Raw genomic sequence first — 72,089 nt, forward strand, 5'->3', positions numbered from 1 at the left:
ATCAATAAAATCAACTGGAGATAAAAACAGATTATTTTCAAAGACTTATTAGTCGACGATTTTAATCGTAATTTCAAAAAGGTAATGAATATACGTTTGAATCTAATCATAGGCTGTAACCCATTCAAATGGGATATCGCAGATTTCATCAACATTTCAACTAACCCAGCTTAGGTCATCATTATGAGCCTGTATGCTTAATGTGATTATAGCTATCAGACTGAAAGTTTTGGAGAATTCGTTTTACAAGAAAGGGCAAAAATTTCCACGAATACGATAGTAAGTTTAATAGTATTAGATAGATAGATAGATAGATTTATTTCAGTACTACTGGCCTCCGGCCAAAAAGTACAAAAACAAGAGCAGTACATAGGATACGGATCGCTAGCAATTGACAAAGTAGTTTTACAGTCCATATGATAAGCAAACAAGGTTTACAAGTTGAATCTTTGGTTATTTAAAACATCATCACGAAGCTGAGTGGCAGAAAAAATGTAGTTTCCTAGTTTTCTTAAAGTTGTGGTATTTATGGAAGACAGAAGTATCTTAAATTTGTATAAAAGCGGTGGATTATAATAATAGGGAGCAATAAATTTACAGCGCAGGTCTCTATACATTGGGCAAACAAGGAGAAAATGATATTCATCTTCAACAACATTCAAACTGCATATTTCGCCCAGTCTCTCAGCTCTCGGAACATTATTCCAACGGCCAGTTTCAACCCTTAAAGTATGTGCAGAGGTTCTAAATTTACAAAGAGCTAATCTGAAAACAGGTTTTTCTATACAGAGTAAATATGGCTCTAAAATAAGTTCTTTTTTAAATGAAGCATAAGTATCAAGTTTCCGTGATTGACTAATATCATCAGACCATAACTGCATATCGATATAAATACATCTTTGTTGAAATATTTTAAAATATACTGCTTCATCTCCAACCCCTTGATGTTCCCACACTTCACCAAATCCATGACATTGCAATAAATATCGAACGCTCTTAGCCCAAAAACCATACCTACTTAGATTAATGTTGTTGACCTGGTATTCATAATGTTTGTATGTTAATCTATTTTTGTCCATTTTCAAAATCCTAAGCCAATATTTTACAATTCTACAGTTCTGTGGTACCTTTAAAGATACTCTACCCAATTCACCTCTCATGGCTATAACTGGTGTGTTAGAAAACAGCTTTAAAAGAAAACGTGACATGTTGTGATGGATTTTTTCTATATCTTTAGCAGGATGAAATCCCCAAATTTCTGTGCCATAAAGAAGGATTGGAAGAATTTTGCAATCAAAAATATCCAAGGCAATTTTAACAGGAAGAGTGCCAAATTTAAGCAAGCAGCTCTTCAAACTGAAAAGGGCTCTATTAGCCTGTTCACTTAAACACTTCTGGGCATGAAACCATTTCCCAGTCCAGGAGAAAACCAGACCTAGATAATTTTGGAATGAAGTTACCATCAAACGTTGCCCATCGTAAAAGCATTTTTCATAGTTTTTCAAAGCACCACCTCTTTTAAATACAATGATTTTAGTTTTAACAATATTTTACATTTAACTTCCACTGGCTACAATATTCATAAAGTTGATTTAACAAGCGTTGTAAACCTATTCTTGAGCTACTAATAAGGGTCAAATCATCTGCAAACAGTAAATAAATAATGATTTTAAGAAGACCGAGTTCAACGCAAGAAAAATGCTGAGTAGTGTTTCCCAAGGTTTCTCCTATATCGTTTACAAACATAGTGAACAATGGCGGAGATAATACAGATCCTTGTTGGACACCAAATTTACATTGAAACAAGTCTGTAATACCATTCGGTGTTCGTACACTGGCCTTTACATGTTGGTACATTGAAAATATTACCTTGTACATTTTACCCTTTACACCTGATTTAAGCAATTTAAAAAACATAGACAAGTGATCAATTCTATCGAACGCTTTTTTTTCCGAAATCGATAAAGTTTAATAGTATTTCATCATATGTGAATAAATCAACTATTCAGGAACCTGTATGTCAAATTTCCAGGCAATCGGACTTGGGAATTCTGATAAGTTGTTTTTTTACAGAAAAAGGAGGGCAAAATAAAATATTTACCGTAAAATAAGATATTGCATATTTACAGGCTACAAAGCAATCGGACCAGCAGATTTTGAGAAGTCGGTTGGCGATGGACAGCTGACAGACAACGACAGACAACTGACCTATCTGACAAGGTACACGTCTCTGATAGTGAACCAAATGCAGCTATTGCAGGCAGTAAAGCAAACCGGTAAAATCCTTCTCAAAACGTCCACATGTTTCCAATAGAAACTTGCGCGCGAGGGAGGCAAGGCAGATAAATTAATTATACCAAAGTAATTGCTTTGACCCGAGGTAAAGTTTCTCATCGAAGACTGAGCATGAGTATGACGTAATCATTCCTATCAAACAAAAGATTTTATATATGAGGCATAAAATTATTACCACTATCTGCTGCGTTAGGGTTTTGATTATAGAAGGGTTGACAATCGCTCCTGAGCTTTGATTTGATTTGCTTCAAAGGGAAATCATGTAAAAACAGCAACCAGTGTGACACTAATTATATTGATATTAAGCGACAAAAGTTACAGAAATTTCCTTTTTGAAATTGCACGCGTATTTTCGGTTTCCCAAAATGCAATAAATCACCGGATGTTCTTCGAGCTTACCGAAGATTGATCAAAATTTTCGGGAAATTTAAGTTTTACTGTTCAGTGCTTCTTTAATGGGCGGGTAACATTTTTTGTAGCTACTTTCAAAAGATACAACATTACATTGGATATGCTATTGCGGCCGCTTTCATATTTAAGATGGCCATGATTGTATGATCGCACCAAATAAACTTTTGCCTCAAACCCTTACCCGACCCCCCCCCCCGGGCAATTATGTCAGGCAACGGCATGATATACAGGTGTACGTGAATTTGCGCCGTTATGGAACTTACGGCTTGGCCTATGCACTTTATGTGCATGCTTTATGACCACATTCGACTCTCATCCCCAATTCCGCTCTGTGACTACGCTCCCCATAATGTATATGCACAAAAAAGAACAGACTAGAATGTTGCTCGCTCTTATGTTTTGGCAATGTGTCTGTCGAACTCGGCAGAAAATCACACGAAACGAGCATATATGAAGCAGATTAAGTATCAGGTATGAATTTTGAGAATAAATGGGACGATCGACTATTAGTCATAAATGAACTTGCTCATTTTCACAGTAAAATCAAATGCGAAAGATGACATGGCATAGTCCACACAGCCATTTGGTTTCCTGGCTTTGTTCTTTTTACGTGCATATACACACGTCTATGGTAGGCGCAGAGCGGAATTGGCGAAGACAGGCGACTGTGTTTATGACCTATATTGCTCTACTCATTTCTGCTAGGGCGTCATGTATTTATTGTCCATGCCATTGATTGTGACATAAATAACCATCAACAGACAGGCTCGGCATCCTTTATTAACTCATATAATTTCCCGTCCGGCAGAGACATTCTCAAATATGTATAAACCCATTGCGAAAACAAAGTATGGCGGACCTGAACAAAGTCCAACACCACAGTTTCAATATGTGTACAGTGTAGTCACGCGAAATTGGATGATTGTAACAGTTGTTTTTAGTCGTTATGTGATTTCAAATTCATATTGGCATACAGTGAGCTTGGACGTAATGAGTTTCGCTCTTTTTACAACAACGAAATAAACGAACAACAAAATATAGACCTCACCTGTGATATGTAGTCTAAAATATGGCGGACCTGGACAAAGCCCGAAACTACAGCTTCGATAATGTAGTCACTCAAAATGCAGCGATTGTAACTTTATGAACCTTGTACAGGTTTTCAAAGTTGCTTGGAGTTGTTATGTGACAACTTATTTATATCATGAGTTTGTAGGTGGTAGCAAGTGTTCGCTGTTTACATTGCGAATTAAAACGAACAAAAATTTTGGAGCTCACCTGAGATATATGTAGCCTGAGGTGTTAAAAGTAACCAGGTCTCGTATAGACACTTCCGCCTTTAACAGGTATGCGCCTAGAGTGCGCCGCCAGTGGTGAATCAAAGAGTCTCTGCTGTTCGTGAGTCTGGCTTGAAAATGTGACCGGCGTGACTAGCTGTGATGTTGAACACACTCGCGGTAACTGTGTTGGCCAGACCAAACTCAAGAATGCAAAATATCAGCATCACCGGATTATATATATTTTAGTCTACGACCTGACTAAAAACTTTCAGAACAGAAAAGAAAAGACAAGAAATTCAGAACTCATAAAGGTGTCGAACCTGCGCTCAAAGGTCACAGAGGACTCATACGTGAACTCTCCATCCAAGGTACATGCACGGTGTTGGAGATTGATGCAGGTTAAAACATGTCTTCATATCGTTCATCGTAAACTAAATATCAAGTACAATGTTGTGAACAAGAAAGTCCTACAGGCGCAGTTCCGACGGACCCTCCTCGTTTCCAACCAAGTAATCGTATTCGACGTCGTCCAGATGACTGTGTGGTGCAAATCGGCTGAGGTCGAAAATGTGAAAAAATAACTCGAAAGCTTCACCTTTAAAGAAAGGAATATGTCAACTCTTTCGAAGATTCTAATGATACAGCAATTCAGGCAGGGCTAAACACGACTCATTCAAGCTATTGTTCTTTTTGCTCCAATCCTATTCATTTGTCAAAAATCTATGCACATATCTGTAAGAATTGGAAAGGTTTGTCATTGAAATGGCAAGGTTCAATAAATTTTCTTACATTTTAGAGGTTAGGATATTTCAATTAAATTGTTGTAGAATAACATCACTATCGGGTTTGCATAAAGTTGTTCTACAGCGATCCACAAATTTTGACCCGATTGGATTTGCTTTAGCTCATGTGTACTTATATATTAAAATGAATATTTCGAGACAATGTGTTGATTTGTCATGGCTGTATAAAATCAAGATGCAAATTAAATTGAGAAAGAGAATAAACGAAAATCGAATATCTATGTTCATTTCTATAACTGATTAACACTGTTTGCAACAAATTTAAATTGTTAATATCGGATTAACCACTTATGCAGAGGATGCATGGAAATCGATCCCAGGGCCTAGGAGTGGCACATGTAAAACAGTGTGTATCTTTGCGTCAGAGGCGGAATAAACTATGAGTGTATCTATTTATCCAGGAAATCTTAATCCCGACTGCTATGTTTGTACGCATATAGAGCAAGCCAACGTTAGGGACACAAAAAACAACACGGGGAACAAACAGGCAGTGGCTTTGAACAAAATCAATGTACCCGGTACTTCACCGATATTCGTAGCTTGACGCACTTTGAACATAGCTCGTAACAAGGGACAGAGGAAAGCCCATGGAACTACGTGTACAACTATAACAGCCACTCATGTAGTTGGTGCACAGTGGAGATTTTTTGGCTCAACAACTTTGACGCGGATGATGGACTGACCTTTCCCACTGCAAGCCAATTATTATCTTACTCGATTCAGCACAAAATTTTCGTATTGACTGTTGACGCGGTGTTTACAGTTGTTACGTGGTGGCAAATCCTAGTCGAATCGACGACCGCTGCGTAAACAGTCACTGAATAAACTATGCACGCATTTACGAGCACTGGATATTTTTACCGTTTTTAATCAAAAAACCGTCCATATACGCGTATGACGGTGACAATAACAACACAAGGAATCTGGCGTACATTGTTACTTTGACCAAAAAATTCACCTAACTTCCGAACGATGATCATACAGAACTCTGCAGGTTTCCACTGAACGACCCCAAACAGACCGGATCTCAGTCAACTGTGCCGGGATCGACGTCTACTCTGTAAGCGTCAACTCAGACTTTCACTCCAGACAACTTTACCCAACGAACTGGCAATATAATAAATTTACGTTGAAAAAAAATTCAAACTGTGTATCGTATTAAAAAAATCTTACCGGGGCCACGGAGCAAATTAAAACGCCAACAAACCCCAACAGAAACAGTGGAATGATCATCATTGTGCAAGGTCGCCGCGCTGTATTATATGTCAGGGTAAAAAAATTATAGCTTTGAAATTTCAGGACGGTACAAAAGGCGGGGCAGAATTAGACAAGATTACGACCAATGTGTTACCGCCGATGGTACATAACGTACTGTTGATAGCAGGTAGTTCGGTGTCCAGTGATAAACACGATTCCTAATATACCACGGCTGTTGATTTGAACTGCCTCCGATCGAAAATTGTCAATACAAAGACATGATGTCAATAATTTTGCGAGATTATCAGTACCCGCTGGTTCTTCTCGCTAAATAGGTGCGATCAAGATCATTATGATAGAAGCAATAGTGACCGCCGAACACCTGCTTGCTGTTCTTATACACAACGTGTAAAAATGGGTTATTCCTGCTGAGAAATACGACAGCAAATATTGCAATGTGAATTTCTTACTATCTTCCTCGCAATGATTTTTTCATCTGTGTCTATTTTACCATGGTTACTGGACCATTTCTGACGATTTTTACTGACAAAGAATCAGTTCACACTTATCGTGGGAACACATTGCAAACACGTTCAAAAAAATTTCATCACATGAAAGATTACCGTAATCCCCGTTCCAAAGATGTAGGAAATGTATAATTGGTTATTTCTCATGAACAATCCCGAACTGCAACCTCTAAATACAAAATGATTTTTCTTCTGAACAACAACTGTTCCCGACAACTTTACAATCGCACTCCGGTCATCACATGACGGTTGTTACCGTACATGTGCTGCCGCCAATAGGATCAAAAAATCAAAAGTCAAAAAAGTAGAAAAAATATCAATATCCAAGCAATGTAAACATAGTAATTTTGATAGGGTCAATTTATTGTATATTATAAAAAATCTCAAGGCCACTCGGAATATCGAACATTGGCTCGTCTCTACACTGATTAGCGGAACGGAATGAGCGGAACGGAACGGAATAGCACACCAAAAAGAAAAATAGTTTCTCTTTAATTAGAGTCCATTTTTTTTCGTTCACTGAAGTTTGGAGCGGAACAGCATGGAATTTCGGATCTAAAACAGAAATTTGGATTTAAATAAAATATCATTTTTCAACCCTTAAAGTAATGCATCTGTTTTTCGAAGTTTCTCTTGCCGTGATGAAAATCGTGAGTAAGACTACTATAAGAATTTTATTCCATAGAAACACACTTCGGGAGCTGTGGTAGAACAAGTACAATAAATCAAACATTACACATATAATTAGGCAAGACTGCTCCCGAGACTGCTGCTGGGAATGAATAAGACTACTGGACTGAAGCTATATTTCAAATATGAAACTACACCTGAATCCATACCTCACCCTGGATATCGCATCTGCTGGAGGATGCTATGGCTACCATGAGGCATGTTAGGTGTCGCACAGGCGTTCTGTCGAGTGGGTAGTTTGTAAAACTGTAGTTTCTGCTATGTTCCGACGTTAAGGCTACGGAAGAGAACGTCCGAACGTAGCATAAACTACACTTTTACAAACTACCCACACAACAGAACGTCTGTGAGGTGGCGGTCTGTGTAATAATTCACCTCGATGGCATGGCGCCTAATTACATTTGGCGCGGAGGTGAAAAAAAGAGGGAGGCGGTGATTGATCGCAACTTTACATAAATATATATATATATATATATATACATACACATACATACATACATACACCACCGATGGCGCTCTTCTGTCAGCCTTCACCTCTGCTGAAGAGTAAAATCATGAATACTGTAATTCCATCTTTATTTGACGATTATTCATAAAAAAAACTTTATACAAACCTTTTTAAGATCAAATTCGATCTGCATATTTTTTGTGACAAGCAGAGATGTTTAGTTTTGAGTTAAATGCAAACAAACATTTGTGCACCTATTTGCATCACTCGATATATACAGACAAACATACTGTGACAGAGAGAGACAAGGAAGGCGTAATATGATAGCATTGGTACATGGAGATGTTGACGAAGCCCTACGTAACGGTGCTACATAATCCAGGGATGCATCAAAATCATTTCATACACACATAAATAGCTAGCCTATGTATCACAGTAGTGGCTGAATTGTGTGTGTTCAATATAAATTTCAGTTAGCTCTTTACTGTTCAAACTGACTATTTAAAGCAAATGTCTACTGTTTAAGAATAAAAGTAACTTGTGTATAGACTGAAATGGTCGCCATTTCATGATAGTACAATACAATGTATGTGAGTTGCTTCAGACAAATAAAAACAATAGATATTAATGCCAATCTTATTAAAATTCACGGTGGAGATATATCAATCTTCCACTTAATCTAGAGAGAGGAGGACAGGAAAGAAAAGACCAAAACAAGATTATGAAAAAGACTGACCCAACTCCACATCAGATTTTAAACAGATTATATTTATCCATGATTTAATACATACTGCCACTCTTGGGGGATAGTCTTTATTCAGTATTCTTTTTTTTTTATAAAATGTACATTCCAGTGAGATGAAAATTTAAAAAGCTGAACAAAATGGTCATGATTCTTGTGGATCATTTAATTTCCTCTTCTTTGAAAAGTGTTCGATACGACCCTCAAGACTGTCTGAAGAGACAATGAAAAGAGATGAAGAATAATATGAGTTAAATCCATAGCTGTATCATAGAAAACATGGTGTTGGGTTACTCATCTTTTAACCATTCACCCAAGTTTCCCTGTATGGAGGTCTATCTTTGCCATGGAAAACAATGGGATTGGGCCAAAACCACATGGGTGTAAGGGTTAAGGCAAAATGCACTGTATAGACACTTTTAACAATCCTAAATCTTAAAATGTTCTAATCTTTGCCTAAACCTTAAAATGTTTTAATTGTTTGCACCTTGTGCGGATGCATTTTGAAATTTGTGATGACCTTGAACTTATTACTCTCATGTTTTTTGAGCAATGTGAAGATTTCAGTTTTCCATTTATAGTTAACACAGAGCACAGCAACCATTATGAATTCAAATATCAGTTAATTTGACACTATTCACTTATGTACCATAGCAACAGAATTACGACAGTATAGGAGTCCAAGATTTTTACTACCAGTCATAAAACTGAACAGCACTATGGTAGTATGCCAAAATGTTTCAAAATTTTATTTTCACAGAGCATGTGTCACCATAGAGTCTTGGTATAATTTTCTTTTCACATTTCAGTATTTCTATTCCCTTTATCAATTTAATTTTCTTGAAATACCTGTTTCAAGTATTTGGAAGTGTTTACCTCCATGATGTTTGTTGTTACAGTTGCTGATAAATTCACATCTGTACAGAAATTATATTTTTTAATAACATGGCATGTTACAAATACAGTTTTTGTTGACAAGGTAAATACTGGGTTTTTCAAATGTGATATGGAAGGTGGACCAAAAACGATCAGTTGATCAGGAAACAAAATCATAAACAGGGTTTGGCAAGCAGATACACTGAGCAAATGGTAAGAACAATTTTCAAAGTTAACGGCTAATACCTGTAACTTTTGATGAATTTTTCACTATTTTCTTATTTTATGTCAAGTTTGGTTTCTTGTTCTACTCCACAAAACAAGGAGATACACAGAGTTCAGCTTGTCAAATCAGCCTGTACATGTGTAGGCTGCATTGGTGTTGTTCATATGTGAATTCTGGTCTGGACTAAAGTTCGGATGTAAACAATAACAGAGTACTTTACAGTAGTTTGTATTGAACCATTGGCAATACTTGAACTGAACATACTGTCTAAATTGAGATGTTACCAACACTGTCAGGTGTAACTATCCTCGTAGCAGCAATATCAGTCAATATTTAAGCAATACAGCACACCCAGCGATGGTATACCACGAGATTTTGACCAGTTCATGACATATATGCATGAGCAAAATAGTGAGTGCATATATGAAGTGAACTGTTCAAAATCGAGTAACCGTCGCTGGGTGTGATTTATTGCTATTATATCATAACAGTATATTGAAATTCTGATGTGGAACGTCATAAATGGAGTTTTGCTCAAGCTGAGAGCTCGCCCTTATGCCAGCCGTGGTATATCCATAATATACCACTGTTCTTTTCGTGTCTCGACCAATCAGATCACTGTATTTGCACCATCAATATACTGGTATGATATAATAAAGAATATCGAACTTTGTGAAGATTGAAACATCGTCTGGAAGGAGGTCACATGTAGTTATAACAACACAACACATCCACATACATACCACTAATTGTCCAGAACATATCATTGTAAACATCGTTTGCGCAGATGTGGTGGTATTATGGCTATGTCTGCAGATGTGGTGGTATTTTTATGGCTATGTCTGGCCTCCTTCCAGACAATTGCAGATGTGGTGGTATTATTATGGCTATGTCTGCAGATGTGGTGGTATTATTATGGCTATGTCTGCAGATGTGGTGGTGTTGTTTTGGCGTGTCTGGCCTCCTTCCAGACAATGTTTCAACTTACGCAGAGTTGATTTCTCTGTGATCAGCTGATATTACTGCCTGACAATAGTTACACCTGACAGTGTTGGCAACTCCTCAATTTACACAGTATGTCTAGTTCTCACGTTGCCAACGGTACAATGCAAACCACTGTACATGTATAGACACTGAGTTGACAAGTGAAATAGTAGGTGTTTAATATCCTTTGAGGAGTGGAACAAGAACTGCAATTGACATACAAAATAAAAATGGTAAAAAATATCAATGAACAGTTACACCTGCTGGTCCTTTAACAGCTACCAGGGTCTAAAGCTAAAACTAGAAATAGGCAGAAATTAGCATTTTATAATATTCCCCCCTCATTCCAATGTTTGTGGCTAATTGGTGCCAGGGTCAGTGAGCTGAACTGTGCAAAGAGAAAGACGCCAGGAGGTAGGGTTCTCTCATGTCTACTTACCACAAACTGGTCTGGAGAGCAAAGGCTTATACTGCCTGGATTTGGATCCCATGGTTAGTGCTGCATTTTGTAGTAAAATCGGTGGATGAACCTTCTCCCATGTCGTGATGGTTTGGTTTTCAACATTGGTCCTCTGGGCAAACGGAGCTGAATTTAAACCATCCAGCATTCTGCCAACCATGAGAGACCTGATGATATGGAGAAAACATTGTTACTACCCGGCAAAACTACAAATTTCAGTGCAAAATTTGGTACAGAACACCAAATTACCTGACATTTCCTGAAATTTGAAATTCAAGATGGCTGCCATCACCATGGAAACAATTCTGAAAAACTAAGGGTGAAAATTTTTCTCACTCAAAGAGCTTCAAAATGAGCCCCAATGGTTGATCAAACGAGAACTGTAAAACTTTGAGGTTCACATATTCTACCTTAATGAAGTTTTTACAGTATTCTTTTTGAGAATATTGAGGATTTAATTTTTTACTCTAAAGTCACCATGGGTAACAGTGTCCAATTTGGTATTTAAATATCTGAAGTCATTTGTTTTATTTAAGACTTTGCACAGTGGCCCCTGATTTCCATTGTTGTAAAAGAAAGAGACATTTTGGTTTTCTTTAAAGTTCAAACAAAATTTCATATTTTCTCTGAAGTCAAATGTAAGGGGAATAAATAGTAGTTTAGCATGTTCTATATTTGAATTATTTTGCTAATATAGCAGTTTGTATTCGGAGTCAGTGTGACAACAAGTTTTCATCACGGTAAAATCAAAGTTACTCTGCACACTTTTGATTCAAATGTTTGAAATCTTAATCTTGAAATCATAATGGAGTATGTTTGTGAAAGCTCAGACAACATGCATGTCTGTGTGTACTGTTCTCTTGCTTGAACAGTTATTTTTTAACTACAAAGTAATCCATTTGTGGTTGGCCAGATCATACAATCATATAATTCAATTGCATATATGACTAATATTAAATCAGAGATTTTCCAGTCGTTAAAGACATTCCATTACAATGTCATTAATAAATAAATACATCTTTTGATACCTACTTTATAGTTTCTGAAGTCCACCTTTTCTGTAAATGTTTAATGTTTACTTCTTGATCATCTGCAGAGTGGGAGAAAGATTGTTAATTTCAAAGAAACTGGTGAATCTAAAGAATTTAACCCTTTCACCCCCAGTTCCCTGTATACAGGTCCAACTGTACCATAGAAAACAATGGCTTTGGGACAACCATGGTGGTGAAAGGGTTAAATAAAACCTGATGAAAAATATTTAATATAACGTGCATGATACAATGTTAAGTTGCTGTACAGCGTGCATGAAAATGTATTATGGCAGAAAACAGTAGTTGATGGAAAACAAGCGACCTAGCGGCCGATATAGCTCGCTGTGTTTATGTAGAGAATAACTATTTTTGAGACATGTTGATGAAGAAGGGTGGAAATCTTGATAGCTCGATGCAGTGGCCAGAAAAAAGTGGCTAAAATAAGCTGCAAAAATACGCAATTGAAGATTTCATCATACTTTGAATGTATCACATAGGATCATCCCTAAGAACATGTCAACCAAAGCTATCTGATGAGTAGTTTTTGAGAATAATTTTTTGACCAAAAATGGCAACAATTGCCTCCAAAAGTAAAAATTGCAGATTTCATCATAATTTCAAAAGATCAAATTTAGTTCATCTATAGAAACCTGTATACCAAATTTCAAAGCTGTTAGACAAGTACTTTTTGAGAAACGCATTTTTTGACCAAAAATAGGAAAAATTGCCCCAAAAATTCAAAATTGCAGATTTCATCATTATTTCAATAAATATCATTTAGTTCATCTATGGAAACCTGTATACCAAATTTCAAAGCTATCAGATGAGTAGTTTTGAATGTACACATTTTTTGACCAAAAATGGCAAAAATTGCCCCAAAAATACAAAATTACAGATTTCATCAGAAATTTAATATTTATTACTTAGCTCATCTGTAGAAACCTGTATACCAAATTTCAAAGCTATCAGACCAGTACTTTTTGAGAAACACATGTTTTGACCAAAAATGGCAAAAATTGCCCCAAAATTACAAAATTGCAGATTTCATCATAATTTCAATAATTATCATTTAGTTCATCTGTAGGAACCTGTACACCAAATTTCAAAGCTATCGGATGAGTAGTTTTGGAAATACACATTTTTTGACCAAAACTGGTAAAAATTGCCCCAAAAATACAAAATTGTAGATTTCATCATAATTTCAATAACTATCATTTAGTTAATCTGTAGGAACCTGTATACCAAAATTCAAAGCTATCGGATGAGTAGTTTTGGAAATACACATTTTTTGACCAAAAATGGCAAAAATTGCCCCAAAAATACAAAATTACAGATTTCATCAGAAATTCAATACATATTACTTAGTTCATCGATAGAAACCTGTATACCAAATTTCAAAACTATCAGACCAGTACTTTTTGAGAAATACATTTTTTGACCAAAAATGGCAAAAATTGCCTTAAAAATGCAAATTTGCATATTTCTGCACAATTTGAACAAATCTGAAATAGATCATCCCTAGGGACCTATGTACCAAATATCAAAGCTATCTGACTGGCAGTTTTGAAGAAGAAGATTTTTAAAGATTTTTTTACCAGAAATGACAAAAATTGCCTAAAAAATACAAATATGCAAATTTCACTACGATTTGAACAAATCTGACTGAAGGCACCCTAAGCAAACTGCATATCAAATTTCAAAGCAATCGGACAAGCGGTTTCAGAGAAGAAGATCTTTTTACCAAAAACACCAAAAAATGCCCAAAAATACAAATATGCAAATTTCACCACGATTTGAACAATCTGAAGTGAGGTTACCTTAAGTGAACTGCATATAAAATTTCAAAGCAATTGGACTTGCGGTTTCAGAGGAGAAGGCATTGTTGACGGACGACGACGGACGACGGACGACGACACGACGACGACGACGGACGACGACGGACGACGACGGAAAATCAACCTATTTGATAAGCTCCGCGTCGCTGACAGCGGAGCTAACAAAAGCTATTACTTCTTTGGTCACAGAGGGCAGTCTTACCATGATCATATATCCAGGTTATGCCTTCAAAATGGGTGTCATAGAGAACAAGTGGGAGTTCTGAGGCCATGGAGTACTGAGGTTTACAAGGATGTTTGTCAACGTCAAGCAATTCATCTATTATCTGAAAGAAGAACAAAAGACCTATTTCAGAAAATACAATTCTGAAACATTAAAAGGACAGTATGAGTAACTTTTGGGAAAAATTTTCATAATTTCTATTCTAGAAAACCATGGCATTTTCTCTTATTCCTCACTTCAGAGAATGTTGAAATTAAAAGTGTTGGCCCTTCCCACATTATGCATTGTGTGGAATATGCAATGTTACTGTTGAAAAATGTATCCCAGTCTGGACTAAATTCAGCTGTCAACAATAACATTGGACAGTAAACCCCCTAGCAGATTGAACAGGGACAAATCGTCTATTGTTCCAAGGAATCAAACGGGTCATTCCAACACATGGAGACATCCTAGCTTTAATACACTGTACATGTCACATGATAGAATATACTATGAGAGATGGCCTTCTTTTTTGCTGGCTGGTTCATGGTAGTATACATGACAGATGACCTCATGATCTGTGATGTGCTCGGTTGTGGTTATCAATATCACAGATAAATTACCTCTGGTTTTTCTTTGTGTTGTCCGATGAGAAACAGCACAGCGACAATACATCTGATTTGATGATACAGAAATGACATTCCCTGGATTGTCAGTTCATACATTCTGTAACCATCACCTCTGCAAGATACAAATCCATCATGAATTTAATCTTCTGAACACACACTAAGCAAACACATCACCTGTGTTGTGATGAAATGTTAAGGCTGTTTGTGAAAGACTTAAACTTTTGCTAAAACTTTCTTCAGAAAACTTTCAACCATTCTCTTCCAAAATCAAGAAAAAAATCAGGGTCACAGTGCAAATGTTGGTACCACAGAAACAAAGTACCCAAAAACAAAGTACCTAACATTTACCGATATTTGAAATTCAAAATGACAGCTATCCCTGAGTTTTCTGTATGGGGAAAATGAAATTCACAATTTCCACAATACTAATCTGGTGAACATTTTATTTACTCCATAAGTTTCAAAATGAGCCACCACAAGTTGTAGGCCTAAAGAATAATGTTAAAGTGTATGTCCCGCATAAATTCAAAGTTAATTTTGCTTAAAATGAGCCATGCTATATGATTTTGCCATCCCTACTTTATCAAATAAATGCATCACCCCAATGAAACGACGCGGTTAAATATTATAAAAATGCAATATGTTGTGCGACTTTGAAGTTAGCTGCCATTCGGGTCGTTTCGGAATTCGCGGGCATTGCCACCGGAAATGACGTAACTAATGGAACGTACGAGTGAGTGTGTTCACCTCGGCCATAGCGAATGCTTACCGCTGTGGCTTCAACATGGTGAGAAGTTACGCCTTTGGTGGCTGAAGTAACCGCAGCCATTGTCAGTTTATTGCATTGTAGGATGCCGTATTAGCCGCATTTGCCAAAATTACAAGAAAGGGTCAGAAAAGAGGCATTCAGACAAGCGTTTTCTGCGGTGCACATTTTCGAGTGCCGTTACTTCGCGTCGAATAAACACGGTTCAGAAGCCAGATGTATGGTAAGATAGACTTTAATTCCTGGAGTTACTACATCGATTATGTAATCGCAATGCCGTACCAGTACGACCATTGTCACCAGAAAGCGTTCGCGTGTATCATCATCAACTGTGGACAAGAGCGAGAACAGCAGCAAGACTGCGACAGGTTGCCCAAAACATGTCAAGGATGCGGGGGCCGCGGAGAAGTATGGCCGTGTTTACATCCCCCAAGACTGATCGCCGATTCAGCTGCTTTACGAAAGTGATTGTAAATAAATAAATGAATACAAGTACTAGATCTCATGCATGTGTGACTCTATAATTAGTAACGTTAGGAGATATCTAATTTTATATTCCTAAAAAATTTACGTATTGATTGACTGACTCTTTGCGAGACTGAACGATAGGTTGTGTATAATACAGCTCGGCGCTGCCAGTAAAAGTGACACAACGTGTAGCGAAGTTTATACTGTTGACAAAGCAGTCGCGTTGTCGTCATCTGTTCCCTTCTGCTCGACTAAGTCTCCCCTAAAATATTTTAGCTTCTTTGAGAATTTCGCAGTCATGAAACAATAAACGTTGTGCTTTATATCGCTGACACTTTAAAGGGCCTATGACATGATTTCCAAAGTTTTTATTTTTTCCCTTCAAAAACTCAGCTAGGGGACCTGTCTATGGATTGCATATTGTGTCAGTTCTGAAAGACGTGCGAGAAGGGCGAAATTTGACTCCTTTTTCATGCCTGGTTATCAGGGGGCCTCTTCGCACCCGAGCCAGGCAGCGGTATTTGCATATTGACCAACATGTACAATTGACGTCATTTGTGGCACGCTATTGTCACTAAAGTGTATTTAGCGGTTCTTGCATAAATTAGACCACAAATAAAGTCAGCTATATAAACAGTGCTCACAGACGCCCAGTAAACACTGGCAAGGAAGCCACACCGGCGGTCCAGCTGCATAATATCAAGTTGCTTCCAGCGGGGACAGTTTTGACCAGAATTCAGAAAGTGATTTCGAGGGGAATTAGCTTGAAGGCGCATAGGCAACCCCAGGCATCCGGGACGAGTGGTTCCAAATCAGAGTCAGATTCTGACTCTGAAGAACAAAGCGTGAGCGGACAAAGCAATAAGAATGCTCGGGACAGAATTGAAAGTACGATGAGGCTACGTTTCATTTCTTTGTATGAAGTAGACAGTATCAGTCTTAGTTTAAGCTTTTCACGGTTGGATTTGTTTTATAAAAGTAGAGCAATCCCGCGCCTGAGTCTTTCGATTCAATGCATTGCATATTGTAGCTGCAGTACTATACAGTATACTCTCGGTGCACTGTGACAGTTTTCCCGACGACCTCAGTTTCGGACATTCAATCACATGCTGTTCGTCCGACTCACTTCGCTCCGTAATGATAGCGTTTTACAAGTTGTATGACCTCATATTAAGTCAAGTGATGCTGCTGTCCTGTTTTGGATAGTTTGTTTAGTAAAAGCTATTTTGGGCTATACAATTTGGCGAAGTTAGCTAGACCATACGATAAAAGGTGCCGAAAGCAACATATGTCCGGTAGGTAAACGCCAAACACGTCGAAGTATGGTTATGTAGTCTACTAAACGTAACTAATTATCAGGAAATATTTACATTCAGTTTTTTAACACATCGAAAATGAAAATTGGGGTTTTGAAGTTTCAAATTATCAAAATTTTGCCGCTAATCACTTTCCAAATATGACGTCCGATTACTACGCACTCAACACGGGGTCAAAAATTTGCAACTTGACCCCCTAAATACCTCTTCTGTTGCGTTAACAGTTTGAGGATAAATACAAAAAGGTTCAAATGGTATGGTAATAAGAATTCGTAGTGCTCGTCATTTATGAAAACGGCTTTGGGCGAAATTCACATACCCTTTCGAAAACTATCACTCTGAGTGTAGCTGTGTTGGACGTCGACCTTTGACAGAACTATCATTTCCTTGGAGCACGAGACAAATGGTGCAATCGACCCATGTTCCCGTGCATTTTCAGAGCAAATGAACCCTGAAAAAAGTTTTGTACATGTTTTGATGAAGAAAAACAAAGAAAGCTTGTTGTCGCCGCATTGTCGGGTCGCCATTTTGAATCGCCGTCTTCACCGTTCACGATTGTGTAGAGACGGGAAGCTTCCTGCCGCACAGATGTTTCCCGATGAATGACAATGAGACATCGACTGTCATCCTTCTTGTAATGTTTATTTCGTATATTTGGCACGAAAGCATAGTACACATAATCACATAGCCTTACAAGTCATTTTAATTTCTGTCATTTTAATTTACTCGATCGGCGAGGCGATCTGCCGTAGGCGACATGTGACCGTTGGTGATTTCCTGAAAGACCATGCTTACAATGTTCTCTCGTGCGTTGCGAGCTGGTTGTACGTTCTGAGCAAAGGAAGCCCTTGCCTCATACGGACATGAGATTGCGAAGGTGTGAAAGACTGTTTGCCCGTATTAAGATAAGTCGTCGGCTCAACTTCGAAAAGCCGAAAAAAGTCGAACGAATTGGGCTAGGGGTACACGCCCAGCCGTAACTTTTACTTGCGTTTTATCTGGACAAGGGGGACGATACGCAATGCAAGACAGTGACGTAGGCTAACTTCAAGACCCAAACAGTGATTTTACGTTTGGTTGCATGGGGCATGTCATAATCAAGAAAAAAACCTGCGGAAGCGTAGCTGATCACTCCGTCACAGAAATGGCCAGCTAGCCGCCCGGCCTCGAGTGCCAGTGTGCCCGATATTTACATCATGTCAATTTTAATTTATCTCTTCCCGAGAATTTGGCTAGACATGTCTTTACGGTCACATATTTTTAAAAGTGCCAATGTTCATGTGAGGTTTTATAACGCCAAACTGAAGATTTTGCGGCGAGAATACTACCTTTGGTGTTTATGCTAACATGACCCTCGACCTGTTCCACTTCCAGCTGTTGATAGGAAAGATGTGTGTTATGAACGGTGGACAATTTTCAACTTGATCTCTACTACATTTATCTACAAGCGTCATGGCGTAATTCAAATTTTTATATACAGATTTTGAACGAGGCAATTTGTGTTGAGAAGTAATAATAAGGTGGGATGGCAACTCCAGACTTTTTTATATTTTGGTAGCTTGCGGTTGTGTGTACGGTAGTGCACTGGTGTGTTTGACTGTGGTCACGGTGGGCTTGTCACTGACGCGATGGTCAACAAGAGTTCCGCTCTTGTTCTCGTTTAAGTTAAGGTTCCGACTGTTAAAATTTGCAGGCCTGTAAATTCTGAACAGCTTTGTCATATCTTCTGTGACGATGACATTCTCAGTTGCACTGCTTTCACTCATGAAATTATCACTATCTCCATAGTCAATGCACGAAGTCACCACCACCCGTTCTATTAGTGACGTCACAGCTACTTACGCCAAAACGGGGCGAGCTCGGCAATTTCCGGAAAATGTCGCCATGATTGAAATCGAAAAGTGCAACTTTTCCCGTGTTTTCGTCGAAATAACATAATACAACCGTCTAAAAACCGCTCAAATAAGCTTCAGTGTGTGTGTAAATGTTTGTTTTATTAATACCAATTTCATTGACAACCAGAACTAGAGTATACGCCCCAAGTCAAACGAAAAAGTCTAAAAATGTGGCAGGACTCACACTTTAAAGTTTGAGGGTCTGAAAATCTGTCCCCGAGGCGCATTCTACCTTAAAGCCGCACTTTTCAATCCCTGGTTCTCGCATTAGTGGAGTTCTCCTCCCAGTCAAACACTTGGCCAGTACGATGTTTGATTTCTATAACATTAAGGTGAAGTACTACGAATTACGTCAAAATTAAGTTGTGGTGTCATTTTCTTGAAACTTTGCACAAATATTCTTTGAAGTTGTGCAAGTGCAAAAATAAAATAAAAAATGGGGGTCACCACGCTCGTTTCCATGGAAACGGACGTTAAAATGGCGTCGTTAGAAATAAATAAAAATGATATAATTCACTTAAACTAAAGAAAGCAATTATAAAAAGCTTAGCAAATGAGTTAATTTTAATAAATACCAAGACTTAAGATCCATATCTATCGAATGTATAGTTTTCATGATGTTTGTAAAGAAATTTCTACATAAGTATCGATTTCAAAATGACGATATCGAAATTATATCACTACATAATTTTCGAACTTTCTTCCTGTCGCTTTGAATGGTGTCATTTTGACCAAACTTGGCGAATAAAACCCTGACATAATACCATTTAGTTTACACTTTTAATAAAGGGTGTCACCACGCTACTTTTTACAATATCTCCAGGTGAATGGGTAATATGCGCCATGTAAATGGGAGAGAAATGTGAATTTTTCGCTCATGTTGAATAAAAACCAGCTTCCTAGGGGGTCAAAATATGAAAAGGTTATAGGTCACATGTATTTCTAAGAGACTGGGTCAAAAAATTGGTAAAAGCGCAATTTCAACAATGACAGGTGATGTTAAATACATGCGCCACAAAGTAACCCATTTGCGACAGGCTGGAGTTAAATCTGCGCAGAAACGTTCTAAAGCGTGTGCGCGTCCGAATTCGTCGCCCTTTACCTTAATTACACAAACTGATGTCAGTCTTTTGTCACCTTTTGCTAATCCTGCAAACAGAGCTTATATAATCATTTGATTGACGGTCGGTTCAAATTGCCAACGGTCATTTATTCCCCAGCACCACACTCGAATTTCCTTAAAAAACGTCTTCCAGTCACGTTAGAATTTGAATATAACCACTGAGTTCGATCGGCAGCAGCTTCGTGCTGACCGCTTGGCAGTCTGTCAGCATTTTGCGGTCGGAAAAAACTAAAAAGTGGCATTTTCTGGAGCGTGTGCCCTCATGTTACCTGCTTGGTGTCCACTTACACAATGAACGCCGCCATAGGTTGGCCCCCCCCTTTTAAAGGGAGGCTCCGCCTTAAACACGTCATTTTCTAACAAGGAAAATTGCTCAGGACTTCAAGAATGAGTTTTTGTGTAACTCTTCAAAATCTTCTTTTCATTACTGAAATAAATTGTGTGGAACACAGCAGTTCCATACTTTAAATACAAATCTATACATTGTATATGAACTTCTCTGTTTATTCACATCAAAAATGATGTCAAAGGTTACACACTTCTTACCCAAAAATAAACAATTTTGTGATGGAACTGAAGATACAGTAGTATTTCTTTCAAAGAACATCTTTACAGCATTGATTTTCTAATATTGGTTAGAAAACTTTGTTTGTCAATAAATATGTTTGAAGAAGTTGTTGGTAAGATTACCTTGTGTCTAGATCCTTGATATCAGCTGACATGATTCTTCTGACAAAATTTATGACGCCATTGGCCACATCCATCTGAAATGAAAAGTAAACAAATAAACACAAAAAAGGATTGGTGCAAACTAATTGGATATAACAATGACACCAGTATTATTTCCCTTCATGCAACGGAATTAGAAAGTTTTGATTACAATAAAACTTACTTGAAAACAAATCACTTTGCATAAATGCTTGAAGACCTGGTTTGTTTCCAGACTTACCTTGCAAAAATTTCTGTAATCATGCAAACCAACAAGCTTTTGCAACCCTGTTTTCATTGCCTGAAACAAATTACAAACAAACAGACAATCAGCACAGAAATGTAACAGAGTGAAGCAACTGAGACATTCAATGATAATGAAAATCTACACAATTTCTGTCTTGCTGGCACTGTCATATGAAGTATTGTCAAAACATTTTTTTTTTGCAGTTGGATTTCTGTTTAACACCAGATTTTCTTTCTGGGCTACAACTATGGGCAAACATGCAATATCTTACACAGGAAGTATTTTATGGAACACCCTACCACATGATATTAGATCAAAACCATCTCTTAGCTCCTTCCGACAATCCCTCAAAATAATGTTGACAAACACATAAAAAAGATGCGTCCATAGACATGACGGAGAATTATTTCATGTTGCACAAGAATTGATGTACTATCGCCCTCAAATATATGTTTATTAGATTAATCATAATTGTATTCATTGAGGAAATGGACTTTGACTAGCAGTTTTGCTATTTTTCCATTTCCTATTTACCCTGTAACTTATATATGAATTATATTGAAAAAACAGTTATGTATATCTACATTGATAAAGGGTAAATAAATCATCATCAAAAAAAAATAAAGGATATGATGCATTGCTTTTCACTACATCTCTACATCTCTGAGGAATAACAAGTGAAGTACCGGTAATTACCTCAACATCTAAATCTGCTTCAGGAAAGAAATACTTGTACGTTCTACTGGCAGCACTATACCTGCAAGAAAGAAAGATATGAAATATGAAAGTGTTTGATAGTAGGAAAGTGTACAGCTTATGAATAATTAAGACATCAAAGAGTCAAGCCTAATTTGTACAGAATGCAAAACTAAGGTCTACCTGGGTGACTTGATCTATCACTCACAATTTTCAAACCACTGGTCCGGATACAGAAACATATTTTTTCTTGTACAAAAACATAAACTTGTGGAAAATACCAAAAAGCTGATTGGCCACTGTAGAACAGATTAACTTTGCACCGTCTGATTTCTCATTACTGTGTAATATTGTTTTTGCGCTCCAAATTTTAATTTCATTTAGGTTAAATCTACAAAACTTGAGTTGGATATCTTTCCTGATAAATATTGCCACAGAAATGTTGGTGCTGATGACTGGTTGAATAACTTCTGGAAGTATTTGTGTGATGTGGTAAGATTTTCACATAAATAATTTAAATATTTCTGTAAAGTATATGTGACTGCCAAAAAGTAGAAAAAGTGTGTTTTATTACCTTGCATTAAATTCATGATCAACAGGTGTCCATGCAAGAATCCTGATCTCCTCCGGCAGGACACTGTTTAACATCTTCACATAATTTAGTTCAGTTGTTTTGTCACCTAATCAATATATGAGAGAGAGAGAGAGAGAGAGAGAGAGAGAGAGAGACAGACAGAGAGAGAGACAGACAGAGAGAGAGGGGGACAAAGTAGTATCAAAATATCTCTCCTTAATGGTTCTACTCCAGAATAAAAAGGACGCCAGTACAAACAAACCCAGGTGCACAAACGAGTATAGAGAATACCCAAATTTCTATTTCCGTTTGTGCACATGGTTTTGTTTATACCATGGTAAATTCAAATTCCCGGTTAACCTACATCTTTTCACAAAGCACTACTGGAGACTTCAGATGTAATTTTTTGAATTTTGGTACAACATTTACTACCCACAGAGCAAGACGAGAACTTTGTCAATACATATGATATGGTTGGATCTTCTATGTTGAGGTGATTTTGATGTACATATCATAACTTGCAGTATATCGATACAAATTGAAAATAAAGTAATAAAGTTGAAATAAACTGGTATGGAAAATCTCATGGTTTATGATAAGATACATGGACCGTAGTTATAGGCATTAAAATGATTTGGAAAAAAATGCACGCATATCTGTATACACACATATATGCATATCCATTACTTTCCTTGAAACTTCCTACTGATACAAAAACAGCCAATTGTGTGTAACTTACCTGGTCTGTCTGCTGCAGTGCCATCTGGCCTGACTTTGACACCAACTCCTTCCAGTAGATTTGTTCTGACATCCAGGGATATCACCTGACCAAATGCACTCACACCTTTGTCTGTTCTACCACATCTGGAATAGTTGGCCGACTGACGATCCTCAATGAGACGTGTCTTCAGTAAAGCTTCAAACATACATGCCTGTCAGTTAAAATTACAGACATATTTACTGTGTTATGGGCTCTTTTAATCTTGCAAATCATACATCATTTTACATTCAAAAATGTTTGAAACTAAAACTGGTTTACTTATTGCATGGTATGTACAACTGAAACATTAGTTCTTATTACACAACCTTGCATGGAAGTCGTTTCTCAAGAATTCATGAAACATTGGACCTGGTTTGATGATGGCAAAACCAGAATTATACTTTCATAATTTTTTAAATATTCTGACTCTAACTTTGCAATTATACCATAGCTAACCATGTGACAACATGGCAAGTGTACATGGAGTGTGGTGTGCTGGGAAAAATAAACTGGCTGCATCCCAAAAAGTCTTCTCGAAAATGTAAACTTACTTCTATTGTCTTGTCTGTATTCTCTTGAGAAGCAAATCCCTGGTAATCCCATCCCAGATACAAAAATTTCAATGCTATGTGTCTTGTGTTGTATCTGCAAGCAAGGGAGGGATGAATGAAAATAGCACAATGGTCTTATCGGCAAAACTGTCTTTAGCACTTTACATGAATTTTTGGAATCCAAAGTGCACAGTAAACTGAAAAACGTAAAACTTACTTTGTAAAATCAAAGACTCTCTGTTTCCTTTTCTTTCGTTTTGGAGAAAGGCTGTCAGGGTTTGGTGTCTTGTTTTCTGTTTTTGTTCTGTATGATGCAAGCTCTTCCTCTAGTCTCTGTATTTGCTGTATCAACTCCTGTGGTGAGACAATACCAACAATAGAATTTTGAGTACAGAGTGTTTTATGCACCTCAGGTTGTAGAATGCCAGTTATGATTTTGGAACCAAAGTTACATGTCAACAGTCCCTCTATATAATTGAATTGAGACAATAATTGCTTCCTGCAATCACGGTATGGGAGTTTTAATGGGTTCGTTTGATGTATAAGTTTCATTAAATGCACTCTACAAATATTCTGAAGTTTGACTAAATACACTCTAATTCTGAAGTTTAACTAAATACACTCTAATTCTGAAGTTTGACTAAATTCATTTCACAAATATTCTGAAGTTTGACTAAATTCACTTGACAAATATTCTGAAGTTTGAAGAAAATGCACTCTACAAATATTCTGAAGTTTGACTAAATTAACTCTACAAATATTCTGAAGTTTGACTAAATTCCCTCTACAAATATTCTGAAGTTTGACTAAATTCACTCTACAAATATTCTGAAGTTTGACTAAATTCACTCTACAAATATTCTGAAGTTTGACTAAATTCACTCTACAAATATTCTGAAGTTTGCATTGACTAAATTCACTTGACAAATATTTTGAAGTTTGATTAATTCCCTCTACAAATATTCTGAAGTTTGACTAAAATGAGTCTACGAATATTCTCTGCCTTTATATTCTCAATCTCCACTAATTTTGGCGGATGCTCTTCCCATCCTCTTGACATGCAGCACTGTTACACACATAAATTATACTCAACATAAAATACAGGGCGATTGACTATGGTCAAAGTTACCATTATTGATCATAAGACATTATGTTTTCTATGGTTTTCAATTCACGAGATTTATATAAACTCTTTCTATACAATAGATAAGAATTCGTGCGAGCTTACTTCAAGAATTTTAATCACATGAATTTTAGACAATACACTGTCATTGAGGTAGAAATGGGCCACAGAAATACCTCTAGAGTTGGTTCAAAGTTAGTTTAAAGGGACAAAGTCGGCCATTTTTCATGAGTTTTGTTTGATACGAGATATTACCTGTATCGTTTGACATGTTGAAAGATATTGAATGAATGGGTGACCATGCACATATTCGACCCAGGTTTTAGACATGATACATGAAACCACCGTGAAAATGAATTATTGGTCATGACCATTAATTCATTCTTGCGATGGTTTGCGGTCTAAAACCGGGGTCGAATATGTGCATGGTCACCAATTTATTCAGTACCTTTTAATATGTCAAACAATATAAGTAGTATCTTACATCAAACAAAATTCATGAAAAATGACCGACTTTGTCCTTTTAATCTTATTATGGGGCACCTACATCTTTTGTCATATTTCTCTGTCCGTATGGGTAGGAACTGTATCGCTGGATCGGTAGTGACGGTTTTCGAGATTGACGGTGGCTATCCCTGAACTCAAAAACGTTTACACGTACTATAACATTTCTACTCCATCCAGCTCTAGTACACCGCGTAGCACCCATTAGAATCCACCCTCTCATAACGGCCGAAGTCATCACAGTGCGTAATTCGAAAGGGAAGACAGCGGTCCTACTAATTATGCCCGTCACTGCCCGTCACTGCCCGTCACTGCCCGTCAGGAAATTAGCCTTCCAATTACTGTAATCTGTCGATATATCAATACCAAAGACCTCTTATATAATAGGAAGCTACAAAATAAGAGTCTGTTTTACTCCAAATGCCTGAGTCCTGTCTCAGAACTAACGTGAATATTGGAGCGCTAAGTTCTCTACTCGACGGGCAGTGATGATAGGCAGTGTTCGGACATCGATTACGATCAGCGTTGCCACTCGTTCGCAAATCAACGTTGTTGGGGTCTGGGACGACAATTTTGTTTGGTTGTATAGTAAGTAATGTTTTTGATATGAGATATCAACTGATTACAGTCGTTGAAAGGTAAATTTCCCGACGGCAGTGACGGGCAGTGGTCGGACGTCGACGGGCAGTATGTATGGCCAATGCCATGGTGATGCATGTACGATCACACGATTAGCGTTGCTACTCGTTCGAAAATCAACATTTTTCGGATCTTGGAATATTATTTCGTTCGTTTTTACAAAGAGTAGTGGTCTTTGGTATTGAAATATCGACTGATTACAGTAATTGGAAGGCTAATTTCCTGACGGGCAGTGACGGGCAGTGACGGGCAGTAATTAGTAGGACCCGGAAGACAGTGCAATCATTGGGAAACCGGCTCGACGTCAGAAGTTACCATTCAAGCTGTGAAAAGCGACCTACTCACTGAAAATAATCCCTAAAGGTACCCCTAACTACTCACGTCTTTAGAACATGATTGTAAGTTTTTATGTTCGTCAGGTTGGACAGTGTTTGCCCCCGGTCCTGAAGCTGTCATCTCTGTTTCCCGACACGCGTTCGCAAGACCGCGGATGTTTCCCAACTTTGACCTTTGAACCGATGAAAATATTAAATCTCACCGCGTTCATTTTACACTTGTGAGCGAAAAAATGTGTCCCTGCGAAGGCTAAATGGTGACTCTAATTTAATTGTAATAATTTATGGCCACAAACGAAAGAAATAGGTACGTTTAGGTACGTTTAGGCTTTTTTTTCAACTTCCGGACCGGAGGAAATATACAACTACCAAACATACCCGGGTCATGTCACGATGCAACTGTTTACACGTGTGCGTGCATATCAAGGAGAAGCAATATGTTTTAACAACTGTGTTTCTTTCGTTGATACAGGATCAGATCACTGATACGGCAATCGGTAGGTTGTTGCAGATGTTCACAGATCGATCACGTTTTCGAAGGGCTATTCGGCTAAGCTTCACTTTAATAACTTGACATCCGGACGCCGTTTGGCCAATTGCTACACGTACGGGTGTGGGTGGCCTTGGCTGATAGACGTAAAAAATACCATTACTGCACCCGTCAGAAAATTAACCCTCATTAGGATGACCGGACGATTTTTAAAACTGAAATTTTTTGCCACAATCTTGATGGCACCTGTTGAAAGTGTTGGTACAAAGTCAAAATCTGAAAAAATAATTTGGCTAATTAGCATGATCACAATTTGGCAGCCTCTGGAAAATCAAAGTTCCCAAATTCTTTCCCTGAGAATATTGTAATGAGGAATAATGAGACATTGTGACCAAAAATCGGATCAAATATCGTTAAAATGGCTTAAAGATGACTAACTGTACAATAATGAGTCTTGTGAAAGGTGCATTGATAGTTTCCAAATTATTTCTGTGAGAATATTGTATGGGTTGATACTTGATAGGTCCCAGTGAAAGAAAATGGAAGATTGTCCTCACGCTGACCTTTGTGTTTGCAGTATCATGGATACAAGCCATTGTTTCTGGTCAGAGACAGGTGCACAGTACTGAAGAATTCCCATAATTCATCATGACTTGTACACACGAAACTCCTCAATGAAATCTACTGTGTCTCCCATGTGTAGACAAATTGACAGACTAGTTTTTTAAATTCTGAAATCGTACTTTTGAGGGCACAATTCTTCTCAATTCCCATTTTAAACGATTTAGAAAAGTATGCAAGATTGAGAAAGGAGATAGCATTTTTGTAAAATCTTCCTCTGATCATGTCTTCAGCCATACAGAATAATGTAATGAAAAGTAGGGAGACTAGTTGCACCTGTTTTATGAAACAAAAGGATTATTGATTTTTTCCAAACACAAAGACAAAAGAAATTTGCATGCTAAGTTTCCTCAGAGAATGACCCCTTCAGTTTGTCATAATTTGCCTGCTAAAAATATGGCATTTGTAGTACCTGCAGAATGTGACTTTTACTGTTATTTAATGGTTTCTTTGAAATTTATACTAAAATATCTAATCGTACTTTCAATAGATATAATTAATCAAGTATCTAGAATTTTTATATAATTGCTTTCAGGCAGTACTGAAAAAGTTATAAAAAATTTAATGTCGCGTGTACAAATCAAACTGAATTGTGGGTAATTTATTGTACTGTGAGGTGCGCACGGGTGAAAAAGCACGTTGTTCAAGTACGGCACTATTGCGAACCTTACTTCCTGCTTTGGGAAAACCGTGGGCGCTAATTTGCGCTGCATATCTTAAAAAGCCTGTTTAGAGCAGAGAACCAGTAGAAAAATGTCTTTAAGGTACAATTTGCCCGCATGGCCATTGTTATGTAGGTCATTCCCCCCACACTCATCATGACCTGAGTTCAATTAGTCTAGAACATTCTCAAGGTCACTGCCCTTGATGACCTCACAACCTTGAATTCAATTAGTCATGTTTGGAATGTTCTGGAAAGTTGATTAGTTGTGTAAGGGAGATAATTTTAGAACAGTAATTAGCATGTCAATAAAAGTTCTAGATTGTTCTTATATGCCTTTATAAAAGGGACGTGCACAGCTTCCAGTCAGACTTTTGGGATCGTGTCTCTTGTGTGTTACTAAACTCCAGCAGTAGTCATTCTCAAGACTTTTCAAGACCTTCACTGTCAACGCTGGATTTATACTGTGGACTTTGTGCAGCTTCAAGCCTGCAAGGACTGTTCATTCATCCAACTGACTGTTACAACTCTGAGACTGGAGCTTTGCCGTCCCAGCTGAGATAAGTAGTCTGTACACTTTTAAAGCTTGTACTCTGTCCCTAACTTAGCAATTAGTTTTGTTTTCGTAATAAATTTTGTTTAAACGTTAACTGCTGAGTTCACCCTTTTGTTCGTTTTCTCAGCACGTAACAAATTGGGGGCTCGTCCGGGATACGAATATTTTGAGCCGTTTGACAACATTTTGCCTACCTTTTCAAACTACTGTATACTGTGAACTCAGCGAAATTTAATCATGGCGGAATTTAAGCCAGACGAATTTATGGATGACCTTGATCAGGACACATTTAATTCCCTCAGAAAAGACAACCTCATAGCACTGGCCAATTTCCTTAAAGTAGATGTCAAAAGATCTATGCGCAAGCGAGAAATACAGTTCAAGATTGCAAAACATTTAGTTAATTCTGGCCATTTTGAGGAGTCTGCCTTAAAAGATTATGAGCCTGAGTCTTCCTTCGAACTCAAAAAATTGGAATTAGAAATACAGGCAGATTTCGAGCTAAAAAAATTGGCATTAGAAAAAGAAAAAGAATTACAAATGAAAGAAAAAGAATTACAAATGGAAAAGGAGAGACAGGCATTAGAAAAAGAAAAAATACAAATGCAGTTAGAAATGGAAGAAAGACAGAAAGAGGGAATTGGAAATGAAAGAAAAAGAATTGCAAATGGAAGAAAGACAAAGGGAGAAAGAAAGAGAGGAAAAGAAAAGGAAAGAGAATTAGCAGAACACCGATTGCAGTTAGAAATAAACGTTTAGAGCTTGGACAGTCAGGAAAATTCTTCCCTTCAGACAAGTTTGACATCACTAAGCATTTCAGGTTAGTTCCCCCTTTCCAAGAAAAGGATGTCGATAAATATTTCCTTCATTTTGAGAAAATTGCTCAGAGTCTGAACTGGCCTAAGGAGTCCTGGTCTATGCTTTTGCAGAGTGCTTTGGTGGGTAAAGCCAGAGAAATTTACATTCAGTTGTCAGTAGAGCAGGCTTCAGATTATGATTCTGTGAAGGAATTAATTCTCAAGGGCTATGAGTTGGTGCCTGAAGCTTACCGTCAGAAATTTAGGGATTGTGAGAAGGTGAAGGATCAAACTTATGTTGAATTTGCTCGAACAAAAGAACAACTGTTCGACCGTTGGTGTTCTTCTGAAAAGGTCAGTCAGAATTATGACAAATTACGACAGCTTGTTTTGATTGAAGAATTTAAGAGGTGCATTCGGAGTGACATCAAGACGTTTATCAATGAACAAAAGGCAGATACATTGGAGGTTGCTGCACGTTTGGCCGATGATTATTCATTGACCCACAAATCTTCATTTCTCAGCAAACCATCCCAGTCCTTTTCATACAGAAACAATGCAGGTAAATTTAACTCCTCCTTTTCGTCCAAGAATTTTTCAAAGGACAGTAGAAAATCAAATGACAACAGTTCACAGAGTTCAAGTAACACTCCCACATCATCAGATCCCAAGTCTCAATCTCCTTTTGACAAACAGTTTGGTACACTTTCTTGTAATTATTGTAAGAAAGACGGCCATTTAATGTCAGATTGTTTCAAATTGAAAAGAAAACGTGAAGGTCAAAGTAGTCAAAGTGGATCTAAGCCCACCGGCTTTATTTCTTCATCAACTCAATTAGAGTCTAATAATGTGTGCAACACATTTTCTGAGGTTAAACCCCTCTCATCCCCAATTAATGAGGTCAAGGTCAATTCTTCTCAAGATAGCATTATGGGTATTTTCGAACCATTTATTCATGATGGTTTTATATCACTTTCTAGTGATTTTTCTTCCGCTACCCCTGTCAAATTTTAAGAGATACCGGGCTTCCCAGTCTCTTTTGTTGGCAGATACCCTGCCGTTTTCTGAAAAGTCATTTTCAGGTTCTAAAGTTCTTATTAAGGGGGTAGATTGTAATGACTACATTCCTGTTCCTCTCCATAATGTCTATTTGTCTTCGGACTTTGTTTCTGGACCTGTGGCTTTAGGTATTAGGCCTTTTTTGCCTTTTGAAGGGATTCACCTTCTTCTTGGAAACGACCTTGCTGGGGACAAGGTCATTACTAATCCACTTGTGACTGATAATCCTAGTTTAGATCAGGATCCAGAGCCATTGAACAAGAGATACCCGATTTATTTCCTTCATGTGCCATTACTCGAGCCATGTCAAAGAAAACTTCCGAGAATCAAAATACTCTCAAAAATAATGTCACAGATGTTGACTTAAATGACACCTTTCTCAGTCAGGTGTTTGACACGGATCATTCCGTTATCCCTCGTGGATTTGAAACTTCCAATAAAACTTCTGCTGACCAAAGTCAGACATTTTCTAGATCAAATCTCATTGCAGAACAACACAAAGACCCAGATATTTTGTCTTTGTTTGACAGGGTAGATGATGAAGGTAAAACTTCAGATAGCTCTGTTTCCTATTATACAAAGTCTGGTATTCTCATGCGTAAATGGAGACCTCCAGATGTTTTGGTTGATGACGATTGGGCTATAAAACATCAAATTGTGGTTCCAAAGCCCTACCGTGCGGAAATATTGCGCCTGGCCACATGAAACCCCCTGGGCTGGTCACTTAGGAGTCAGGAAAACTTATCATAAAATTCTCAGTCACTTTTATTGGCCTAATCTCAGGCAGGATGTAGCACATTTCTGTAAAACTTGTCACACATGTCAAATGGTAGGAAAGCCAAATCAGACCATTCCAAAGGCCCCTTTACAGCCAATTCCTGCATTTCAAGAACATTTAGTAGGATACTAATAGACTGTGTTGGGCCCTACCAAAAACAAGATCAGGAAATGAGTACATGCTGACAATAATGTGTACATCAACTCGGTTCCCAGAAGCCATACCACTGAGAAATATAAGACAAAGACTATAGTGAGAGCTTTAGTCAAATTTTCACTTTATTTGGCCTCCCTAAATGTGTCCAGTCCGATCAAGGCTCCAACTTTATGTCTGGTATTTTTCAACAAGTAATGGATCAGCTAGGCATTAAACAGTATAGGTCATCCGCCTATCATCCAGAAAGTCAGGGTGCTCTTGAGCGATTTCATCAAACTTTGAAAAACATGATTAGGACCTACTGTTTTGACACAGAGAAGCAGTGGGATGAAGGAATTCATTTTCTGCTCTTTGCTGTTAGAGAGTCAATTCAAGAGTCTCTTGGTTTTAGCCCATTTGAGCTTGTATTTGGACATACAGTCCGTGGCCCACTTAAGCTCGTTAAAGAGAAATTCCTATCAGACGATGATGATTGTCCGAATATTTTGCAATATGTGTCAGATTTTCGTACGAAACTCTCTAAAGCATGTGAATTAGCCAGAAAAATCTTGAGTCATCTCAGCAGTCAATGAAAACCAAATATGATAAAAGCACCTCAAAACGGAAGTTTAAACCAGGTCAAAAAGTTCTTGTTCTACTTCCAATTCCTGGCAAACCACTCCATGCTCGTTACTTTGGGCCATACCTAATTGATAAGAAATTGAGTGATTTAAATTACATCATAATAACACCTGACAGGCGAAAACAAAAACAGCTATGTCACATAAATATGCTTAAGCCATATTTGGATAGGGATAATCCTACTAAAACACAAGCCTGTCAGTACAGTCAGTTCTGGCCATTATGAAGATAGTGATACTGAAACTGACTTGAGTGAAAATACTCTAAACTCAAAGCTGGGCTCGGTCAAGCTTCAGAACTCAGAAATCCTGGAGAAGCTGGAGTCTACAAAGTTGGCACACCTCCAGCCAGAACAACAACAACAGGTGAAAGAACTGCTCCATGAATATAAACACCTGTTTCAAGATGTTCCAACGAGGACAAACGTTATCTATCACGACGTTGATGTTGGGGACAGTAAGCCTGTAAAACAGCATCCATACAGACTGAATCCAACAAAAGCGAAATATCTCCAGGAAGAAGTCAAATACCTGCTGGACAATGACTTTATTGAACCCAGTAAAAGTAACTGGAGTTCGCCGTGCATACTTGTTCCCAAATCAGACCACAGTTATCGTATGTGCACGGACTTTAGGAAGGTCAACACTTTAACAAAGACAGACACTTTCCCAATCCCGAGGATTGATGACTGCATCGACCGAGTGGGAAAAGCCAAGTATTTGCCGAACAATGACTTTATCGAACTCAATAAAAATAACTGGACTTTGCAATCCATACTTTATGCCAAATTCAGTGCCATTTCGAGTTTTCCAATATCCAATTGCAAGAGGATAGTCATGGGACAGATCATCTTGTTTGCTATTTTTAACAAATTTAGCAAATTTAACAAATCCCAGAGAAACTACTCTACAATTGAAAAAGAGTGTTTATCTTTGATATTAGCTTTACAGCATTTTGAAGTTTATGTTACTTCTTCAAATCAGCCAATAGTGGTTCATATTGATCACAACCCTCTTATTTTTCTGCAGAAATTTAAAGGCAAAAATCAGAGATTGCTAAGATGGAGTTTAATGTTACAGGAGTTTAATCTTGACATTAGACATATCAAAGGCAGAGACAATTTAATTGCAGACTGTCTCTCTCGTATTTAGAGCTTATTGTTGTTCACACTTTTAAGATTACATTTGTAAAAGAAAGATTTTTCTTTGAAAAATTTTCTTTTTTTGAAGAGGGGGTGTGTTATGTAGGTCATTTCCCCCACACTCATCATGACCTGAGTTCAATTAGTCTAGAACATTCTCAAGGTCACTGCCCTTGATGACCTCACAACCTTGAATTCAATTAGTCATGTTTGGAATGTTCTGGAAAGTTGATTAGTTGTGTAAGGGAGATAATTTTAGAACAGTAATTAGCATGTCAATAAAAGTTCTAGATTGTTCTTATATGCCTTTATAAAAGGGACGTGCACAGCTTCCAGTCAGACTTTTGGGATCGTGTCTCTTGTGTGTTACTAAACTCCAGCAGTAGTCATTCTCAAGACTTTTCAAGACCTTCACTGTCAACGCTGGATTTATACTGTGGACTTTGTGCAGCTTCAAGCCTGCAAGGACTGTTCATTCATCCAACTGACTGTTACAACTCTGAGACTGGAGCTTTGCCGTCCCAGCTGAGATAAGTAGTCTGTACACTTTTAAAGCTTGTACTCTGTCCCTAACTTAGCAATTAGTTTTGTTTTCGTAATAAATTTTGTTTAAACGTTAACTGCTGAGTTCACCCTTTTGTTCGTTTTCTCTGCACGTAACACCATTCCTTCCCTTCTTGAAAACGATGCCAAAAGTCATAGAGGTTTCAAAGTAAAAATTTCGTCAGCAGTTTCTCGGAAGAAAAAAGACCTTTTTAGGAAATTTTTGCACCAATCTTGACTTCTTAGTTTTCACAACATTCACTGTGAAATGCAAGTGTTTCCGTTCTCGCGATCTCTCATAGTGACCGTTGGCGCGCAAGTAGACGACTTCCAAGATGGCGTCCCCTCTGACGTTTTTTGACAAAATGTGTTCATAAACTTCAAGATTTTCACGTCATTACCTTGTTCATAGACATAAATGTGCACAACTGTTGCATACTTAAGGTGAATTTGTACAATTTATCACTACCTGGGTCCCCTTTTAAGCCTTCGATTTCGAGCATTCACTCTCAGAAAACTTGTGTCAGCCCCATTGTAGGGAATAGGAGGGCCTCTCGTCCGGTCAATCTACCCTCATAATGTACTCAGTAGATATGTCACTACCAAAACCACTACTTTTGTTAAAAAACATAGAAAATAATAGCCCCAGAGCCCCAAAACTCGACTTTCGAATGGGTGGCAATACAGGCGCGAAGGGATTATTAGTCATAGCAAGAGTGTAAAAACATCAATAAATTTATGGTTATGTGTATAACTGTTGGAAAAAAATTAATATTTCTATCATTAATGTTTACTTACAAAAATACCTTACTGCAGTCAAATCCTGAATGATGATCAGTATTTATGCAAAATTCTCACAGTTGTAGTACAGACCATGTTATCAATAAATTTATAATTATGAATATTTTTGATAAAAATTAATATTTCTATCATTAATGTTTACTTACAAAAATACCTTACTGCAGTCAAATCCTGAATGATGATCATGCATGCAGTTGTAGTACAGATCCTTTTATCAATGAATTTATGATTGTGAATATTCTTGATAAAAATTTAATATTTCTGTCATCATTGTGTACTTAGAAAAGTACCCAACCAGAATCCTAAATGATTATCAGTATTTCAATGCCAAATTCACGCAGTAGCACAGACCCTAAGAAGTATGGCCAAAATAGTTATACAGCTGTAGCATTGCACAGTAACTTGGTGCGCGATTACAATACTGCCTCAGCCGTCACTCAAAACAGTAAATAATAGGAAGGAGGCCGACTCAGACCATTCAAGCAGTGGACAGGCATTCAAGTAAATCACGTTTTCTTCACTGCTGCTTCTTAATTTCCAAAATTTCTACCCCATTGCGGTAGGTTAATACACATATGTTAGGCACTGAACCAACCTTGTTTTAGACCCTCGGCCATTCGACATGTAAAGCCTTGGCCATTGAGAAATGATGCGTTGTTGAGAATCCAGGCCATTTTCAACTCATTCACATCTTCAGGGCAAAATATCTAATTTGCATTTGTGTTAATAGATTTAAAATTCGGATGTCACACCTGCATGATGTTGGTGAGGGCTGGGTTGAACATTAATATTAGCAATAACCATAGGCATGCTGACATTATTGACAGAATGGCCATTATAACCGCTGAATTGTGTAGCCAATAAGCACCCCAGACCTCCTGGCCTAGTGAATGCTATTGTTTAGTCCACCCTTCACCGACGTCATGCAAGTGTGACGTGCTAATTTTGAATCTGTTGATATTTATTAATGTTGGAGAAATTTTGGAAATCAGGAAGCAGCAGTGAAGAAAACGTGAATGTTTGATTCTCAGATTGTCTAAAACATGAAATTTTTAATTCTCTGCAGGACAAAAGGCATAATATTTACACCCTCAAGATGGTTAAAACAAGATCACAGCGCTCAAAGTCAACAATCAAAACACCATCTCCAGGACCATTACCAGAAAGGAAACAAAAAAGATTAGCTGTTGTATTATCTGACTGTCAGGATGTTGCCGTGGCAACACCAGAGAATCAAAATATTTCTGCATCAGATGAAGTGGAAGAAAAGCATATTGAGGAAGATACTTTGAAAAAGACTCAAGAAGCGAAATCAGACGAAGAAGAAGAACTCTCTGAAGATGTGAAATCAAATGACAGTGACGATGATGACAAAATTAATGATGAAAAATTGGTTTTATGTATTGAGGAGACAGATCTTGATGAAAGTGATCACAATGATGTGATTAATTCTGATCAACAAAGAGAGGACAAGTCATCAGTTTCTGAAGAGATATTAAATAAATCTGAGTAAGTTGAAATCATAGATCATACATTACTTTACACTGGGGCAGGCATATGAAAAACTGTCCAACATCCAATTCTCTTCATGACAAGACAGATCTGTGCTTGCGTTACTTGTATTTTAGGACAGTAGCACGATCATTAGGGACAGATATTTGGACTCTGAAATATTTACAATTCTTTTCTGATCTATCCTTTGTTGGGTGACATCATTTTAAAATCTCAGAGTAAAAAAGCTGCTCTGTTTCAGTTGTTTTGAAAATCAAAAATTATATTTTTCACAATAGACTTAACACAGGGATTAAAACAATTTTGAATTTCAAATACAACTGTATCAGGAAATGTTAGATAATTTGTTTATCTAGTAGCAAAATTGGTATTGTGATTCCTTCATATTGAATGAATGAATGATTGATTGATTTTTTTCTTTAATAATATTTTTCCAGAATTGACTCCAGTGTAGCCGTGGAAAGCAATTCTGATGATGAAGCTCCGGAAGATGTGTCATTTGATCAAAGTAGACAAAAAGCTTTGGATCAGATTTCTCAAGTCCTGGAGCAAGCAAAACAGTAAGTGTAGCAGTGTTAATTCGAGACAAAGTTTAGCCTAGTAATTGTTTAATCAATCACCAAAAAACCAACATTTTTACTTGCATGAAATGAATGAGAGGAAGATTTTGCACAGGAGAATGTATACAATCAAGTTGAGATAAGTTTACAAAGTGTAAGTTGAAACATTACATTGCCAGGCACCAATGGCATGGTGCGTATCATGGCACATTAACACCTAATGGATCCAAATACGATATTGGACAATGGTGAACCAGCAAGTCAATTACAAATTGGAGTATTTATTGATGAGCAAGGACTATTGCCAGTCATTGTATCAGGCATTACAAGATGTAAGTTTGTGTATCTTTATTAAAACTGAGGGGTCATCAGAACTCTGCAACTTTCTTGTTTACAAACAATGTATTTCATATGTAGATGCATCGTGTCAACATAGCTGCAAAATTATGTACATATGTTTTAACTTTCATCAATCACCTACATACCTTGGATATATTATGTGAGCTATTATGAGCTATCAGCAAATTAGCCATCAATGTTTTCTACTAAAGCCTAACTCTACTCTTCCATCATAAATATGGCAAGGCTGAGGAAGAAACCATGCCCACACTGAATTTGTCAAACCAAGGCAATCCTAGGGAGTCAGTTTGTTTCAAAAGCTATGGAAGGGCTCCCTAAGACAGCTTTGTTGTTTACATTATGAAGATTTGGCTTAATTGTTCTTCAGGTTCACTGTAAATACTGGCCAGTTGACTTGTGTGATAGTTTCTTCTCTACAAACAGTAACTGACATCAGTATATTTCACAGCATTCAGCAGATCTGCTGTAATTACTTTATTTTCAGGAGAAGTGTTTTTGTTCTCTACCAGGCGTTAGGATTGTCAGCCATTGACATTAATGTTTCAACTTTTACTGTCCACAGGAAGAAAAATAAGCTGAAGGAAAAGAGGAAAGCACGAGATGAATTTTTCACACAGCAGAAAAAGAAGAAAAGAGAGAATGTCAGGTTGTCAGAAGATTCATCAAGGCAATCACACAGGAAGAAGAAATGTAAGCCATACACAGCATTTTATTTTGCATTGACAATGATAGACCAATTCTGCTGGTTTTGTGTCTCAAGGTCAGGAATTATTGTATTGTGCTGGCTAATCTTTACAAAGCATCGTGGCACAGTGGCCAGGATAGTGAGATGTGTATATATTATCGGAAGGTGGTGAGTTTGAAAAACCCATGTATGACCATGGTACAGGTTTCACTGTATGTGTCTATTGAGTCGGGTACTCTACAGTTACTTCTGGTGTTGTGTCCTCAAGCAAAGCAGTTTCCTTTTCATCATTTCTTCTTAAAGGAGTACCTCACCCTGTAATTTGGCATCCGTTTTGCTGGACAATAGATGGCATGTATGTTTGAACATAGACTGTGTATGGTTTGAATGTAGTATTGAAAGAGCGGCGTACATGAGAGAAAGTGATGATGTGATGCAGCAATCATTACAATTATTTGAACCCTGGATTTGAACACTGTTTGTACATTTTTATAGGGCCAAGGAACAAGATGTTTGGACAAAGACGGAAGTGAAGGGAACACATGTTCATTTCCATGACGATGATGATGGAGATGAAACTGATGAGAAAGATGTTGATTCCAAGGTGCAGGAGGAGACTGAAAAGTTAGGCATCAAAGTGGTGACACTGCCAAAGTTAATTCAGAAACCTAACGCCAAGTCTCAGGCTGCTTTTGACTTTTTGAAAACACAGTTGTATGGATCAAGAATACAGAGACAATCAGGTACATGGAATCTCTGATAGACAAAGCATTGGTTTCTTTCATTTCTGATTGATGTGAAATGGAACAAGTGTTGAAAAGACTGTGAAAGCATTGTCAGTATGTGAGAATACGTGAGAAAGAGTCAAAGTGGTAAGCACCTTGAAAGTGAAAGACTTAAAGTTTTGCTCAAACTTTCCTGAAGGAAACTTTCAACCCTTCTCTTACCAAATCATGTTTGAAAAACAGGGGTCTCCGTGCAAAGTTTGATACTAGAGAGACAAATTACATACCATTTGCTATTTACAGCTGAACTACTCTGCTGAGCTATACATTGACTCAATGTATTGAAACAAGAAGTCATAACAGCATTTTATTTTAATTCATTTAGTTTGCAACATTTCCAGTCTCATCCCAGCCCTATTGTCACATGGCCTGAGTTTAGAAAAATATACTAAAAATGCAATTTTGACAGACATAGACAATGAAATGAGCTCTTAACAATACATCATTCTCCCAAAATGAAGGAATCACCTAGGTACATCAGCTTATCTATTATTGAAGGCCCCTACTGTGAGCGTGATGCGCTCATCTACAATGTAACTTCATCAAACAGACAGACAGTAAAGTTTTATTTTTGTTTGAATTTCAGGGTCATGTAACAGTACCACTGGTATTTTCAACTGCGGCGGCAGTATGTGGTTCATTTCAGTTTGGATACAATACTGGTGTCATCAATTCCCCACAGATGGTAAGTCAACTACTGACAGCAAACATGTCATAAAACTGTATACAAGATGTTGTTGTACTTGTATTCAATTGACAATGAATAACATCTGTTTGTACCTTGTATTTTGGGACAAGCTGCAAAAGTTTGTGTCCTTACTGACAATTAGATGTGATATGCAGTGCTAACAGTCTGCGACGATGCACTGGCTTGCCAACTTGCTTAAATCATGCAGTAATGTAAACCTCCATCTTACTTTTGCTATTTAATTAAAAATGTAAACATCTTTTTGGAAAATTCCTGTATGGGTCTGCATTCACCACCAAAATGCTCATTTGCTGTCAGTTCTGATGAGGTCTACCTTAACTGAGAATTGAAACGAAGACACTCAAAGATTACTTTGAAAGACAGAACTTGTATGCTCTGAAAAAAGTGCAGATTTGGAAGAGGAAGAACATTTTCTATTCAATGTCTGCTTTATTATACTGAAAGGCAAACACTCTTTTCTAAGGTCCAACAATCACAAACTTATGGTAGGACACACCTCAGGGACATTATTCGGACTCTCAAAGTTTGTCATTTTTTATCTGATCTACCACTTGTAGGGGTTCCCTTAAAGCATTTGGTGTAAGAAAACTTTTCAAGGTTGTAGTTTTTGTTGTAGTTTTTGAAAATCGAAAATTTTATTAATCTCAATAGAGGTAACACGGGAATGGCAGCCGTTTTGAATTTCAAATATTGGTAAATTTTGGGTAATCTGTTTGTCTTCTACCAAAATATGCACAGTGACCCCCGATTTGTATTCTTGATTTTCCAAGAGAATGGTTGAGATATCCTTTGAGGAAAGTTTGAGCAAAAATATGTCTTTCACTTTCGAGGCACATACTACCTTCAATGCATTTCATCTGCACACAAATTTTCCTACATTATTGAAAACTTACATACATTACAACAACTCATATTGCCCAAATCCAGAAAAGTAGTCTAGAGATAAGACAGCAACACTCATTACAGCCTTCCAACTCCTTTTATCATTTTTGTCATTTTACATTGCGATATCCAAGCTGTATTCTCTTGTTTATGTTATCCAGGTTTCTTTCACAAGAGGATGTCGCCTTTTGCTTGAAAATTCAGGGGGGATTCAGTTCTGATTGAGGGGGAAAATAATGATTTATGCAAATTTAAAATTAAGGTATGCAAATATAGATTTTGTTCAAGGTATTAGCAAATTGAGGTTATAGCATCGATCAAATATCAAATAAAAGACAGTCTTTCAGCTTCATCTCATTCCCTTGCAAATAGGAAACTTTTATGACTTTACTATGGCTACACACAGTGGATTACATCAACTGTCTGGTGTTACATCATAGACAGTATGACGAAGTTGAATGCTTAGTAAATACTTTTTTTTTTTGAAAAAGATAAATTTATTTCCACATAGTCACCAATAAAACAAATCTACATAACTGTGAATGCATAAAAATTGCAATGCGTCTTGTCTGAAGACTAAAAAACCAAATAATTAGCTGTTTAATCACAAAGATCATCATATAAATGCATTCAGGATGCATTCTTCTCCTTCAAGTCTTACAAGGCTTGAAAACTTTGTGATAAAATCCTCAGTTTTGTTCATCATCTAATAAGTGAAATACGATGTATTCATCCATGAGGAGAGATAACATTTCAATTGCATGACATAGGATTGAAGGGAAACTTAATCCCATCAAGAGTAACCGAATTTTCGAATATTCCAAACTGTATATTTTACAAAGGAAGTAATACAGTAAATAATGTCAGATGTTGCATTATTATCATTTTCGATTCATGCAATTGCTAATCTTTTGATATTGATATTATTATCAAAGTTGTGCTTTCTGACAAGAACAAATACATTTCTGCCAGATTTCTTTAACGTATTTACACTCAAATAAGATGTGTTCCAGTGTTTCTTCTTGGCCACAAATATGACATTTCCCATTAGTAACTACCGTATAAGAAGGGGGAGTAGAGAGCGCCCTCAAGTGACGGATCTTTCAGTCTACTATAAAGACTCTGTGTCAAATCATAATCTGAAAGCTCATTGTAAAAGGGGGATATGTTCCCTGTTTGATTTTATCGAGGGGGATTTTTATTAGTTAAGGCGATTTGTGCAATGGTATGACCTGGAGGAAACACTGATTAACCCTTTTTAGTCCCCCAGGAATTACCGTAGCCTTTGTGTTAAATAAAGATATTATATTATCGCCATGGTTTGGCCCGTTTTCTATGACTTAGTTGATTCTTTGTCCATGGAAATAGGGTGAAAGTAGTCTCCAAGTCTGTATAAATTATCATCTACATAGATGTGTTGTCAAAGGGAAAGTAGCTGTAACTTTCACCACATTTTTTTAATGTCAACTGCAGTTTCTTGTTCCACCCCCATAGCATGTTGAGTATTCAGCATGTCACTTACTTAGCCTTTACATGTGTAGACTGCGTTGTTATTGTTGACAAGTGAGTCCTGGTCTGGACTAGAATTCAAACACAAGCAATAACAGTGCATTCTACATGTATAGACACTTTGTTGACAAGCTTAATAAATTGCTTTTGGGATTAGCACTGTGACAATAATTTGCACTCAAAAAACAAACAGAAACATTGAAAACATCACAGTTACATGGCTATACTGTATACTAGCTCTTTAAAGGTACTTTTGGCGATCCCTGAGGTTGCCTTTGTTATAGTATGTAAGAGGATTATGGAGGTGTGATAGCCTTTTGTTTTCTATTGAAATTGTAATCTAGTCAGTAAATTTTCAGATGAGACAATCTGGCACCAACACAGGCCTTTAAGAAATTGAATATTATAGTTATCGGTATGCCCACTAAGCTGAGTTGATCCTCCACTTAGTCAAGAAGTTTCTTTTTGTGGTTTACATTATGCTGGTATAGAGCTGATGTGAAGACATTTCCTGGAATTTGTACCGGTAAATTGACTCATATTTCATGAGTCAAAGGGTATCAACGCTGATATGATTGTGGTTTTCTGTTTTTTTCTAAGGTTATAGAAGATTTTATAAATGATACAAGTATGAAGAGAACTGGAGAGCCAATGCCACAGGATAAAATACAGTTCCTGTGGTCTGTCATCGTCGCCATCTTTGCCATTGGTGGTATGATTGGGTCTTTGTGTGCTGGTGCTGTGGCTAACGCCATGGGAAGGTATGTATCTAAGTGGCATTGGTAGAAATGATCTTCAGTGATTGGGTCTTTCTCTGCTGCTGTGGCTAATGCCTTTGGACGGCAAGTATGTGGGAATGGAAGTTTTATGATGGAAATACTAAAATATGTCATTGAGTCTAGACCGCTTAATTGTATGCTGTAATGTGCCATATTTGATATGTTGACTGACTTCACACGATCTTCATTTTCAGGAGAGGTGGAATGTTGTTCAGTGATCTATTTTCCATCATTGGTGGGTTATTAATGCTGCTCAGCAAAACAGCGTCATCTTATGAAATGATCATCGTAGGAAGACTTATCATCGGATTTTACTGCGGTCAGTTTTACATGTTTGGTGCATATTTTCCCTTGTAAGATCTCACTTAAGTATCTAGCATGGACTGAACACCCTCAGTCTTACAAACACAGTTACAAATACATTTAAAATGAGTACAACTGCAGATTGTAGATAGCAGATGTGTATTACAAAATCAAAGAACATTGTCACACTGTATATGGATGTCTCTCCGTGAAGTCATTTCTTACAGGAAGTAAAATTTGAAGTGTAGAAATAAAAACTATGAAAGATGTAGTTTAGCCCTTTTCCTGCCGAGGGTGTTGCACACCTTCCTGCCAAGTTAGATCTTCATCTCACATTGTCCGGTACATACAGGGTTGAGCACTGGTTTGGTTCCAATGTATTTATCAGAAGTAGCACCAACCAATCTGCGTGGAGCTCTCGGTGTTTGTCATCAGCTGTTTGTCACCATTGGTATACTTGTTGCTCAGGTACTTGGACTTTCTGAAATACTTGGTGAGTACCGTACAATACTGATCACTGTGATATACTTGGTAAGTCAAATAACCATTATGGTGATCATAGGACTATAAACCCATTTCTGCAGCATTTTCATTCTTTTGCGCTGTAAACAAGTTTAAAAGGTACATGTACCTTGAGTGATGTGATATGATCTTCCAGTCTCTAAAATTGCTCATTTCTGTGATGAATTCAAAAAGTCCATTTAGAGCCAAAGTAGCTACAGTAATTGTTGCCATGGGGTGGTATACTTTCTTATATAATGCATAATTCGGGGCAGATGAATAAATTGAATAAAGAATCATTAGCATAAAATTTCAATACCAAACAATGCTCATTAATATAATTTGCATAAATTAATACTAATAGGCCCCGTATCTTGCACTTATAGTAATTTCTTCTGTTGTGCCGGCTGTTGTTTGCTGGCCTGAAGGGCTGCCATTTGTAAATCTAAATATCTATGCTCAAACTTTTGCACAGCAGATCTGCTGTTCAAAGAAACAGTTGCATAGGCAGTGAATCATCCCCTACTTCATGAAAATTTTTCTGTAGTCTTGCTTCTTGGTCATAAGCAATTTCTATTTAATTTAAAGCATTCTATGGTTGTCTAAAGCGGTGCAACAAGAGCTATTACTTTACATTAATTACCAGTATTAAGGTAGCTAGATACCTTATAGACACTTTGAGATTTTTATTTTTTTCTCAGTTTTAGAAGTCCAACACCCAATAAAGTATATATCTTCTGAAAGCCTTGATATTAGGAAATCCTAGCATGCACAGTACAGTCATGTTAGTGAGAATTGAAATGGTTATTTTTGTGTGTCTTCAATTGTGTATTTAATGGATATAATAGCCACAAATTCATCATACAAACAGACTGCTATGCAATTTTATTTTAGTGGCACTCTTCCGTCTACATGTCTAATAGGTGGGTAACATGTTCATTACACATCAAAATTTGAACATACGGTATTCCAAAATTTGTTTGCATACTGAATGGAATAATACACTAGCTTGATCAACTTTCAATATGATTTGATTTTAATATTTCTGTCCAGGTAATAGCACATACTGGCCATTGTTACTTGGTCTAACCATGGTACCAGCAGTCTACCAGCTCCTGACATTTCCATTTTGCCCAGAAAGCCCTCGCTATTTACTCCTCAACAAACAAAGAGATAAAGAATGTGAAAAAGGTAAGTGAAAAGAAATTGAGTACTGTAGGTGTGACCTTAGTGTCTTTCACCAAAATTTTAGTGCAACATTTTATAAATTTATGAAATTTTTTGTAATTTGTTTGATAACTTTGGATCAAATGGACATCATATTTCATTTGCTACAGTTTTCTATCAAAAGTTTGGCCAAGAATCTGAAAACGTTTGATCGGAGAATATTTCATAAAGGTGGCAAAAATTGACTTCGGAGCTCAGAGGGTTAATCACATAGGGTTGATTCTGTTTGACATTATAATTGTATCATTTTAATGTAGAAAAAAATAAATTTTGTACACAAATTTTTATATGTGCAAAGTTTACCAAAATGGTTCTCTAGTAATGCAAAAGTTATGATGGAAAATGACCTGCATTTATACATGCTTTAAGGTCCCTGGCCCATATGTAGATGCAGGGGAGTTGAGAAATTAAGAATGTGTCAAATGATCATCACATAGAAATAAAATTAAGTCAGGGAAAGGCAATACAGAAATAGAGAAAATATTACAGTACAGAGGATTAAATACTGAAAAGTTAGCCAATATTAGGGACAAACCTACAGACCTGTTGTAGTTTTATGTCACCCTTCTTGATACTGATATTCAAACACTCCATGTGTCAGGCATTGTGTGCCCACACACTCAGTCTTATTTCTCATATTCTACATTGCCTGCCGGGTAAAAAACAAGTAACCTCTGAATGTCTTCAGTTGCCTTACCTTTATACATAGCTGTGAATATACAGTGGTACCATGGCGTATTGGTCACGCTTGGATCAGGGGTCATTGATCAGTGTCACTGTACTCATTTTATCAATGATAATGTATGACTCAATGCTACCTTGACAATGAGAATATGTATTTTCAACCATTTTTCTGCGAGCTGTAGATGGTTTCTGCTTGAATTTTTACTTCTGACCTCCAACACATTGAATGTATTATATGCGGGAGGGCAAATGTTGCAGAACTGATTCAATTCAATATCTAAATTTCTCACTCTTTATTGCTTCCATGACGACGGCTGCCCTTTTTGACTCTGTGAAGTACTCTCTTTCAGCCCTGGTTAAGCTGCGCGGCATGGCAGACGTTAGTGACGATATTGATGAGATGAAATTTGAAAGTGAAAAAGAAAAAAGTGAAGAAAAAATTGGAATAATTGAATTATTCAGAAGACGGTCATTGCGTAGACCTTTGACAATCAGTATCATTTTACAGCTATCCCAGCAGCTGTCAGGAATTAATGTGGTAAGTATACCAGAAGCTTGTCAAACTTGTGTGTCAAAAGTTGTCGTATATGTCATACAGGATTTCACCAGTTTATCAATAAAACTCATGAAGAATGTCTGCCTGTGTGTTCTATAAGTTTATTTGAAATGAGTCTATAGCAGATCAGCGTGTTCATTTTTAGCCGGATGCCGGCCAAATTGACCGGCTACTTTCGTATTTTGGCCGGCTACTTTTCAGCACTGTTTCGCTCTCTGGCCCGGAAATTCTGGTTTTGATAACAATAATTAGATTTTTTTGTGGTCTTGCAAGCCGCAGATAATATTTCAGAAGTGCCGATGTGGCCATATGTAGTCTAGCAATTTACGCGGTGAACTTGTTGCTATCACTGTCCTACCGCGATCAGCGAACGTGTTGTACTATACTATACACAATCGCTCTTGAGGTCAACCTCGCCTCGCTCGCCCGATCACAGCCCGAATTATTCCGACGTTCACATCGGGTATAGCCGAAAATTGGACTAACATACAATTACGTTATGCCCGCGAATAGCCGACCATTTCCGAATTAAGCCGACTTTTGTTTCGCTCAAACGCGGAAGAGAAAGTCGACGCTTGAGAGCTTTGGTTTTCTGCGTAATAGGGCCTAGTCTGATGGGTTTGGTAGGTTTTTGATCAAATCTAAAGCGACCACAAGTTACTGAGTCTCATTTTTCATACTTTCGAAACGCCACGTCAATCTATCCGTGGTCGATCACGATGTCAATATTCAACTCAAGTCGATCGACATCGCGTTTTGTGGAGGGGCTGTGGTTGTGTGCATCGCGGAAGAGAAAGTCGACGCTTGAAAACTTTGATTTTCTGACTTTGTCTGTTGGTTATGGGAGGTTTAGATCAAATCTAAATAAACAAAAAATTACTTGGTCTCACCTTTCGTACTTTTGAAACGCTACGTCGATCACAGTGCCAAATTTCAGGTCGACCGATATCGCGTTGTGTGTACTGTGTTACAATTGACTACCGGTGCTTTGTATACACACGGTGTAGTACAGGCTGGCGTTCAGTGTCGTTAGTTTGAGGTTTTATCAAACATGAACACTGAAATTTAGCTCTCTTTTTCAATTATATTCACATCAGCAAAAAATTAATAATCAGCTCGCGGATTCGTTTTATCGTGAAATTAGTACAGGGAATTAAAATCACTGTAAATTGTGTTCCTATAATTCATTGAATTGAATAAACTCTTTGATTTTACTGTATCTTCAATCAAGTTTATTTAATAAATCAGTAAAACACTTTGTACAGCCAGGCTGGTCAGGATTCTAGCGGATCGTTATCTGGGTTGTGAAAACCCTAGGCCCCATTCTATGATGTATTTCAAAATGTTTGTTCCAGTCATGAGCTAAACATAATTCTACACAACAGTCTGGTGAAATTTTGCTATTATCCTTGTCAGCTGAATGTAGTTGACAGGCCCGAGTGGTATCAAATTAATTTTTCTGACTTTTTTTAAAACTTTATCCCTTGAAAACATGTTGAAATTGGCAATGATAATGATTATTCTGTATGCTGAAACGGTCTTTAATACTGTCCAAGAATGCATAAAATTACTCCAAAATGTCTTCAAAATTTAAAAATTTCTTGCCCACCCCGTCCCTGAAACCCTCCCCCTTTGTGTATGTTGAAATAGCCTTTTATACACTGTATAAGAATGCATGAAATTGCTCAGAAATGTCTTCAAATTTAAAAATAATCCTTAACACTCTTATGCTGAAATGGTCTTTCATACAGTACAATATTTATGAAATTACTCCAAAATGTCTTCAAATTTTAAAAATTTCTTGCACACAGGGAGGGGACCCCTCCCTGAAACCCTCCCCCCTGTGTGTATGTTGGAATAGCCTTTTATACACTGTATAAGAATGCATGAAATTGCTCAGAACTGTCTCCCCCCCCCCCCCCCCCCCCTCCCCCGCCCAGGAACCTGGTTGCGCACAGAAGCTAACCGCCTACTTTTCTGAATTTTCCGCCTACTTCAAAAATTTTTGAGAACCCTGGCAGATTGTCTCCAAATGATGGAAAAATCATTACTTTAGAGTTGATGAAGGAACCCTGGTTTACACGTAAGTCAGGAAATAGTATTACATGGTAGTTGTATGTTACATTTGTCAATAAATGATAGAACTTGTTGTATCATGGTGTTTACAACTAGATTCACCGTACTAGGGCACAGGGTCTTCAGTTGCTATCAATTTATCACTATCATATAGTTCCCATCTCACATAGCATCAGGCCACTTATTGTTGTACTGAAAGCACTTTGAACCCTTTATTGGCTGTTATAAGCTGAGACACTTGCTCGGGCCCCAGTGCTTGCAGCTTTAATCTTAACATGATAACATTCAAAATATTTCATTTTAAAATGAGTTTCAGATGGTCAGTTCTTGTCTATAATGCTTCACTTTTTTAAATATCTGAAAATTGGTAAAGCTGATATTTTGTTAATTTTAACTGATAGTGAGATGTCAAAGTGTATAGTTATGTAATAGTGAAAGAAAAATTTGAACTGATACATTCTGTACTTTGAGTCACCAAATTCTTCAACTTGAATTAGAAAATAATATGTTTTCAGAGTCAAGTTTTGATATTTTCTATTTAATATATGAATTGTGAGATCAATTTACATTTCAGCAATGTTTATAAGTGTATTTTTTGTCACAGGTACTTTACTACTCAACATTGGTCTTTGTTTCTGCTGGTGTTTCTGAAGTAAACAGTCGCTATGCTACAGTCGGTACTGGTGCCGCTCTGGTTCTTGTAACTCTCATTTCTGTGAGTAGAAAATCAACTTCCATCGCTTTCTAGTTTCCTGATGAATACACTGATTAACATCATGTACACTGAGGATAATGGAACTAAGATTTCAGTTCAATCAGTGTGTTGGTTCTGGAGGAGAAGATTTTAAAAGATTAAATTGGTATTTTTAGAAAATCCAATATGGCGGCCGAGGTCACGTGACCACATGCATTTTATTAGTAAATTTTAAAGATCTAAGATAATGCTTGCTGTACAAATAATTTCAATTTTACTAGACCCCTAGGTCATCAGGAGAAGCCATTTTAGGTTGTAGAAAAATCCAATATGGCGGCCATGTCGCGTGACAAATCAAAATTTGTAGACTCAGGTGCACGAGTAACTCTATTAGCTCTGCAAGTTTGAAATGGCTGCGCGTAGCAGTTTTTGAGATTTAGGTGAGCAAAGAATTTACGGAAGAAGTAGAAGTTGAAGAAGAAGAAGAAAGCTGAACTCCTGTAAAAACAATAGGGGGCCCAAACCCCCTGTGGGCTTGGACCCCTAATAAGTATGAAGCAGACTTGTAACTCCATCACGAGAAATATGAGAATAGTCTTTTCTCTCAAATTTTCTTATTTCTACTAGAGAAAAAGTCATCTCTGCCAAAAAAAGAACTACATCTTTGGACATGAATTTTCATTATTTAATCATAGGTTCCTCTGATGGACAAAGCTGGTAGACGGACTTTACATTTGTGTGGTCTGGGAGTTATGTTTTTAGCTGGAGTGGTTCTTACCATTTCACTCCTACTTACTGTAAGTATATCCACAATGTATTCTTAGTTATCAGGAAAGAGTTGGCACTTTTCTGTGTTATTAACATAATGTAGGAGTCGAAAATGCAAGACTTACTTTTGCTCAAACTTTTACAAGCAAACTGTCAATCATTCTCTTTCAAAGGGTCACAGTGAAATTTTTTTTTACGAGAGAAACAAATTACTCAGTATTTACTGATATTTGAAATTCTAATAACCGCCATCCCTCTATGGGAGAAAATAAAATTTTGGTATATGATAGACAAAGTTCTGATATTTACCAGTATTCGAAATTCAATGTGGATGACATCCCTGTCAGCCCTGAATTAAAATTTCTGATTTTTAAAAAACTAAGCCAGTGAAAACTTTGTTTACTCTGTAAGTTTCAATTGAGCCCCCACAAGTGATAAGCGAAAAAAATACTTAAAAAGTTATAGATTCCAAGAATCTGTCCCAGTATGCATTCTACATTAAGAACCTAGTTGTCAGAGTCAACGGATAACTACATGTTGACAGTGCAAGATGTGAGTGTAGAGAAAATCTTCCTGTACAGTTGAAACATCGTAAAGACCAAGCGCATTTAGGCAGCTACCTACAGCATGCCTTCACTCTTTGTTCTAAGAAATCTCTGAAAGACATGCAGACATTTATATCATCATGGCTCTCAGAAATGAAAATAAAAAACAAGAAAGGCTGTATAAATGTTTTATATTTCATGAAGATTTTAATAACCCAACAAGGCATTCCTTTTAAGCCGATCATTTTCATTCTCTTTCAGCAATAAGATGTCTGGAAAGGTGCTGCTTTTATCAGTATTTTGAGTGTCATCGTATTTGTGACAGCATTTGGTATAGGCCCAGGTAAGTCTTTTAGAGCAGGGTAGTGTTTTTTGTTTTTATCCGGACGTTGGCATGATGGACAGGCTGTTTATATAGTAAATTGTGATTGGCTGCTTCTCTGTGAAAAACTTTTGTTGCCAGGAAGGGGAGAAACTATCTTTTTTTTTTAATTCCTTCCCTTTTCTTACTGCCTATCAATAACAGTGCATAAAATCATGATGGAACTTCATCAAAAATGTTGAATTTCTGAAATGTTGAAGTCAATTAAGCTACTGAGAGGTTTGTGCAAAATAATAATTTCAAAACAAAGCCTGCATTGTGATTTAGAATCGTAGACACACAGTTGTTATAATAGAGATATGACAGTTTTATATAATAGTAAGAACGAATTTGCTCATGATTGTCAAAGAAGAGCCACAGCCTCTCGCTCTGATGCAGTGAGTTATGTGCGTCCACTTTTGAATTATCAATAGCTTTGCTCATGGTGCCTATATGAAACTACCTTGTTCAATGCATACATTATATGGTACCTTCAAGGGATACACAGTTCTGTGTCCTATCTTACAAACATGTAGCAATATATAAACTCAATCAAGAAATCTTCATTATCCCAACATGATTTGGGATCAAAATTTTCATCTTTAATGTGCTAACAAGGCTACGTTCTGCTACAGTTCTGCAAAGTATGTATTAAGAAGTGACTCTGATGTCAGAGTTACCTATATGTCTACAGTAGACATACCAATATCTTGATCTTCAAAGCTTGAAAGTATCTGGCTAAAATCATGCCTAGTGTAAAGATATTATATCTTGTATGTTTCAGGATCGATACCATGGTTGATTGTTGCTGAGCTGTTCTCACAAGGACCAAGGCCAGCTGCTATTAGTGTGGCTTTCCTGGTAAATTGGACTGCAAACTTCCTGGTCGGAATCACATTCCCATCACTCCTTGTAAGTTCAAAGTTGTCCCCACATACTGACTGGTCTTCAGTAGCTCCATTTATTCTGATAAAAGATACAACATTCCCCCTCGGATCCATGCAGAATAAAAAATTTACAACAATTTGTTTCAATTATTCACAAAGCAATGACTGTTAGGTCAATTAACATACATAATGACATCATTTGCTATACCCGGACAACTCACTATGCATGATGCCAATAAAGAATGAGGTGGAAATCGAGGTGCAAGAAGGACAACTGTGATTGTTGAAATTATGTTATTAGATAGTTCAAAGTGATTGTTTGGTGAACTACACTGATAGCAACATACCTTGTGACTAGGATGAAAGTAGCTCAGAAATGCAGGCCAATTACCATATATCGACAAAGTGTGTTTAAAAGCAATATGACAACTTATTCCATGAATGGGAGGGCACTTTTGCCCATAGCATCACATAGGAATGTCAATATTTATTAAAGTAAAGCTGTTTTCATTTCTTCACAGTCTGCTATGAAGGCATATGTGTTTCTGCCCTATGTGGCTCTTTTGGCAATATTCTGGCTGTACACATTCAAGTTTGTGCCTGAAACCAAGAACAAGAGTTTTGAAGAGATTGCTGCTATCTTCAGACAGGAGAGCTTGAAGAGTTACTATGGAAGTACAGGTCGTGACCCCAAAACAGCAAACACTGCTTTTGACAACTAACAATGCAGTACAAACATTGGGACAGTATACTTCATTCTTTCAGTCCTGCTCCTGTCTTTGTTGCTGCATCTTTTCGATTCCCCCAAAGTTAAGAGTCCCATTTCACTGAAATACCTGTGAAGATAAAACACTCAATAATGTCTTGTACTGACATAGTGTATTCGAAATATTGATAATATGTATATTTTATTGAACAATATATGTAGGAAAAGAATGGAAAATTTATTGCATTTTAGTGAAAATGCATAAAATGGAGTATTTGAAGTTTAACACAAATCATTTACTATTTAACATAACAATACTGGTAGTACTGTATTATACCTGAATGTATTGAGATAAGTGTTTAAAATTAAAATTGGCTATGCTATGGCATGTAGGCTGACACCCCTTCTATGTACCAAACAAAAATACTGATAGTACTATTCTTGACACAGAAAGGTCCACCACATAGACCTCAACTAACAATTTAAGGAAGCAAAAATCAGGCTTCCTGGAAAACCAAAAATATTTTCTCGTGCTACATAAGGATGTTCCCCTCTGCCTTGTGTACATACAAGTTACTGATATTGGAAATCTCTGTCATTGCATTGGATAGACAAAACCTTTGCTCTCTATATGTAAAGTTACCCATAGACCCAAAGTAATTTTTAGCTGTTAAGATTTAAAAATTGTTGCTTATATCAAATTCTATCAATGTGTAAACTGAAATAATTCCTGAAAGTTATGTGATAATTGAAACGCACAAAGTTAAAAGCTTTAATGACTCTCAATGTAACACACTTATTGTGCAACACTAAGAAAATACTTTCAAATGTCAGTGTTCATCGTAAACTTCAGCAGCACTACTGTAAATAATGGCATTATCTGTTGTGTAATAAATGAATTCACGTAATGTTCTTAATTTCCTTCAAGCAGATATGGATATGCAAAATTTTCAACAGGATGAATTTAAGGATACCTTTCATTTTTCATTTGTTGAGTATTGCATTGACTGTTGTTAATCTTTCATGTTCATTTGCTTTGATCCTTTTTACTAACGACATGACAGAAATGTAGTAGATGACCATTGTAGACTATTGTATGTATACAAAATGCTATCAATGTCACTGTTTATCAGGAAATTTAAACAGGACTATCAGACATTCATTGCAGAAAACATAGTCTAGTTGGTATTACACCATTTCTGAAAGCAATATTTAGAGACAGTGTTTCTTGATTAATAGAAAAAGATATAATTGCAGTAAATATTCTGTTTGCAACTTTTTTGTCAATTTATTCTCCGTAGTATCATGAAGTTTAAAGCATTCTTTCAAGTCATGTACATGTGTACAGTTTTAGTTGAAGTGCTGCAGTGCTTCTAATAGTATTATTGTCCCTGAAAAGTGGTCTTACATTTGTTATGCACCTATCAATGTTTTCAACCAGGGAGAGTGAGAGGCAACAGTGGAAATTAATCCCAATCATATCCCGGGACGGGAATTTATCACTATAATTTGCACTGCAGCACTGGGGGACTTTGACAATGCCACAAAATGGCAGATTGAGTTTGACTCGGCTAGAACCTCTTATTGATGCTTGACATTTTTGTACCCTGTGGTTGGGGAATTCGACATAATTTTAAAAAATGTGAAATTCCCCAATTTGGCCTGTACTGCCACTGGTGGAAAACTTTGATAGTTGCAGTCAGTATTTTGACAACAAATTCAACCTGGAGACATACAAGTTCACCAGATGTTGAAGTAATGTAAGACGTCATCTTTTATCACATTAAAATATCATGTTATAAATCCTAGTTGCATGGTCATGTATTAATTGACTGAGGGTGCCATCCTGGAATAGACTGATTGTTTGATTGCATATTGTCAAAGATTGACTCAAACAAGTTTCTACTGTAATACAAGTCATCAAATCGCATATATTATTTGGTAGTTTGTTACACTGTGTTTGCCAAGCATGCCTCTGGACAGTGTGAACTGACACCACATTGAACAGATCTGAGTTTTAGGAATAAGGATTGTATCAAAGGAGATGATTTTAAGAAGACTTGAGGCTGATTTTATCATAACACTGTCCTGGTGGCCAAAAATCCCAGAGTGTTTAAGAGATCATCACAAGAAAGTCTTTTGAACACAGGGTTTAGTTTTCTCACATTCCTGGCCACTGGGAGTGTGGGATCGACGGTGTGGGAAAAACCGATCCCACACTCTGCAGTATATAATACACGAGCTCTGATAGGATTATAAATAGCCTTTAGTTCCATGCGCAAAATATTATCCAATGGCACGATGAGTAACACACGGCCCAGAACTAAAAAGTAAGCAGGTCAGAGTACGGGGGCAGACGACAGCATTGTCATGATTTTGGATAACGTTGTACATTGTTTGTGACCCCGGGATGGTGACAGACTCAACAAAAAACCGGACGAATTTTCTAATAACTGATGAACATAGGCTACTTGGAACATATGGCTAATTTTTTGTTTCTGTTGGACATCTCGTCCGTAGACTCGCCTGCAGCTCGTGTGAGACAAAATATCCCCAACTCGTGTGAGAAATCTGATCCCAGGTCCTTTGGGGTGTGAGATTCTATTATTCCCACACCTTGTACATATATATTTGTTCATTCTATTCATAGTCTATGACCACTATACCTTGGCAATTGTTTTGACTATTTGCAGTACTTGTATTTGGAGCAAAAGAGTTTTGCTTGAGGAAGCATGAAAAAGGCTTTCCTTCTCACCATTTGGTCTAGAGCAGTGCCTTGTTTCTTTTGGTGAGTTATGTATGAATGTGATGACATTCAACAATTTGAAACAGAGCGACATACCCACCCGGGGTAGATATTTTACTAATGACTTGAAGGAATGCATAAATTACTTTTTATGTGTTTTTGTTTCAAGCGTGTATACATGAATTTTATAATTTGGTGACAATAGGAGCCAGTGACACATGGGGGTTACAAACAAGCCATAAGTATTATAACATCTATGAGTCTCACACCGTGTTGAATTATATTTGGTATTTTTCAACAACACAGTTGTGCCTGCAAATGGAGGACGATGCTCATTTTTAGTCCCAACAGATGCAGTCCGGTGGGGATTTATAGCTTTGGTCCGGTCGGTTGGTCCGTCCGTCTGTCCATCCATCCATCCATCCGTTGGCAGCCATTTCTCTGTCACCCCTGAGCCGATTTTCTTCAAACTGTGTGCAAGGATAAAGTACTATCATGGCATATATATGCACGTCAATTTGCACTATGATCCAATATGGCCGCCGAGCGGCCACTTTGTTGCGAATTTTTCATGTTATAACTCAACTATCTCTACACCGATTTTGTTCAATGTTGGTTCACAGATAAAGTACTATGTGCACGTCAATTTATTTGGTGATACGACCCAATATGGCCGCCTTGCGATTTTTCATGTTTTTGAACAAATTTCGTTCAAACTTGGCACACAGACATTGTATTGTAGTGTGCATGTGCATGTCAAGTAATGATGCGAGTGGGAACTGTCATCAGCGATGACTTTTTTATTAGAATTTCCCACATACATTAGAAATAGTACAGAGACCTTCAACCTGTTTTAGTGTAAATATTTTTCCACTAGATGTGCTCGGTAAATCTTTATTGAGAGATTTTTCCTCTTCACAAACTTTGTGCAAACATTCATAAAGAGCTCAAACAGCATCTAGTTTCCATTCACCTTTCAATGTAAATTTTCTTTCAGTCCACTAATGTAAGTCAATGCAACCGTTTATGAAATGTCAATCAATGTGATGGGTGTATATTTAAAGTTCAAATGAACCCATACTTGCATCTAGGGTTCCCTACTGTAAACTATGCTAATTTCTATCACACTTCAGCTAGACTAGTTTTTCCATGCTGTAATTGTTTTCTTGTGTACATATATCACCATATAGTTCATATTCTAAATAAATTAACCCAACACCAGGTGTTCATTTGTTTAAACATCTACAGCATTCACTTTATGTTGTCTGAGTGCCCAATGTAAAGTGCATTCAATTTGGTGAATTAACAATCAATATTAAGATGAATGATCATAAAATGGAAGATAAGATTAGGTTTTCTATAGAATGAGTATGGAGGGATAAAGGAATACAGGGAAAAATAGTCAAGCATATATTCATTTTGGATAGTGTCTGTATGTCACCCACATTGGTAAGACAAATAAAAGGTTATGGGGCCTAATCATATGTGAGACCTGGTCGGCCAGTCGACAATGGCTAATAGCCATGACCAGATTTCATCTTCAGTGAATCTAAATATTGGTCATTTGTTTTTTTGCAGCTATACCTAGTTTACTGCATAATTATAAGGTGTATAAAGTGAATGTCAGCCAGACGGGGGCAAGTTACCCTCATGCAACCAATGGTTCTATACATGTAAAACAAACATGCAGGGGATGGAAACTAAGGAAACATTTCCCCTTACATTTCATTTGTCACTGTGCGATTTATTCAAAGCAGAATGTTGCCCATTTTAAGGATTCCATTCAAAGTGTATACTGCAGTTTTCAGTTACGATATTCCATCCAATATTGTGTGACCAGTTGAGACACCTTGAGAACAACCAAATGAAATATGTTGACATTGTGTTGACATAGCTAGCTACAAAACCAGACTTCATAGAAAAAGTATTACCGAACAAAATAAGTGTCAACAGTTTGACTAACCTGAACTTTATTTCATTTAAAGTAATTGACACCACACTCGCATCCTTTGATTATCATGATTTAATGGTATTACAAATATAATTCACTACAACATTATTTTTGCAAAAATTATAAAGTCAACATACAATGTGATGAAGTTAAAGGTCTGGTGAAACACCCATGGTGAAAATTGACAGACATACCCTTGATGGTCTATAGAACAGTTATGTTCATTTCAGTTATAATTTAGCGCATGCAATTGTTAAATATGGCAAAGGAATATGCAATGTGGGCGTGTCCCCTAACTGTGTCCAGTCGACTTTTCTCGCCTTTTCGACGTTTGCCTGACACCCTATCTTATAACGGGAAGTGAGTATTCACACCTTCATAAGCTCACCATGGGTAGCAACCTCCAGGGTTTCCACTTACGTAATTAGTATCATACTGAGAGTTCACGTTAACACTCGCCACACTCGCAAAATGCCATAAAAACTTGAATGTGGCAAAAATTCTATTAAAACGATTTCCCACATATGTGATTACAAATTTTGACGTGAAATTTCGGTTTTGCCAGCCAAAGCTACAAGTTTTGCCGATTGATCGAAGTCAGAGGGCATATTTGCCACAGTCACTTGTGGTTCCGTGTATGATGGCCGCTGCTGTGTGACGTGTGGTATGCATTATGTATACCACATAGTGACAGTCATGTATCGAATCACAAGTGACTGTGGTAGTGACACATTGGCTGTGTTCGCGTTGTATATTCACAGAGGTGAAATGACTAGGGCACAATCTTCCTGGGGTACAAGTTCACAGTGGATATAAATCAAGACAGCAGCCAGCACTTGCAGCAAACTCTTTGAGTGGCGCAATATTCTCTTTTCTATGGATGCAGTGCTAGCGGCTAAGTCTACTGGTGAGAATTTCAAAAGGCTAGCGTGCGTAGGTTGCACTTATCACACACACCACAGAGTAACATAAACAGAGTGGCAACACTTGCATGCCTTTTGTTCCATGTCGTCTCGGTAGACTATTGGCTTTTCATATTAAAATGAGCTTCAAAGGTGTTAAACTTTTTGGAGGCTTTGTTTGTGGTTGATAATTCACGAGATTATGCGAAACATACGACGAGATGGCATCGTACTGCCAGTCGCGTAGCAACCATAGTTACTTTGTGAGCTCTCAGGCCAGAAACACTGCTTCACGCCAATCAAAACATAACACGCCAGCAGTTTCATAAACATGTCCTTTCTTGACGCACGTGTAAAAGACGGTATGACTGACCGTAAACCATTGAGTAAAACCAGACAGTATCGATAAAAGACTTTCAAATTTGGTTCAAACACACTCATTATATATTCATAAAAATATGAGAGGAATTTTTAAAACGGTAAAACCCACTTTCCTAAAGCTCAAAACACTCCCGTTTTTGCCAGCACATCAATTCCGATCAGCACCACACGACAACCACAACACAAACTTTGTCGAACATACTTTCGCTTAACAATTGGTGAAAATCCGAAAATTACCGAAGGGTGCATGGTCGGCACTCTTCGGAAAAGAGAGCCAAGAGCTTCGTGAGGCGAGGCAAACATGGATTGCTTACGTAACCGCTTCACGCCTTAAACAATAGGTGTTGCCACTCTGTGTATGTTACTCTGTGCACACACAACGCTTACTTTGTTTTGTTAGCAGATACAGGGCAGAGATAAGGCAGCGTGCGACCGCTATTCGATGTAAATGAACAGACGTCAGAGCACACCAACCAATACGCTGCTGAGGGCATGGCCTAAGTGCAGCAAAATAATCCCGACAGAAACCGCACATAGAAATAAAACAAAATTAACATTTGCGCATACTTTTATGTTGCGATTCTGTTGCGAGTGTAACAATATTGCCCCCTGGAAGCTATTTAGTCTGCAGAACCGGGTTGATTTCACCAGACCTTAAAAAACCCGACTAATTGCTCATTATCAAAAGTGTCCATCTTTCTGAATATAGGATGATTAAAGATTGGATGAACAAATTATAACATGAAAATCATTCACATCTCAGGGACTAAGATTAAAACCTTCCAGGTTAGAGGAAGCACACAAGACCGGGGAACACTGACGATAGCGTGTGTTACAATCCTGACACTTTGTGAATGGCATTCAACGCTAACTTTGTTTAAAATTGAACATAAATTTGAACAAGATTCAAAATCAACAAATTTTACTAACAAGACAATCATATTCTCTAAGAAGATAAATGAATATCCACACTTGATTTTTATTGATTAAAAATTCTAACATGTTCTTAAAAATACTGTGTAAGTGTAGGGAAGCCTTCAGTAATTCAAGGTTGGTTAGGGAAATGGGGAGAGAGAGGTAGGATCAGTTTTAAAAACCTGACATTGGGGAGAATCACATTTTTGCAACCTTACAAGCCTTTGGAGTGGGTCAATCTGCTATCTATTCAATATCACATATACTTCCACACACATATACACCCAAGATTGAGCTGATAAAATCTCTATGGACATGTTTGACGTCAGCCACCATGCATAGCTAATTTCAAATAGCAATGTACTTGGCTTGACCAGAGAAGGATGATTGAAAGTGCATTTGTGCTGGACATTTTTATCAAATTTCAGGCAAAATGTCAATTTTCCCTAATACTTAACTAGCTAAATTTTTGCATTAGACATGTTTGACGATATATATGAATACAAATGACTAGATTAGGGTAGCTAGGTGTGCATAAATGGACAGAATATATGATGTCAGAATTTCACCTCAAAATGTCAGTTCACTATAGATGGATGTCTAAGGGGAAACTAATGAATTTTTTTCTATACTAAATTAATTATATCTGTGCATTTATATATGTTTGATTATTGATATCAATGTATTTGACAAGATTAGAGGGGTTAGAAATGCATATGTATGCAAAAAAATTATATTGGAATTTCACACAAAAATGTCAATGCTCTACACATCAGAGTGTGTGGGTCATTTACAATACACATGGTTCCACTGTCTATTATAAAGAGTAGTAATTTTGGTAAGAGTAAGAACTAGCATGTTTACTATATGATAAACAAGGTCAAATTCTAAAGAATGAGCAAACGATAAAGGCCTAATTAAACATGGAAGTCTGCAAGGGTGAAGCAGTTGTAGTAACATTATATCTGCATTTCAAGTTTTGAACTTGTGAAAAGCGGGAGGGTTACATTTTAGATAGGGCTATTGGGGGGGACACATTTTTGATAATGAACACAGCTGAATTCCTCTGCCAATCCTCCCCCTGTAATTACTGAAGGTTCCCTAATTGTTACTATTGGCTCACAAACTAAGTAATTAAACTTCTTTAAGTAACACCATATCCCAGCACAAAAAGAATCGCTACTTTTTCAAATGACATATACTTTTGAAATGAACTAATATAAGGTAAAAACACACACAAAACCCAGAAAGAAAGAAAGAAATTTCAAATGAGTATTATCATATTTTCACTGATAATAAAATCATCTATTAATATCATCTAAAACACTGCACTCTAGAAAAAACAAATACACACATTATCTCTTGGTTATATGTGATTTTAAAGTTGAATATTGTGTGATCCATAGCTGAAGATTGGATAACCTTGAGTTGATGGAAGGAGACATGACAAGATGGATATCAAGTTTTACATCACATTGATATAGAAATACAGATCTTGAGGCTTATAATAACCCATTCAATTAACGCTAGAGTAATGTGAGGTACAAATGCAAAAGGTAGAAGAGAATGAATCAAATTTCAATTGCATAACATCAAGAAAAACTCAAGTCAGTGGATTTTGACAAGAAACAAGTCTTCAAAATGCAATATCTGGAATACATAGAGGGATTCGAATGATTTGAAATTTCACACTGTATTATCTATACCAGAATATTGTGTGATTCACAGAATCACAAAGGTTCAATGAAAAACATACAAACAAATCTCAAATCCCTTGTTCAATTGACTCTCTAATTCGTTTTGGAAATAATTTATACATATAGTCTGCTTAATACAATGCATGGAGACTACACGATAATTGTAATGAGAACATTAAATTTTGTTAAACATGCTAATGTTTCTATAAGCATGCATAGGAAGAATCACAACTTATTTCAAATGGCAAACAAATTTATGAAAATTAAACAAAAAGGCGTAACATACACTTCAGATGAGTATAATAGATCATGTTTGCACTGACGTTGGAATCATCTATAAATATCGACTATAAAAATTATATGTCATTCTATTCAATATTGTGTGATCCATAGCTGAATATTTGATGATCTTGAGTTGATGAAAAGGAGACATGACAAGTTGGAAATATGAATTTAAACTTTCAAGCGATATGGTTAAACAAATCTCTAGGCCTATTTCAATATAGGGCATTCATTTAACAACCAGAGTAATGAAAGATACAAAAGCAAAAGGTAGAATAGGATAGAATAAATTTCAAATTGCATGAAGTCAATGGATTTCAAGAAGATTCAAATAGAACTAATATTCAAAAACTTCAAAATGCAATATCTTAATTACATTGTGTGTTTTAAGAATTTGAAATTCTACATTTTATTGTCTCTACAAAAATGGCGTGTAACTCACGGAATTACAACAAAGGCTGGACAAAAACGAAACTAAAACGAAAGTGAAAAAGACATGGCAGAACAAGAGGCGACCTCAAATCCCTTGTTTGTTTGACTGTGTAATTTTGTTATGAAACTATTTGCTACATATTCTGCTTAGCTATATTCTTAGAGACTACACCGTGGTTTTAATGAGAACACTAAATTTTGTCAAACTGCCTGTGTAACTATGGTAAGCCTCAGGCCTCTCAGCTAGGCGACTGATGCCGTATGTTGTGGGTTCGAATCCGATTGAAAACTATCCGTATTTTCTATCCTGGGTCGGTAACACTGCTGGTGGACAGAATTGTCCCCGAGGTTATCGTTCGCCCAGTTAAAGCGATGAAATTCGTTTCTTCGCTTCGATAAAGTGTGTTATGTGCGATGTATGATAGTGAGCATGCGTGCGTGAGTGCTTCACGAACTCTACAACGTGTTGAAAGGTCTCAGTCAGAAAAATGTAACAACTTAGCCGGCTATTGAACCACTCTTTTTTGGGAGTGGAGATTTAGCCGACTGGTTCTGTCTCAGGCCTCTCAGCTAGGCGACTGATGCCGTATGTTGTGGGTTCGAATCCGATTGAAAACTATCCGTATTTTCTATCCTGGGTCGGTAACACTGCTGGTGGACAGAATTGTCCCCGAGGTTATCGTTCGCCCAGTTAAAGCGATGAAATTCGTTTCTTCGCTTCGATAAAGTGTGTATGTGCGATGTATGAAGTGAGCATGCGTGCGTGAGTGCTTCACGAACTCTACAACGTGTTGAAAGGTCTCAGTCAGAAAAATGTAACAACTTAGCCGCTATTGAACCACTCTTTTTTGGGAGTGGAGATTTAGCCGACTGGTTCTGTCTCAGGCCTCTCAGCTAGGCGACTGATGCCGTATGTTGTGGGTTCGAATCCGATTGAAAACTATCCGTATGCAATACATAAACAATTGTAACTTCTTTTAAAAGATGAATAGTTTTGAAACAAATTTATGAAAGTTAAGCAAACAAAGATGTAACAGACTTCAAGTGAGTATTATAGACCATGTTTCCACTGTTATTGAAATTATCTATTACTATCAACTAAAACACTGCATTCACGAATAAAACTAAATGCACTCATTATCTCTTGGTTATTTGCGATTCTAAACTTCAATATTGTGTGATCCCTAGCTGAAGATTTGATGACTTTGAGTTGATGAAACGAGACATGACATGGAGGAAATATCAATTTAAACGTTCCACCTTTATGGTAATACCCGTCTTTAGGCCTATTCAAATACGGCGCATTCAGTAAACACCCAGAGTAATGAAAGATATAAATGCCTAAGGTAGAATAGGATAGAATAAATTTCACATTCAATTGCATAATATTGAGAAAAACTAAAGTCAGTCGATTTAAAAAAAGATACAAAGAGAACTATTATTCAAAAACTTAAAATGCAACATCTGAATTATATAGGGATTTGAATGATTTGAAATTTTGCATTATATTATCTATTCCAGAATATTGTGTGACAAAGTAATCACAAATGCTGATGAAAAACAAACAAAATATAAAAAGACATGGACCCCTTGTTCAGTTGACTTTGTAATATCGTTTTGAAAACTAATTACTACATGTAGTCTGTTTAACTCAACGCATGGAGACTACACAATGATTGTATTGAGAACAGTAAATTGTTGTCAAAAATTCTAGCCTGACTATAAGTATGCATAAGTTGAATCGCAACTTTTTTCAAAGTCCTTATAACGGTAGTTTTGAAACAAAATTAGGAAAGTTAAGCAAACAAAGATGTTTTAAACATACGCTTCAACTGAGTATAATAGATCATATTTGCAGTAATGTTGGAATCATCTATTACTATCAACTAGAACATTACACCCAAGAAAAAAACTAAATACACACATTTCTTGGTTATACGCGATTCTAAACTTGAATATTGTGTGATCCATGCCTGAAGATTGGATGACTTTGAGTTGATGGAAGGAGACAAGGTACCTCTTCCACTGATATGATTATTCGTATATTTACGCTATAATGATCACCAAATTTAATCCCAGGAGTAAAGGCACAAGTACACAAAGTAGAGATGGATTAAAGGAATTATACTGAGAGAAACTCAAGTCAATAAAGTCGAACTAGATAGAAAACAATATTCAAATACTTTGAAAAGCTACACATAAAAATAAACATTGAGATGCTTTGAAATTTTACATCATATCTAGTAACTAACAGAATCACAAAGTACTAATAAAAACTACAAACAAACGAACAAATAAACAGAAAAGAGAAGGGAGAAAAATATTCCATCTCGAATTCACTGTGTGTATGACTTGGTAATATCCTCGTACAAGCTTATTACTGATTATAATCTAATGATCGTCTTTGAATAATGAAAGGATCTTTTTGTAATATACCGGTATATTAGTACACCTCATATCCAGTAGTCGTGAGTGGCTGAACCTCACTCACATGAGGAACGAAAAGTGATTATGCAAATTTGGGGATTAATTTGCGAATGACGTCATGCTTTATTTCCATATTAGACGGAAATCCATTAAGAATAGAACGATTTGCATAATCGAACAGTACATGGATATACTTAAATGAATGTAATGCGGTTTTATGCATAACTTCATGAAAATTAGACTTCCTATATAAACCATATGATTTGATCATTTTTAATTCTGGAAGTTGTCAAATAAATTTGAGTGATTGAGTATATGGCCTGCTACGTCATCAACAAGTTACCATCAAATTCTATGGAGCCTGCAACGTTCAATATATGAGGCATGCAATAATGAATTTTTTAGAAAATAATACTAAATGTAATTTTGTCATACAGACACGCGAATCACAACAAAAACATATCCTTACTATGGTTGATATGAACACTTGCATATATCAAAATCAATATCGAGTACACCTGAAAAGAATATTATGACAGACTTGTTAAAAAGAAAGAAATGTATTTGTAATTCTGAAACTAAACATTTCCGACTATTCTAAGTGATAAAAATGTCTAGGTCCTTGTACAAATTTCTTACTAGAAGTGAAATACTTGTCTGACATAGAGTATTTTATTACTGTTTACCCATATGTCTAAGCTAACTCTTAATCATATATTCAGTAAACTAGCAATATATGCATGTATCTCTCTTGAGAGATAACAGAGCAGTTGCACCTTGTCATCAAATTTGTCAAATTTTAGCAAATATCCATTTATAAAACATATATCAATGTAACATACGGCTTACACAATAAGGAAACATCTGCAACAAAACATATTTTCACAATAGCACTAGCAAAACCATGATTAGTACAGATTACAATACAGTGGAAGTCATCAACAGTATTGTACGTAACTATTTACTCAGCAAACATGCAAATCACTTAAATAACTAAAGACATTACTATACTTAATTGAAAAACAATCTGCATCAATATATCTTGTCAGGGTGAGTTATTGCACGGCTATACTCAGAAATACGCATGCACATGCAAACTTTTGACAACTGTTTCTCGTTTGTACAAAACCAACTCATCTGTCTTTTAGACACAGCATTCCTTCGTAAAGAGTGCATGTGATTCTTCAATTGCCTTGCAATTACGAAGCATTTCCTTCATATCCTGTGCCCTCTTGAAGGCATAATCATAGTCGGTGAACACCCCAGCAACTCTTTCAGCCCATCGACTGATGTCACGATCTCGTTCTCGATCTGTCATACCAACATCTACGATAACGGCTGCTGCCAAATCTCGTTGCATGCACTTGTTCAGCAATTTTGCTAGGCTTGAGTTGCTGTTCACAAGGATTGGTATCCCTGCTGCTACGGCTTCCAAGCCAACCATACCATAAGGCTCAACATGTGATGGGATAAGGCAAAGGTGACTTTCTTGTAAGTCAGCTTTAATTTGGTTCTTCGACCAATTAGGGACCACACTGTATTCAAAGTAACCGCTTGTGACATGCTTCTTAATGAAGTCACGTGCCAACTCTGCCTGTCCTTCTTGAATACCAGTGATTTGCCAAACCGGTGTCAAAGTCGATTTCAATTTCTTGAGATTTCTTACATATTCACTGAGTCCAAGGGCAACAGTGTCATATCCCTTCATGTGGGTCATATGATCAATTTTCCCACAGGTGAGGATCTGGCATCGGCTATCTGTGGATGGCTTCTTGGTTCCAAGTTGGAAAAAATCTTCATCGGGCATTGGGAGAAATAGCTCATGTTTCACGCCTGTCAGCATGCTGAATTTATTTTGAAAATGATGATAGACGCGCGGACCGACAGAGAAAACAACATGTGATCTACCAACATCACTGAAGATATCTGCCTCCTTCTGCTGCACTCGTGTAGGTGTCAATTCATCTAACTTGACTTCGGTGTCTTGTGGTAAAACATGGTTGAAAAGGACGACCTTTTTACCCTTGTAGTAATTACTCTGTGCGTTAAGAGCCACCTTGGAGGTTGTGAGAAGGTGCCCTATCACGACCTCTACGCCTGGCATCTTCATCAGTGATGGATAGTGGATTGGTTGATATGTAGTCAGCCAGGTGGGACTTGGTTTGGCCTCAAGATCAACAACAATTGGCAGCATAAGTTGAACACCTCGTGATGCTGCATCTTGCTGTTCTTCATTGTTTGCTTCAAGGACCGTTGCGTGTACTTTTCGACCAGTTTCAGCAACAAGGCTGGACGTAAGTTGGTGGAGATTTGCCACACCACATTTTTGAGTACCCCACTCATGACCAATCGTAAGTACACAGCGGTCACTGTGAATAGAGAATCGTGATATTGAAGGATGCTTTCAATGCATGTGTTTTACAACACTGGACATAAAATACGATACGCTACTTCAATATGATACAGAGCAAATAACTCTTTATATATATTTGAAGTTTTAGTTTGCCTTTTTCGGTATTCAGTGGCTCCACAAAGGCTTGTCTTGTGCAGTAAAAGGTGGAAATGTAGTAAGTATCCATAATGAAACTACTTATACCTAGTGCCTCTTGTCTCTAGTTCAGCGCCGCCAAGTTTTGCTGGGGCATTATCAGCTTCCTTGCTGTCCCTCGTACGTTTTTCTGTGCCTAGAACAGAAGGTAAATCATTATTCCTGACATTCAAATGTGAGATCGTGGAAAATGGCATATAAATATATTGACCTATGCAAGTTTTAACGTAGTCTTGCATTTATATTCGGCTCTTAGTAAAAACTGAAATTTATGTGAAATTATATTGCAGAAGAAATCGCATATTTCCGAATTTTTCGATTAGCCTCACAGTTTCTATACGATATCTCGTTAATGTTATGCTGTCATTTCAGTCAATATTTATTTGATCTGTAACGTTACCAGGTAACTCTTACCTGTGCCATACCACAATTTGAGATCAGGATACAGCACTTGCTTCACACCTTTTTTGCAAACAACCTTAACCTTCCCTTTAACTACTTTGACTGCAACACATCGATCATCCAAGTCTTCAGAACCTGGCAGTAATTTCCCAGGACGGTGATTGGGACACTGACACTTGATGCATACTTTATATGTTATGTTCGGAGTGTAGGTGTTAATAAGAATATTTATTTCATGTTCAACCACACTTCTGATATTGCTGAGTAACTTTGGCTGAAATTCTGCAGTATCCTGAAACTCTGGCATAATTAGTGCCTTCAGCTCAATATCAGATCCTTTCTTGCACAAGGTAAAGTGGAAATCATCATTTTCGATGAATATGCGAGCTCTGTGTTTTCTTAGGACCATTTCCTGGTTAGGCCATTGCTTCAAGCATCGAACCACCAGTCGATAGAACAGTCCCTCGGGCAGGAAATTCCCATGGAAGTGGAAATAAATCGGATCGCAGGACTTGCTATCGGCTGGACACACAACGCCATTTTTTCCTGCCGCATCTTCCTGTAGGAGGCTTGGTAAGTAGTACACAGGTGCATCACTGATAGTTTCTGGCATCCTAAAAAGGATGTCATACATTTCGGCTACTGCCAGAAGAATATCCTTGTCTTTGTGTCGATCATGACGTTTCAGGAGATAATCGAGTAATGCTTCATGTAATCTACCTTTGTGGTGCAATTCTTCAATAAGACTGCAAACTTTCGGTGGAACATCCTCCACCTGTTCTTTGTAGGTCAGAGACTGAGTGATTAAAATCTTGAATAGATTTACCAACCAAACAACATCCAAGATTACAGTGTCTTTCAGCTCAGGTATTGATGTTAAGTGAAGTATTTCCCCGACGCTGTGATAAAATTCAAGCGCTTGGTTTATTTCAGTTTCTGTCATGTCCAACTTCTTTCCGAGCTCCTTCGCTTCTTCCAGACATATCTTCTCTTTTTGAAGCTGCCTCATCGAAAGTTCTAGACGTATCCACTTCACTGGTACATTTCCAAGGAAGAAGTACTCCATGGCATATTCTTGTAGCTTTTCCCGAAGTTTTTCAACGTCTAGATCAGGAGCGGTGCCATCTTCTAGTCTTGATTTATTGTCAATGGCAATCATACCTACAATATGTGCATTGACTGCCTTTGTGGCATTTTTTCGCAAGTATTCATTGATTTCTTGAAGCCGTCTCTTCGCTTCTTTTTCGACCTCTACATCCTCAGCATCAAGGGGAATATTGCCCTTAATAAAGGAAACGAAATAAAACAAAAAATACAACACGTCCAGGCGAGACCAGTAGAATGGATGTAACTCTTTCGAGCGATACATACAAGCAAAATGTGCGGATAATGGCCCAAGGCTTACTAGTTTCTAAGAAAAGATTGAGAAGTTCGAATAATGTAGATGTCAAATAGTTCGGCAACTCACAAAATATATAACTGGAATACCTTGTTTTATTTTGCTAAACAGCACTTATTGGTAACTTTTATGTTTCTCATCCGAAGTATACTAAATATATTGATGCAAACCATACCTTCTTAAGCAAGTCTTTCTTCGTTCCTAAAAGGATGACTGGGGGTGCAGGAGTTTTTTGAACACTTCCGTCTGGGAGTTTCAAGCTGATATTTGATCCAGGAAGGGCATGGGTATGTATAGAGTTCATCCAAAAACACAGGAACTCTGAATCAAAATGAAATGTTTATTTTTGCTATGTGCCCTACCGTATTCATCGATGCAGACCTCTTTTAAAATAGAGGCATTGTTCATCGCGTCATGATTCCATTGTGATCTTTAATGATCAATCAATCAACCTAGCGAAAAAAATGACATGATTTCCTGACAGGAAATATGATCACTACCCAAAGTTGTTTGATTTCAATTAGTGTCAATCATTGTGTTCTGTTTTGAAAATCTAAATTAAACTTATCGACTGAAGTTTGTCAATGATGACAACACCACCAATACCGCTTACCCTGAACTGTCCACTCATCTTCTACAACCGTTGACATAATGTCTTCAAGAGATTTTGTCAGGTCAGTTACAAGGACAAAAATGACACGGTTACCTAAAAACACCTGTGAAAAGAACAGGTGGATGCGAATGTAGATTAAGATGCATCATGGACTCACCAAAACAAGTCATCGTTGATGACACAGTCCCACTTGTTAATGGTACTTTGATTACAGGTCCTCAGAGAGGATAGAGTCCTCTTCATTAGGTCTGTGATAAAAATACTTTTGTATAAATTCGCTTGATACATGTCTGAGTTGTAGTTCAGGACATGAAAAAATCGTAATAAAATGGCAACATGGCGGCCATATTGGATCATATCACAAAACAAATCAATGTGCATATGTATGACATAGGTCAATGTCCTTGTACCAACTTTGAATAAAATCGGTTGAGATATGCCTGAGTTATGGCTCTGTACATGAAAAAATCATAAAAATGGCCGCATAGCAGCCATATTGGATCGTATCACAAAACAATCAATGTGCATATGTATGACATTGGTCAATGTCCTTGTACCAAGTTTGAATAAAATCAGTTGAAACATGCCTGAGTTATGGCTCTGTACATGAAAAAATCGTAATAAAATGGCCGCCTGGCAGCCATATTGGATTGTATCACAAAACAAATTAAGTGCATATCTATGACATGGTCAATGTCCTTGTACCACTTTGAATAAAATCGGTCGAAAAATGCCTGAGTAATGGCTCTGTACATGAAAAAATCGTAATAAATGGCCGCCTGGCGGCCATATTGGATTGTATCACAAAACATATTGAAGTGCATATGTCTGACATAGGTCAATGTCCTTGTACCAAGTTTGAATAAAATCGGTTGAGATATGCCTGAGTTATGGCTCTGTACATGAAAAAAATCGAAATGGCCGTACGGCAGCCATATTGGATTGTATCACAAAACAAATCGACGTGCATATCTATGTCATTGGTCAATGTCCTTGTACCAACTTTGAATAAAATCGGTTGAAACATGCCTGAGTAATGGCTCTGTACATGAAAAAATCGTAATAAAATGGCCGCCTGGCAGCCATATTGGATCGTATCACAAAACAAATCAACGTGCATCTGTATGACATAAGAAGTAATCCTTGTACCAAGTTTGAATGAAATCGCTCCAGGCATCTCTGAGATATCTGCGTGAACGGACGGACGCACGCACGCACGGACGCACGGACATGACCAAACCTATAAGTCCCCCGGACGGTGTCCGTGGGGACTAACAAAACGCAGACAAAGTAAAATGTGTAGGATGGTCGAGATACGGTGAGAGTAAAAGAAAGGGAAAAAATTAACTTAATCAAATGAACAACTAAATTCTGCTTTTTTGTTCAATGTCTTAAAGATTACTTAACTTTTAAGCAAGAAGAAGCGGCATATTTCTAAATACAGAAGACTAAATGGTCATTTCCAGGATACCGTTTAAAGAAAACGTATGACAGCTTTGGATTAAAGAGCCGCGATTGCTTTAAAGCAAAGTTGCTTGAATAACATTGCTTGTATACAGATCGAGTTCCAATTGAATCAAAAGCATTACTGTTTTACAGAAACTGAAGAGAAAGGAAAAGTTAAAATTAACATCACAGCTACATTTTGATTATATTTTCTCTTGGGAGAGATTATCGTAAAGTGTTACCAATAAATCAATATAGAAAGTTGTACATTTGTTGGGCAAAGTTCCAGAGAACTTAGTGTATTATAATCGTGTCAAGTTACGCAACCAAGTAATTCATACAATAGATTACCCTAGAGTACATGTACAGGCAAGGAGCTCTTACACAGGAAAGTATATTGGAACAGCTGACAATACAGTTCACTTTAGTCATGTTAATTACTTTGCAGTGGAAGACCATGTTGTAAATGTGCAGATCAAATATGCATGTGTAAATCCATGTCAATGTTTTTTATTTCTTGATTGAAATGCTTTCCAGCAAACATGTCGCCAATTAATTCAGCAGAAGCCAAATATCATGGATGTGAAGCTTAAATGTATTCTACCATCAAGAAAAGAAACTGCTATTGTTGATTTAATCTGGATTCGTAACATCTCGTCACTGTGCATCGAAGTATCATTTCGAGAGTCAGGTACTTTTGTACGTGAATTTCCTAATTTCTTGGAAAGTGACTAAGATTTGTCTTAACAAATATGTATACACTTTAACTTCTCCAGTTTTGAAAAATCAATAAATATACTATTTTGCTTTTAAATGTAAATTGCAAACATGTTATTCTTTATTCATGCATATGATATACATATACAGAAGCCAGCTGGGCACACATGTTCATGTGACATTTGGCTGGACAAGTTAAATTTGCCCTGTAACTGTGCAGCCTTGAATTCTCATGACCATTCTCGCCTATGACCATTGTATTTACGTAAGCCTTCCTGTGGTAAACATACCACAAAGCAATCTGCAAATTTGTTTACTTGACATACTAAGAGAAAGATTGATAATCTCGCCACAAGTTCACCACTATGGTGACTATCGCGCAGGGTAGATTGAGTGTGTGCGGCAAACAATGTATGGCGTGTGGTTGTTTACCCAGAGCTTGCAGTATGTTTCCAACATGCTTTCCTTATACACACGGAGTTTGTTCAAAGATTTATTTTTATGCACAAACCTGGTGGGTTAGGTAATACACACTTTGTCCTGCGAAATCCCACAAACTAAAGTAAATGTCAGGCTTGTCAACATCGCCAGCTTCTTCCAGTCGCTTGGTCAAACGCCGTTCAACATCTTTCATTTTTTTCTCCCTTTAACTTCACCCGCTTCCATTACTTCAACAACCTTTGCCGGGTCTATTTCGGATTCTTCAATGCGTGTACCAGAATCTCCCATTTCTAGAATTAGAACATCTCCAAGCATCTTCTGTGTTTTTTTCAATGCACTTTTTACCTTGTTCTTTGTATTGTGTGGTAAACTCTATGAAGTTGGAAGAAATATATCAAACTTGGTAATATTTCTTTAGGAATGTACTACCTAACTATGATTTTGATTTTATTCTACTTACCCCCTCTAAAGGAGGAAGATTTCCAGGATTCCTAGTTTTTAGCAAAGGATAACATGAAGGGCAAATGAGTCCTTATAAAATTTGTTGCACTTTAATACTACGACCGGTCTAAGTATCGACAATCCTATGCCTACAACATTCTAAATCATCAGACATTTATATGTATCTGAACTGGCTTTAAAGGTTTCTCCTAATGCCTTAAAGATTATACTTGGAGATTATATTTTTTGTGCGCAGTATTTGTAAGGTCACCTTCAAGTAATTTACACGTCCTGTATATGGAACTGTATCCAGACACGGCTTGGTTGAAGTAGTGCCACCTTGAATATGTCACAATTAAAAATGTTTCATCATTATCACCACATGACGTACACATTAACATTTTGTACAACTCAGCAATATCTGTCCAAGATTTGCTTATACATGCACGTCACTTTGCATTGGTGAAAAATGCTACATAATAGCATGTTACATAGTAGCATTTGTCATAACCCCCTACCGTATTTTTTTCCACGTATTGATTTTTGTCTGATATAAGCTTTGCACTGACAGTCTATAAAGTGTGAATAAGCATTTATATCACCATCTATGTGCTCTGCGTTTTACTTAATCATGGTAACCATATGTACATAAATTCGCTTTGGATTAAGGCGATACCGAAGGATTCAAATTACTG

The 72,089-nt window shown here is 37.2% G+C and overlaps 3 protein-coding genes across 4 annotated transcripts; 2 read left to right on the forward strand and 1 right to left on the reverse strand.

The window, feature by feature from the left end:
- Positions 1 to 8,430: 8,430 nt before the first annotated feature.
- LOC139126873 (tRNA pseudouridine(38/39) synthase-like) lies at positions 8,431 to 26,498 on the reverse strand. 2 transcript variants are annotated; one of them, XM_070692796.1, is made up of 13 exons: positions 26,388 to 26,498; positions 23,958 to 24,094; positions 23,741 to 23,834; positions 23,169 to 23,361; positions 22,430 to 22,535; positions 21,856 to 21,916; positions 21,154 to 21,213; positions 20,895 to 20,968; positions 14,631 to 14,748; positions 14,008 to 14,131; positions 11,972 to 12,029; positions 10,919 to 11,106; positions 8,431 to 8,606 (listed from the first exon to the last, which is right to left on the reverse strand). In XM_070692796.1, exons 1-13 carry the CDS (start codon positions 26,460 to 26,462, stop codon positions 8,539 to 8,541), a joined length of 1,356 nt encoding a protein of 451 aa, XP_070548897.1. In that variant the 5' UTR covers positions 26,463 to 26,498; the 3' UTR covers positions 8,431 to 8,538. The 2 variants fall into 2 exon arrangements, with proteins under 2 accessions (XP_070548897.1, XP_070548896.1); XM_070692795.1 differs by lacking the exon at positions 26,388 to 26,498 and adding an exon at positions 25,411 to 25,437.
- A 224-nt stretch (positions 26,499 to 26,722) lies between these two features.
- On the forward strand, positions 26,723 to 38,253 carry LOC139126874 (uncharacterized). The gene is made up of 5 exons (XM_070692797.1): positions 26,723 to 26,838; positions 35,632 to 36,074; positions 36,515 to 36,637; positions 37,560 to 37,687; positions 38,185 to 38,253. Coding segments are annotated over exons 2-5 (666 nt in total). The 5' UTR covers positions 26,723 to 26,838; positions 35,632 to 35,661; the 3' UTR covers positions 38,187 to 38,253.
- A 60-nt stretch (positions 38,254 to 38,313) lies between these two features.
- LOC139126875 (solute carrier family 2, facilitated glucose transporter member 3-like) lies at positions 38,314 to 53,462 on the forward strand. Its single transcript, XM_070692799.1, has 12 exons — positions 38,314 to 38,425; positions 39,054 to 39,152; positions 42,168 to 42,328; positions 42,541 to 42,665; positions 43,002 to 43,142; positions 44,204 to 44,341; positions 45,412 to 45,599; positions 48,298 to 48,408; positions 49,083 to 49,184; positions 49,968 to 50,043; positions 50,846 to 50,973; positions 51,470 to 53,462. Exons 1-12 carry the CDS (start codon positions 38,399 to 38,401, stop codon positions 51,668 to 51,670), a joined length of 1,497 nt encoding a protein of 498 aa, XP_070548900.1. The 5' UTR covers positions 38,314 to 38,398; the 3' UTR covers positions 51,671 to 53,462.
- The last annotated feature ends 18,627 nt before the right edge of the window (positions 53,463 to 72,089 follow it).

This window comes from Ptychodera flava, unplaced genomic scaffold (genome assembly GCF_041260155.1).
Source record: "Ptychodera flava strain L36383 unplaced genomic scaffold, AS_Pfla_20210202 Scaffold_144__1_contigs__length_111159_pilon, whole genome shotgun sequence".
Taxonomy (NCBI): domain Eukaryota; kingdom Metazoa; phylum Hemichordata; class Enteropneusta; family Ptychoderidae; genus Ptychodera; species Ptychodera flava.

Bases quoted from the DNA above. Each gene is read 5' to 3' on its own strand.
- LOC139126875 (XM_070692799.1), top strand. From the start codon at position 38,399: ATGGATCAAGAATACAGAGACAATCAG. The intron at 42,666-43,001 runs GTCAGTTTTACA...CGGTACATACAG, and splicing joins TATCATCGGATTTTACTGCG to GGTTGAGCACTGGTTTGGTT. The intron at 43,143-44,203 runs GTGAGTACCGTA...ATTTCTGTCCAG, and splicing joins TGGACTTTCTGAAATACTTG to GTAATAGCACATACTGGCCA.
- LOC139126873 (XM_070692796.1), bottom strand. From the start codon at position 26,462: ATGACAGCTTCAGGACCGGGGGCAAACACTGTCCAACCTGACGAACAT. The intron at 23,362-23,740 runs GTAAGTTTACAT...TTTAACTGACAG, and splicing joins ATACAGACAAGACAATAGAA to GCATGTATGTTTGAAGCTTT. The intron at 14,749-20,894 runs GTAATCTTACCA...TGTATCTTGCAG, and splicing joins ATCAAGGATCTAGACACAAG to AGGTGATGGTTACAGAATGT.
- LOC139126874 (XM_070692797.1), top strand. From the start codon at position 35,662: ATGGTTAAAACAAGATCACAGCGCTCAAAGTCAACAATCAAAACACCA. The intron at 36,075-36,514 runs GTAAGTTGAAAT...ATATTTTTCCAG, and splicing joins GAGATATTAAATAAATCTGA to AATTGACTCCAGTGTAGCCG. The intron at 36,638-37,559 runs GTAAGTGTAGCA...TACTGTCCACAG, and splicing joins GTCCTGGAGCAAGCAAAACA to GAAGAAAAATAAGCTGAAGG.